Source organism: Myotis lucifugus, unplaced genomic scaffold (assembly GCF_000147115.1).
Source record: "Myotis lucifugus unplaced genomic scaffold, Myoluc2.0 scaffold_188, whole genome shotgun sequence".
In the NCBI taxonomy this organism is placed as follows: Eukaryota; Metazoa; Chordata; class Mammalia; order Chiroptera; family Vespertilionidae; genus Myotis; species Myotis lucifugus.
The window spans coordinates 110046-182134 of record NW_005871236.1 but is presented as its reverse complement, the minus strand read 5'-3'; the positions used below and the strand labels follow the sequence as shown (position 1 = coordinate 182134).

General features: G+C 42.9%; 1 protein-coding gene across 2 annotated transcripts; it reads left to right on the top strand.

Annotated features, from left to right (window-relative positions):
- The first annotated feature begins 29574 nt into the window (after positions 1-29574).
- Positions 29575-68163, top strand: DRD3 (dopamine receptor D3). 2 transcript variants are annotated; one of them, XM_023760655.1, is made up of 8 exons: positions 29575-29966; positions 37191-37494; positions 47255-47367; positions 55209-55351; positions 62571-62767; positions 66199-66334; positions 66434-66481; positions 67632-68163. In XM_023760655.1, exons 1-8 carry the CDS (start codon positions 29836-29838, stop codon positions 67826-67828), a joined length of 1269 nt encoding a protein of 422 aa, XP_023616423.1. In that variant the 5' UTR covers positions 29575-29835; the 3' UTR covers positions 67829-68163. The 2 variants fall into 2 exon arrangements, with proteins under 2 accessions (XP_023616423.1, XP_023616422.1); XM_023760654.1 differs by having other exon boundaries at positions 66199-66481.
- Positions 68164-72089: the final 3926 nt, after the last annotated feature.

Genomic DNA, 72089 nt, shown 5'->3' with positions numbered 1-72089 from the left:
TTTAACTAGTATTTTACAGTAAGTTAATAATTGTTGAGCATAACTTGACTTCCTAAAGATGAGTAAGCAGAGGAAAATTATTGGATCTTTATAAAGGTTCTGGGATTCAAAAGAAAAAAATTTGGTTCCTATTCTGGTATGGCAAAGTGAGATCCAACTAGACTGATTCTCCTACATGTAAACAGCTATAAACTTTGCACAAAATACAAAAGGTCATCTGAAGGCACTGAAGAATGAACAAAACCAGGTAGATTCTAGAGGAGAATTGGAACTTGTAAAAGTGAATGAGCACATGGTGAGTTTTCATGTTTTATTATGGTGCTTATCTTGAAGGAAGGCTGCAGTCTGTAACTACTCAGAGCAGCTAAAATTCCACTAAAAATTGGAACCAACCTGGTTGGAAGAAGCATAAGATAGAGTTGGAGGAAACACAGCCACTGGAAATTGAGAGGTGAATTCCAGAGGAGAAGGAACCCCATTGGATGAGCCCTAAATTCTGTGTATAAATTCTGTGTAAACCTCTGGTTAAGTCCTGAATCACACATCTGTGGGGAAAACTCCAACTAAAAGACAAAGTCTACATTTTGAATGCAATCAAGTCAATTATCTAATAAAACAACAAAAGCAAAACAAATCATTGGAAGAATATGGCAGAATCCATACCTACCATTCACAATGTCAGGATAAGATGAAAAACTACTCACCATACAGAGAACCAGGAAAATATGACACTTCAGGAGAAAAAGAAATTAATGGAGAATAACTCCAAGAAATCCAAATGTTGGATTAGCAACTATTGTAACTATAATTGATGAGTTAAAGAAAATTATGCTTTTAGTGAATTAAATGATAGGAAATCTCAGCAGAAGAGTATAAACTATATTTTTAAATGTTAATTCAAGAACTACAAAATTACACATTTTTAAAAATTACTGCATGGATATACAATGTGTTGGAGATGGTAAAGGAAAGATCAGTTATTTTAAAGATAAGTCAATAGAAATTATCCAATTTGCAGAAGAGAAAAATAATTAGAAGAAAAAAATGAAGCTTTCAGAGACCAATGGGAGAATATTAAAAGATCAAACAATATAATTAGTCTCTGAAGGAGAAAAGTGTGAAAAGGGACTATAAAATATTTGAAAAAAATGGCCAAACTTTTCCTAATTTTGGTGAAAAACATAAATTTACAGACTTAATTACAGGCAAAATAAACATGAAAAAGCATCATAGTCAAATAGTTACAGAATAATAAGTAGCAGCATCAGAGCCAAACTTCTGATTATCAAAAATAAAGAGAAAATCACATTAATGTACTGAAAGAAAAAAGTCAATCCCAGATTTTATATACAGAAAAAATGAAGGCATAATAAAGAAAACAAAAGAATTTATTATCAGTAGATATGCAATATCAGAAGTTATAAAAGAAGTTCTTCAAGCTAAAGGAAAATGAAACCAAATTGAAATGAAATCTTCAGCAAGTAATGAAGAGCACCAGTGGGTAGGGAGTGGTCGAAGGTGGAAGAGGGCATAGAGGGGATAAATGGTGATAGAAAAATAAAATAAGGAATGAAGAGCGTCAGAAATGGTTAAATACCGGTTAAATACAGGGTGTCCCCCAAAAATGGATACATACTTTAACAGCTCATAGCTCAATTTTGAAAATGAAATGTATTTTAGTAAACACTGCCTTTATAATTATTTAAAGTGCGTGTATACATTTTTGGTACACCCTATATATAGAACTACTTATTCTGTTAATTTTCATAAAATACACACAATTGTCTAAAGTAAAAACAATAATATTACCTTTTTAGAGTTTATAATGTATGTAGATGAAATACATACAACCACTATAGCATGAAAGACAGAGGTAGAGGTAAATGGACGTTATGGTTGGGAGATGTCTACATTTCATGTGAAGTGGGGCAATATGAGCTATAAGAAGAAACAAAAGTTAAAATGCATATTATAAACCCTATAGCAACCAATATAATGTAATATAAATAGGCATAGCGAAAAACCAATAAACAAATTAAAATGTAATTAAAATACATATATAAATAATCCCAAAGAAAAGATCACTCTATCACAGGCAAAAATGTCTTCTTCAAGGGAGAAGTTTCTCCACAATACTCTTGCTTCTTTCATAATTCTCAAGAAAGAAAATTTTTCTATATGAAGCTAGAACAAATAATTAAAAGAGAAAGCAATATAGAAGAAAGACTTCATGAAGAATTAAAACAAGCAGATCATTGTGATCATTGAAAACACTCATAAAACAAATAAATAGCAGATTGAGTATTGAAAAAAACAACACCAAAACCTAAAGAACAAAATTAAAAACATTGCAATTAGAGGAAACAGGAATGGTGTGGCATTTTGGGGAGAAGTATAAGAGTGCAGGTCTAGGAAATCCCACCTGGGAACAATAAGTGCTATAGAGAGCAAGAGTAGACAGACGGATAAGTTGAACTGTGTTGTGTCTCCATTTCTGCTTCCCATGGAAGACTGCCTATAACAACTTATAATGAAAAATAATTTCTATTCACTGTTTTAATAATAATAATAATAATAATAATAATGCCAAGTATAATTCTCTAGTCAGAAAGATGATGAATAATCTAAAAGATAATAATAAAAATAATCTGGATATAACATCTCCAATTTTATTAATAAAATCTGAGACTTGGGAGAAGAGACAGGAAAGAAGTAAATGAGTAATAATGTTTTTACCCATTCCAGAGATTATCAATATACATTTCTTTCCTATTTAAATTAAAGCTATGAGATGTCATTTTATATAAATACTAGAGGCCCGGTGCACAACATTCGTGCACTTGGGGGGGGAGGTTCCTTAGCCTGGCCTGCTCCCTTTTGCAGTCCAGGAGCCCTTGGGGGATGTCCTACTGACTGCTTAGGCCACGGAGCAGGCCTAAGCCACAGTTGGACATCCTTACCGCTGCTGGGGAGGCGGGCTGCTGCGCTCGAGTGCCAGCCGTCCGCCCAATTTCTGGCTGAGCGGCGCTCCCCCTGTGGGAGCGCACTGACCACCAGGAGGCAGCTCCTGTGTAGAGTGTCTGCCCCCTGATAGTCAGTGCGCATCATAGCGACCGGTTGTTCCCCCCCACCCCATTTGGTCTATTTACATATTACCCTTTTATTATATAGGATGACAGGAAAAAGAAAGTAAAAGGAAACCTTAGCATCACTGAACTTCAGAAATTTATTTATTCAAAACAAGAAATATTCTATCCAAACGTTTTTCTTTGAGGTTAAAAGAAAAAATTAAGAAAATAACATTAAGAGGGTTAAATGGGTGTGTGAGTTTTTCAATGTTTCCTAATGGGAATCAGTTTAAATTTCTAAAGAAGATATTCATAAACTACCCCTTAAGCATCTGAAGATACCACCAAGGCTAAATGAAAAGGAAAAAATGTTTTTTAATGTAAAAAAATAAGTTTGAAACTTTGGAGAAAATTAATACGAACAAGCTGCTCTGAAAGGAAAAATAACCTATAAAAAAGACAAATTAGTTTCAAGAGGGGAAAACTAAATACATCACAGGAATATGATTAAATCTAGTGATTATGACAAGCCCAAAGAAACTACACATGAATACAAAATAGTTGGTCCTCTCCATCTTCCTGAAATATCTAAAATTTCGCTTCATTATTTCATAAAATGTTGCTTTTTCATTTCCATCAATTGCTCAAAACAGAATAATTTACTTCGGTTTTATAATGTGACTTTCTCACATGCACTTAGTTTTCACTGAATTTCTAATTGTATTTCTTTGTTGTTGCTGCTGTTGTGAATTTTCATTCATAGAGATATTTTTTTACCTTCCTCTTATCAGTAACATACTTCATACCTCCAGGTTCTTAATGATCAATTCATAATATTAATTCCTCTCTTTGGAGACATTTTTCATGGATCTTCTGATTTTATATTATAATTTGGACTGTTTAATTTTGGCCTGCTAATCAGTTGCTAAACTAAAAAATTTTTAAATTTCATTTTGAGGTTAGTTTCAATAGTTATTAACTCCTCATAATGGGGGCAGGGAAATCAATCAAAAATAACCCAGAACTGATATAGGCATTAGATTTAGCAGATAAGGACATTAAAACAATTATGACAACTGCATTCTTCATATTCAAAAATTTAAGAAGAGGCATGCAAAAAGAACCAATTGAATTTCTAGACACAAAAGCTACTATATGGGAGATAAAATATTTGTTGGATGGAATTAATGTCAGGTTAGACATCGCAGAAGAAAAGATTAATGAAGCTGGCATAAAACAGAAACTATCCAAAATGAAACAGTAAGAATTTTTAAATATAAGAGGCAGAGAGAGAGAAATAAAAGTTAGCCAAATTAGACAGAAATAAAACTGTCATTTTCAAATGACATGATCATCTATGTATAAAATTCAAAAGAACCTAAAAAACAGCTACTAGAATTAATAAGTGTAAATAAATACTAGAATTAATAAATACAAGATTGTAGGATACCACATAAATATATAAAAAGCAATTGAATTTTAACATACTAGCAACAAACAATTGGAAATTAAAATTATAGAATAATATTATTTACAATAGCATTAAAAATATGCCTTGGAGATATATCTGACAGAGTGAAAGAACTGTACACTAAAAACTACAAAATATTGCTGGAAAAAAACTAAAGAAGACCTAAATAAATGAAGAACTATACTTTTGTTCATGTGTTAAAAGATTCAATATTGACTTATAAGGTCCACCCTAACTTGAGCTATAGAATAAATACAATCCCCACCAAAATCCCTGCAGACTTTTTGGGTAGAAAGTAACAAGCTAATTTTAAAGTTCCCATGGAAATGTAAACATATCCACACAAAGATTTTTAGGTGCATGGTTATAGATGCTTTATTTGTAGTAATCAACAACTGGAAATGGATAAACAATGGAATACTACGCAACATTAAAAAGAAATGAAATTATTCACACACACACACACACACACACACACACACACCAAATAACTATGCCAAGTGAAAGGCAGAAAAGAGTACATTTTGTACAATTCTATTTAAATGAAATTCTTAACAATGCAAACTAACTTATAGTGACGGAAAGCAGAGCAGTGGTTGCCTGGAGATGGATTGGATACAGAAAGAGATAGCTTGGAGAGGTCACAAATGGGCACAGGGGAATTTGGGGGCGATGAATATCCTCACTATCTTGACCATAGTGATGTTTTCAAGGGTGTCAAACTTACGTTAAAATTTATCAAGTTCCATACTTTAAATACAGGCATGCCTCGTTTTATTGTGCTTTGCTATAGTGTGCTTCACAGATGCTGCGTTTTGTACCATGTGAAGGCAAGACCCTCCACCAGCAAAAAGATTAAAACTTGCCTCTTCATGATACATTATTGAGATGGCCTGGAAACGCACCCACAATATCTTCGAGGTATGCCTCTATGTGAAGCTTGTCGATTATGCTCCAGTTTTAATAAAAACTTTAGGGGTGCTTCTGAAGCATAGTTTACGTAAGAGACACTGCATCGGTCCTCCATCGTGGGTACCAATCCCTCCAGGAACAGTCATCCTGCTCAAAATGTGCCCTCCGTCCACACAGACCTTCCAAAGACCTGGTGCTTTGGCAGCACTAAGGGAATACTCCCTTCCTGGTTTTGTAAACTTTTGTTTATAAAGCCTACGGTTGCACAGTTTTGAAGTTTTGTGCATGTTTCCTTTCTTTTCATCAGACTGGTAAATATTTTTTAAACTTATAATCCAATCAACCATTTCCCCAACGGTCTTAGTCCCATAAGTACGAGTGAGTCAGATCTCCCTATCCTCTACTTACATCATGGTTATTCTATATGCAGTGAAGATATTTTTATCATTTTAAACTCTCATTCTAAAATCTTTTATAATATTAAAAATACAAATGCTCTCTATTTAATCATTTTGAATCCTAATTGCATTAACATTGTAATATATTAGCTACCCCTCCCCCACTTTGCATTAACTTCAAACTGGAAAGTAAAATAATCTGGGTTTTTTTACCACAAGGCCAAAAATTTTAAAAGTCATTCCATGTCTTAACTGTCTCTCTTTGCCAGTCTCTGTTACTACTAGAAATAAAGACTGCTGTGGAACTTATTGTGCTTAGTTAACTTGTGAGTAATTGAAATATTTGTATAATGTTTATTGACTGTGATTGCTGACATTGAACCTGGCCTCATTTCGATGCTCACACTTTTGCTAGGGTGCGTCGCCATCCTTGGGCGTGCCTGGTGAGCCAGGACAATATCAGCTTGCATCTCCTAACCAGACCACGGCTGCACATACTTGGTCTTCATTTCATAGAGCTTTCTGAAAGTATTTCCCAGTTACTGCAAATAAGACAAAAATGAACTAAAGTTTAGAATTCAGGGTCTTCCTCTAGACAAGGTTTAGCTGGTATTTAGTAGCAGATTCATAAGCTCCCCCAGATCTCTCCTTCTTCGCCCACCCTTCTCGTCTTTCCCCAGCTCCCCACAAGGCCAAAAGCACTTGACAAGCTTCTGGCTCAGCCTCCAGTGGTTCCTTTTGAAAGAAAATCATTGATGAGTACATGAGAGTTGATTGGAGATACCTGCCTGGGGGAATTGCCTAAGAATTGAGCACAGACAAGCTTTCTCCTGTCTCGGGAAAATTGTCCCTCCTTCACTGTAGATGACTAGAGAAACAGGTTTTGCTCTAAACGTTAATGACAAACGATTTGAAAGCAAGAGGAGACTTTGTTTTACTTGAGTGATTTCAAAAGAAAAAAAAAATCTTTGCAGTATGATCCAAGACTATGTCAGCCTTTCCTGTGGAAGAAGGTATGGTAGGAAGTGACTTTTGTGAGACAAGACAGCATGTCAAAGGAACAGAGAAAAGTGGGGAGGAAGTCCAAGTTCATCACATGGGAAACTGCAGGCAGGATGCACCGTGGTTTTGCAAAATCAGAAACACTAGCATTCCCGACACGTCTTTAAAGATCATGGAGGACAGAAAGTATGACGGATTCAGGACTCAGGTGTGCCTTCTGAAACACAACTAGACAGGAAAGCCTTCATCTGGATGGAAACAGAACAAAGGGACTGAGTTGGTGCCCTGGCTGAGCAGCTGGGTTAAAGCATCTTCCCAATACACCAAGGTTGCAGGTTTGATCCCCAGTCAGGACAGACACAAAAAACAACTTGTGAATACATTAAGTGGATCAACAAATTGATGTTTTTCTCTCTCTCAAATCAATAAATAAAATAAGAAAAAACACTGACTTGAAGAAGGACAAAAGTCACATTGGCTGTGTCATTTTGAGATATCCTTTAGAGCGAGCTATCTCAGTCACTACAGTGAAAGAGAATAGATGCTGATTGACACCTTGACCGTATTTTATGAATCAAAAATCAGAACACATGACCTGTCAGCTACGAATTTACTGTTAGGACAGAATATTTTAAATTAAAATTGACCAGGAGACTCTCCAAATGTATGTTGGCAAAGGAATAGGGCAAGAAGACAACCTAATTTGTGTCTACTCAATGAACTCCACAAATGAGCTAACTGAAATGGGCTTACACAATCAGACTATATGTGCGTATTTATTTATACCCAGAAAAAACTGAATAAATAACATTTAAGATGCTTAAGATTTTCTTTTCTAGGCTTTGATATTGTACCCCTCTGTGTCTTTAATGAAGGAAGCTGAGATTTAGATACACATAAGCCCCAATAAGGGGAGGTGAGAGTGTTTGAGAAAAGTTCCAGTTAAGATACAAGGAAGGTCAGCTCCCTCCTCCTCACCCCACTTCTGCCCATCAAACCACAAAAGGCTCTCATATGCAACAGGGATGCTCTGGGTCAGCAAACCTTGTGCAATAAAAGCCTGGAGTAGACTCTACTGCAGCAGTTCTCAACCTGTGGGTCGCGACCCCTTTGGGGTCAAACGACCCTTTCACAGGGGTCGCCTAAATACATCCTGCATATCAGATATTTACATTACAATTCGTAACAGTAGCAAAATTACAGTTATGAAGTAGCAGTGAAAATAATTTTATGGTTGGGGGTCACCACAACATGAGGAACTGTATTAAAGGGTCGCGGCATTAGGAAGGTTGAGAACCACTGCTCTACTGACTAGGGAAACCCTCTGAGAGGCAGGCAGAGGGGCCTTTCAGGCTAGGAAAGCAGCCCTTCTTCAGTCCAGTCAGACACAGGTCTTTGACCACACACATAAGCGCTATTTGCTATTTTCTTACTTCCTCTTCTCATCATAGCTATTCAAGTGCTAACCACTGTAAGGAATCTAGCCTAATACTTCTCAAACTATCTATAATAATAAAAGCATAATATGGCCGAAACCGGTTTGGCTCAGTGGATAGAGCGTCGGCCTGCGGACTGAAAGGTCCCAGGTTCGATTCCGGTCAAGGGCATGTACCCCGGTTGCGGGCACATCCCCAGTAGGAGATGTGCAAGAGGCAGCTGATCGATGTTTCTCTCTCATCGATGTTTCTAACTCTCTATCTCTCTCCCTTCCTCTCTGTAAAAAAAAAAAATCAATAAAAATATATTTAAAAAAAAAAAGCATAATATGATAATTAGACCGGACATTCGAACGTCCTTCCAGATGAAGCCACAGCAGCAGGGACTGAAGCAGAGGGGGTTAGGGGCAATCAGGCAGTCAGGAGAGTGATTGGGGCGATCAGGCAGACAGGCAAGCAGTTAGGGGCAATCAGGCAGGGGAGGGCAGTTAGGAGCAATCGGGCCAGCAGGGGAGCAGTTAGGCATCGATCAGGCAGGCAACGTGGTTAAGGGCAATGAGGCAGGCAGGCGAGTAGTTAGGAGCCATTGGTCCTGGATTGTGAGAGGGATGTCTGACTGCTGGTTTATTCCCCGAGGGGTCCTGGATTGCAAGAGGGTTCAGGCCAGGCTGAGGGACGCCCCTCCTGCCCCTCCCCTCAGGCATGAATTTCATGCACTGGGCCTCTAGTCTGTTATAAAAGTCCAGGCTTTTTTTCTTTTAATTTACAATCCACACATTGAATTGATAAAATGGGGAGGGAGGGAAGCACATAAGCCTAAAATTTAAATGTTAAGTTCAACAGATATAAAATTATTTAGTCAAATTACTATAAATGTTTCTGAATGCTTACTCTCAATTTCTGTATTTTTCTGCCTCCGACCAGTAACCTTTGCCTGCCAGCACCATTTGGGAAACCACACTTTAAACTCTAGAGGATATTCTTTTGACCATTGGAATAGGTGGACATAAAGTGTCATTAGGGCCCTGGCTGGGTGGCTCCGTTAGTTGGAACATCATCCCGTACAAGAAATGATTTGGGGTTCAATCCCTGGTCTGAGAGCATAGGGGAGGCAACCAATCAAGGTTTCTTTCTCACATTGATGTTTTTCTCTCTCTCTCTTTCTCCCTTCCCTTCTCTCTAAAATCAATGAAAACATGTACTCAGGTGAGGATGAATTTAAAAAATAACCCCCCAAAAAATGACACTAGATAACCCCAGATCTTAGGGTTGGAAGCTCAATTAATATCTGTCATAAAATAGTCACCTAGTGTCAGATGGATACTAGGCTTACGGGGTGATCATTTCATAAGGTATATAAATGTCTAAACACTATGTTGTATACCTGAAACTAATATAATATTGTATGTCAATTGTAATTGAAAAATTTTCAATTATTAAATAAATAAATAAATCAGTCACCTGAGAGTGGTGAGCGCTGTATGAACCACTGAAGGACAGTCTAGTTTCCAATGGAAAACTGAGGTATACACAGGGAACAATGAAGACATGAGGAGATATAAAACTTGCAGGAGCTTGAAGAAATACATAGAAATTTATAACCTGCTTTGAAATAAAAACAAGTATATCAAGACATTGAGAGACTGAAAACACAATCATAAGGTGGCCAGGCCAGATCATATATAAAAATAGAACATAGTCCCACAATATGCCGCAACCTGCCCTAGAATCCAGCCCCTTATCTACAAACAACCCAGGCAGCCAGCTTGGTCCAAGTCAGACTTTTAAAAGCAGAGATTGCTGTCTCTCGTGACAATCAGGAAGCTAAAAAACAGCTTACATAATATCGGCCCCAAATAACCAGGGCTTGATTAATAACTGACAGCTTCCCTAATTTTTGTCCCCACTTCCAACTCAGGGCCAATCAAAGAAAGCCAGACAAGTACCCTTAACCATCACATATTTGCCCCACTTCTAGGGGCACGTCTACAGTTCCCCATGCCAACCTCCATTGGGCCGTGCCTGAAGCCTCTTTTTGCCACCATAGGCTGCCCGCTCTTGAACCTCTGCCTAACTCTAAGGCTCTGCCAAAAACCAAGCGACAGAGGCTGACTCCTCTGCTACAGCAAGCTCCTTCGGTTTTCTTATTGCGTCGTTCTTTACTTATTTCCACAACGTGCTTATTTTTGTTTGGCGAACTCAGTGCTGTGATGGAGGTTCCATAAGCATTTCAGAGAAACCAGCGCATTCTCAATAAATGAGTCCACTTCTGTCACTGTTTTAGCAACTCCATTTTCTTCATGCCCATATCTAATCTACTGGTAAGTCCTATCAACTCAATATCTAAAATGTAACCCAAATGTAGCCATTTCTCCCCAACCTCCAGCACAACCACTAGAATCCAGAGAATCATCAATGTGCTCCTCAGTTGCCACAGTGGCCTCTGTACTGGTCGCTGCTTCGTCTCTCACTCCTGTTGTGGCCCATTCTCCTGCAGCAGCCAGAAGGACCTGCATATCAGACATAGCATTTCTCTCCTTAAGCCTCAAAATGCTTCCATCCCACTTAGAATAAAATACAAACTTCTATGCCACCTGGCATATTGCCTCCGCAGCCTCACCTTTTTGCACCCCTCACGTCATCCACTACATTCCAACGACACTGGCCTTCTCAAATGTGCCAAACATGTTCCCGTCCCGGGGAACATGCACCAGCTGTTCCCTCTGCGGGGAATGCTCTTCCCTGACCTTTGCATGGTTGGCTGCTTTTTGCTGTTCAGATATGAGCTTAGCCGTCACCTCTTCAGAAACGCAAAGAAAGCACCTACCCTACTGTTGACACCCAATCACTGTCACATCACCCAATTCTACCTCCCTGCAGAATGCTCACCACCACCTGAGACTTTCCTTTGTTAGTTGGTTTTATCCTCCACCTCTTTCTATCAGAGCGGAGATCTGTGTGCCATGATTATGCACTGTGTCCTAGGGCCTACAACAGGCCTGGAATAGAATCAATGCTCAATGACTATTTGTTGAATGAACAGGACCAATGGATGAATGAAGGAATGAAGTGTCTGAGGCTTTGGACTCTGGTAGGTGAACTGTTCTCCCTCACCACACCCTAGCTCAGCCCTCACTCCTATGCACTGTAGGCCCCAAATCAATTCCCAGCTTCTCTGGAAAGTCTTCCTGTTCCACCCGAATGCTGTGCCTTTACCTTCTCCCCACACACAGCTCTGTCTGAAGGTTCATTTGCGTTTGATCATATCTGACCTTGAAGCTATTCTCTTGCAGCCTGCTGCCTAGTCCTGTTAAACTCTTCCTTGCTTCCTAGTTTAGCACAGGTGCATTTCTTTGTACCAAACGCACTTCTTTGTACCTTCCATAAAACAGTGCAGTAAACATGGTGGGCACTCAATAACTAGTTGCTGAATAATTTTTAAATGTATATCAGGTAAAATTAGGGTAGCATAAAAGTTGTGCGGGATAGAGCCCACATGAAATGAGGTCAAAACTGAGAACTCAGAGCACTTCCCCATGGAGTCCCTGCTGTTGTAAATGGCCCAGGTTTCCCACGGCCCATTCATTGGTTTGCTCTGGACAAAGCCTAGTTCATCTCTTTTTTTCCTCTCCAGGATACATTCTGTGCTGCAACAGCAATGCTGTGCATGGACTGGGGTAGCATTTACTGAGGACAGGCTTATATGCCCAGTGGGCAGCCAGCCAGAAATTCCAGCTTGGATGACATTTTTTTATTGTTTGGCAAAGAGAGAGTTGCTTCACCACCCCAGAGCTTAAGCACCAGTTCACCTGGTTTGATGAAGGCTCCTTGCTAATTTATTGAAGTTACACTCCTGACAACTCGGTACTCACTCCCCTAGAGTCTGGTTTGTGATACTGGCTCTTTCTAAAGTACGTAAAAAAGCTAAAATAATGTTTTCAGGAGTGAATTTTCAAAAAGGATCAGCAATTCCACAGGTTATTCCCGACTTTTCTCCCCATCTGCTGTGACAGCAGGTGTGATTTCACAAGCCCACTCCCATCAATCATCCTCTCCAACCTGTCTCTGGTGCCTGACAAGGTGTTTATGTGCATAACAGGGAAAGCATCGCTGGATCTTGCGAAGGACTAAGGCTGCCTTTCACAATGCTCTGAAAGAAGACTTCCATGGAAACCTGGGTGCTGTGTTCAGGTGAGTGATTCATTTCATTGTCACAGTCTCATCTCTTCCAGAGAATGCAAACTCAAAGCCCTTCAGGGGCAAAATAGATACTAGGGGAGGGTAAAGGAAACTAGTGAAGAACACCAAAAACTGGAGAAAACTGTGGCCAAAATGGATAGTGCATGCTCCATCGAAAATGTATTTGCGTTCACTTTACATTAAATGTCCTGGCTAAACCCAAGGTTTCTACCACCAGTTTTCAATCTCTGGGCCTCTGTTAAGTATTCTAGCCTGAGGCCCAAGCACTTAGGCTGTTCAAAGGATCTTAGAATTCATAAAATTGTGGACAACTGGAGCTGTAAATGATCTTAAAGTTTTATTCTAACTTTATCTTTTCCAAGTAAGGAAACTGAGGCCCAAGAGATTGATAAACCAGTCAAGGGTGCACAGCAAGCATGTAGCGAGGTTAACAAAACTCGGGTCTCCAACTCCAAGTCTAATGATTTTTCAGCTCCTTGCTATCATTTTTCCTGTTAGTTAATATAAATATCCCCTTTAAAGGTTTATTGCAGTGATATTAATAATAAGAAAAGACCCCTCCAAAATTTCAATAGTGCTGAGACTTAGAAACCTTGGTTTAGCAGGGGTGGGGAACATCCAGTCCCTGGGCCGTATAAGGCCTGACCTGCAAAATCATTTGCTCTGGACCTGCCAGGACATTAGGGGTGAGTTATTTAAATGTTTGACCATCCTATATAATAAAAGCCCAGCGACCGAACAGGGAAACGATGGGTCGACCAGTCACTATGTTGCACACTGACCACCAGGGGTAGACGCTCAACACAGGAGCTGCCCCCTGGTGGTCAGTGCACTCTCACAGTGGGAGCACTGCTAGGCTGACTGGGATGAGGGGTGCTCCCACAGCGGGCAATCCCCACAGGCCACGCCCCCATCAGTGCACGAATCTGTGCATGGGGCCTCTAGTGTACATATATGCATAAGCCATGGACACGGGCAATAGGGTAGTGAAGACCCTGGCGTGGGGGGGAGGGGAGACAGGGGCTGGGAAGAAGGGGGGAAATGGTGGGGAGGGGGAAATAGGAGATATCTGTAGTGCTATCGACAATAAAAAGTACATTTAAAAAAGTGATGAACTTATTTACATACCTTTATATTGCTGTTCGAAATTTAAAAATAATAAAAATAAAAAATACATGTTTGACCAATATCAATTTTTAAATTGATATTTTGTATGGCCCACGAATTATGTTATAAATATCAAAATGGCCCTTGGCAGAAAAAAGGTTCCCCACCCCTAGTTTAGAGGGTACCCAATAGTCCTTTACTAATTTTATTTCTCTTACCAAGATTAAAAATAACAATTAATACCCTGGGAGGAAAAAAAGAAGAGATTCAAACGATAGAGAATGGATTAAAATGTTATATCAATTCAATAAAAGAGAATTTGATTATTAAAGATGAAGACAATAATGTAAAATGTGTCCAAATATTATTCACAATTATTTTACACTGGAGGCCCAGTGCATGAAAATTTGTGCACTGCGGGGGGCGGGGGAGGGTCCCTCAGCCCGACCTGCCCCCTCTCACAGTCTGGGAGCCCTCAGGGGATGTCCTACTGATGACCACAGTCTGGCCTCTCTTTGTGGGAGGCGACCGGGAAGTTCAGGGGAAGGCGCCACCCCATCACCCTGCTGCTGCTGCCACTGCCGGCCACGGCAGCTGCGAGGCCGGAGCCCTGGGCCTCCCAGCCACAAGGGCTCACAGCTGCCTGAGCCCTGGGCCTTGCAGCCACTGTGGCTTTGTCCGGATGAACATCCAGATGGTCATCTGGAAGATGTCCACCCTAATTAGCATATTACCCTTTTATTAGTATAGACTAGTAGCCCAGTGCACGAAATTCAGGGGAAAGGGGCCCCTCAGTCTGGCCTGCACCCTCTCCAATCTGAGACCCCTCAGGGAATGTCCAACTCCCTGTTTGTGCCCACACTTTTAAAGATGACAGCTCCATTGTTGTTTCTTTCTTATGCTTAAAACCATTGGAATTAGTAGGTATTCAAAGTGTGTATACATTTTGGGGGGACACCCTGTATATCTCTAGTCAGTGGTGAAAGAAACCAACAGCAGATTTGGAACCCCCAGACAGGGAACCCTGTCATTCCCCACATGTCTCCCCACTTCACTTTCCACCTTCGTGGGCAGCAGGAGGATCAACGTTTTCTCTCATTAATTCAGAAAAGCACATCCTGTCACCCGCTGCCCAGCAGGAGTGGGCTAGGCCCCAAGCAAGCAAGGCTCAGTCAGGGCAGCCTTCGCTCATGGGTGCTGGCACCCAAAGTGCACATTCCTTCTCTACAGTCGCCCCGACTATCCCACTGTTTCACTGAGAGGACGGAATTACACTCCACCTCTGGGTTCTTGATCTTGAACGCTGACCGAAGGCACTTCAGCGAGGGCCGCCCGCGCCCACCAGGTGTGTCTATCTGCATCTGCTCCTGCCTCAGCACCTGCATTAACCCCCCAGAAGTGATCTCATAGCTGCACTGGCCTCCGTGGTCACTTCACTCCGCCCTCTCACTGTCATCTCACAGGCGCCCACTCTCAGCACCCAGAACACCCAGACACTCTCCAAAGGACGTGAGTGCATCAGAGGGGATGTGTGCACATCCTGTGGGGGTGTTAGGCATGCTGGGTTGATGGAAGTGCGGTGGGAACTTGTGCACGAACTTGTGCACACCTTGGTTTGCAACTGTTGCAGGCGCGGGAGGGTGACAGTGTGCTGAGGGATGTTCGCATGCCACGGGGGTATGTGCACACCGGAGGCCTCTGGCTTTGCAGATCCACAAACCCCCGTGGTGCGGCCAGGAGGACGTCAGTCTGCCCGCCACGGTGGCTGTCCCTGCGATCCTGCACCTTCTGGGCCAGGAGGCGGATCTTGCGCAGTCACTCCTGGGCGCTGATGGCTGCCTCCCCGCCGTGAAGGGTCATGGATCCGAGTCCCAGGACCATGCACAGCCTCAAGCGCTGCCCCCCGCCTGGCAGGGTCACAGATCCGTGTCTTGGTCCCGTGGACAGCCTCAAGCACTGACCCCCACCCGGCAGGGTCACAGATTCGGGTCCCGGACTGCAGACAGCCTCCCGTGCTGCCCCCCTGCCCACCAGGTCACAGATCTGGGTCCCGGGACCACGGACAGCCTCAAGCACTGCCCCCCACCCAGCAGGGTCACAAATCCGGGTCTCCGACTGCGGACAGCCTCCCTGGGTGCCCCCCCCTCCCCCAGGCGCAAGGATCCGGGTCCCGGGACAGTGGACAGCCTCCTGCGCTGTCCCCTGCCCGGCGGGGCAGAGATCCGGGACCCGGACCGCGGACAGCCTTGCCCGCTGCAAATTAGCCGCCATCTTGTTGCTTCAGGGTGGGGGTCCCGCTTGGGTGCCTGGCCAGTCTGGGTGAGGGGCTGAGGGCTGTTTACAGGCTGGCGGGCGACTGAAGCTCCCAACCTCTCTTTTTTTCTTTTATTCTGGGGTTTATTTACCTTCTATGGCTGTCACTGGAGCTGAGAGCCGGCTTTAATACTGAGGCCCGGCTGCAGCTCTGAGACCTCGGCTGCTGAAAGCAGGTATCTGGTTTGTTTGGGTTCTATAATCGAAACACTGTTTCAACTCCAGCTCTGAGGCCCGGCTGGCTGAAAGCAGGTTTCTGGGGTTTTGTTTAGCTTCTATATTTGTAACAATGTTTCTTAAACTGCAAGCTCAGAGGCTGGCAGCAGCAGGCGGGGAACGTTGGCTTCCTCCGTCACTGAAGCAAGCAAGCCTCCTGTTCGCTTCAAGCTGCCTGGCTGCTGGCCGCCATCTTGGTTGGCAGTTAATTTGCATATTGCCCTGATTAGCCAATGGGAAGGGTAGCGGAGGTACAGCTAATTACCATGTTTGTCTATTATTAGATAGGATGATAAACATAGACTGAGACATTAAGATTTCAACTGTGTAAAAGTGCATGTGAACAAAGACTAGAGTGAAGTTTGTAAAATGAAACTAATTCGAAAGGCAGGATTGTTGTTATTCTTTTTTATCATTTGAATACTGTTATAATATTTTTATAGGATTTTAGAAAATTCTCTGTAACATGAGGGTTCATTTTAATGTCAGGGCCTGCTTTTTGCCACTTCCTACCTTTTTCTTTGCTAGCAAAACCCTGTGTTTTGTTCAATTATCCAGACTTTTCCCTGGAGACTCCAGAATGTCCTTCTGTCAACAGCAATGTTCCCATTTCCTTGGTTCAAGTATGGACACATGATGTCAATTTAGCAAATGAAATATAAAGAGAACTTGCTAAGGAGCTACTTGGGAAATTTAATATTTTTAAAAGCAGGTTTCTTTCTCCACCTCCAGATGTTGCGGTGAGAATACAAAGACCTGGAGCTGCAGCAGCTATCTTCTGACTCAGAGGCAAGCCAGCCTATGCTGAGACTGGCAGAGCAGAAAGATAAAAATGATCCCTAATGGATTAGTATGAAGTCACCTACCTCTGGACTTCTTAGGGGATAAAAGCACCTCCTCATCATTTAATTCAGTTGAGAATGGCATTTTCCGCTGTTTGCAAAAGCCAAAACAACAAATGTGATTCTCCCCCTTGTATTTTGGAACCCACACTTGAATTATCTTTATGGAGAGGGCAGTAACCCTTCATATTTTCTTCTTCTTTCCTCTTCCTAAGGCATAGACAGCATGACTGCATTTCAATACTCAAGCGTCTGGTTTCAGGGGTGTGGCCAGGATGGATATAAGCATAATTCATTTGCCTGAGCTACCAGTTTCGGTTCTACTACATACTCAGATATGACCACAACCTGATGACCATCAGCACTTGTATATGGCATCTTTAAAACATAAGAGATTTGGAACCAGTATGACAGAGAATTCATCTCTTAGGAGAAAATAAGATAAAAGAGGAAACAGACATTTCTAGGAAGAAAGATATCATCCCAATAAATCTGAGTTTTTAACTCCCTCAGGAGTTCTAGTGGCACCAAAATGACCTTGTTTGGATGCTTAAATTTGTCCTTTCTCAAACCAGCTACTTTGTAATAGTCTGTCACTTTTCTGTACTCAGTAAGTGACCATATTTTAGTCATGGCAGTGCTGTAGGATATCTGGACAATAATGAGAAGTTTACAATGAGGCTGTAGAGGAAACAAAAGCTACCACTGAATGCAAGATTATTGTCATTAACATGCAAGTTCTACAAGTCCTATCTGTTGGGAGAACTGAACTCTTGGGGATTAGAAAAGTATAACCTGTAGAGCAGGGGTCCTCAAACTACGGCCCGCAGGCCACATGCAAATACAAATATTGTATTTGTTCCCGTTTTGTTTTTTTACTTCAAAATAAGATATGTTCAGTGTGCATAGAAATTTGTTCATAGTTTTTTTTTAAACTAAAGTCCGGCCGTCCAATGGTCTGAGGGACAGGGAACTGGCCCCCTGTTTAAAAAGTTTGAGGACCCCTGCTGTAGAGAATGACCGCAGTTAAACTTTATATATAATGAGTATCTTGAAAAATCAGATATGAAGTTAAAGGGGTTCCTTTGTGCTCTAGGGCAGGGACCAAACCATGACAAAGGCACTTACCCAAGAGAGGCATGTTGTGTGCACACTCAAACCCCAACTTATGGCAACAATAATAACAGTCATTTTTAATCTTAGAGAACATTTCCTCCTGGGAAATCCTAAACGTCTTTAAAACTATTTTCCAAAATAAACGTACACATTTTCATATATATATAGGCATTTGAAACAAAAACACCGCCTATGTTGTCAGCTATGAAAAAATTAAAGTATCCCTACTATTCCTCTACCTTATTCCCCATAATGTCCTTGGCCCACTAGAGTAAAATAGTTGAAATATGCCTCTCTCAGTCTAGAATCTCCAGGCCCCTTTTGGACTCCTCACTTTCCCAGCCATTTCTATTTCTAGCATAACACTTCTTTTCCATCTCCCTCATCTCCAACCCCACACAAACAGCCTCCTGATTCCCAGGGGGCCAATAAAAGCAAATGGAAAACAATAAATTCTTTGTCTAGTGTCTATAGCTGCATCTGCGTGACAGATTTGTTCCTTACACCAGTGCTTCTCACACTCTAATAAAAACCCTGGACATCTTGTTAAGATGCAGATTCTGAATTCAGTAAGTCTTGGGTAGGGCCCTAGAGTCTCCATTTCTAACAACGCCAAAAGTGAAGCTGGCGCTGCTTTGTCCTGGTCTATGGCCCATACGTTGAGTAACAAGATTTTATAAAATTTGTAAGATAAACAGCACCTGAGATTCAAACAAAACACACTAAATAATTAAAGGGCAATTGCTTTAAAATATGATCAAATTTGATAGAATTTGATATGTGCTCTTCTGGATACTAACTATGACAAGTTCTAGAAAAACTGGGCTTCTGTGTATCTATTATTACCACTACACAACAAAATTCTTGGTTTAAAACAATACATTTGTTTTTCTCATGCATCTAAAATTTGGGCAGAGCTTTCAAGAGATAGCTTGTCTCTGCTGTCCACAGCATCAATTGGAGACAGCTCAATTGGAGATTGGAGAAGCCACCTTCAAAATGACTCACTGGTTGGTTTGTTTTTTAATTATTGAATTTATTAAGGTAAGTTTGGTTAATAAAATTATATAGGTTTCAAGTGTACAATTCTATTATACATCATCTGTATATTGTATTATGTGTTCACCACCCTAAGTCGTTTCTTTTGGTCAACATTTACCTTCCTCTACCTTCCCCACCCCCCTTTTCCTCTTGTAATCATCATTCTGTTGTCTGTGTCCATGAGTTTGTTTGTTTTTTGCTTAATCTCTTCACCTTTTTCACCCAGCTCCCCAATTCCCCTCTGACAGCTATCAGTCTGTTCTCTGCATCTATAAGTCTGCTTCTATTTTGTTTGTTTATTAGATTCCACATATAAATGAAATCATATGGTATTTGTCTTTCTCTAACTGGCTTATTTTACTTAGCATAATAGTCTCCAGGTCCATCCATGCTGTCACAAAAGGTAAGATTTGCTTTTCTTATGACTAAGTAGTATTTCAATGTGTAAATGTACCACAGCTTTTTATCCACTCATCTACTGGTGAGCACTTAGGCTGCTTCCAAATCTTGGCTATTATAAATAACTCTGCAATAAACATAGGGGTGCATATATTCTTTGAATTCGTGTTTCAATTTCTTTGGATATATTCCCAAAAGTGGAATCTCTGGGTCATAAGGCATTTCCATTTTTAATTTTTTGAGGAAATGCCATACTGTTTTCCAAAGTGGCTGCACCAGTCTGCATTCCCATCAGCAGTGCACAAGGGTTTCCTTTTCTTCACATCCGTACCAACACTTGCTATAAGTTGATGTATTGATGATAGCCATTCTGACAGGTGTGAGATGATTATTACCTTGTAGTTTTAATTTACATTTCTCTAATGATTAATGATGTTGAGTATCTTTTCATATGTCTATGGTCCGTCTGTATGTCCTCTTTAGAGAAGTGTCTATTTGGGTCCTTTGCCCATTTTTAAATTGGATTGTTTGTTTGTTTGTTTGTTTGGTGTAGAGTTGTATTAGTTCTGTATAAATTTTGAATATTAACTCCTTATCAGATGTATTATTGGTTAATATGTTCTCTCATACAGTGGGTTGCCTTTTCATTTTGTTCATGGTTTCCTTTGCTGTGAAAAAAATATTTTAGTTTGATATAGTCCCGTTTGTTTATTTTTTCTTTTGGTTCCCTTGCCAGAGGAGATGTATCAGAAAAAAATATTGCTACGAGAAATGTTTGAAATTTTACTGCCTATGTTTTCTTTTATGGTTTTGAGTCCTACATTTAAGTCTCAAATAAGTTCCTTTTGAATTCATTCTTGTGCATGGTGTAAGAAGGTGGTCTAGTTTCAATTTTTTTCATGTATCTGCCCAATTTTCCCAGCACAATTTACTGAATTGATTGATTACTCCATTGTATGATCTTGCTTCCTTTGTCAAATACTAATTGACCCTAAGTATATTGGCTCTCTATTCTATTTCATTGATCTATAAGTCTGTTTTTATGCCAGTACCATGACGTTCTGATTACTATGGCCTTGTAGTATAGTTTGATATCAGTTAGCGTGATTCCTCCAACTTTGTTCTTCTTTCTCAAGAGAGCTGTTGCTATTTGGGGTCTTTGGTGGTTCCATATAGATTTTTGAAATATTTGTTCTAATGCTGTGAAATATGCCATTGGTATCTCTTTATTTATTTACTTATCTTTATTGTTGAAAGTATTACAGATGTCCCCTATCGTAATAGGAATTGTGTTTAATCTATAGATTTCTTTTGGGTAGTATAGACATTTTAATGATGTTAATTCTTTCTTATTTGTATCTCCTTCAATTTCTTTCTTCTTATAATTTTCTGAGTACAGGTCTTTTACATCCTTGGTTAAAAATATTCCTCGGTATTTTTTTTTATGAAGTTGTAAATTGTATTGTTTCCTTAGTCTCCCATTCTTTTTCTAAAAATAATTTTTATTGTTGAAAGTAATACATATGTCCCCTTTTTCCCCCCACTGACTCCTTTCAGCTGTCTTTCCCCCCCCCCCACCCCCGCTCCTCCCAGGACCTTATCATCCCATTGTCTGTGTCCATAGGCCATGCATATATGCATACAAGGTCCTTGGTTAATTACCTCCTACCCACCCACCCTCCCCCGCCTTCCCTCCGAGATTCCACACTCTGTTCCATGCTTCCATGTCTGTGGATCCATTTCATTCATCAATTTATTTTGTTACTTAGATTCCACATATGAGTGAGATCATGTGATGCTTGTCTTTCTCTGACTGACTTATTTCACTTAGCATGATACTCTCCAGGTTCCTCCATTCTGATAGTTCATTATAGGTGTATAAAAATGCAACTAATTCCTACATATTTATTTTGTATCCTTCTTTTTTACTGAAGTCATTTATTAATTATAGCAGTTTTTGGTGGAATCTTTAGGGTTCTCTATATATAGTATCATGTCATCTGTAAATAGTCACAGTTTTACTTCTTCCTTTCTAATTCGGATGCCTTTTACTTCTTATTCTTGTCTGATTGCTGTGGCTAGGCCTTCCAGTTCCTTTCTTGTTCCTGATCTTAAGGAAAACACTTTTAGTTTTTGCCCATTGAGCATGATGTTGGCTGTGGGTTTGTCATATATGGCCTTTATTATGTTGAGGTATTTTCCCTCTATTACCACTTTACTGAGCGTTTTTATCGTAAATTAATGCTGGATTTTATCAAATGCTTTTTTTTGCATGTATTGATATGATCATGTCATTTTTTCTTTATTGTTGAAAGTATTGCAGATGTCTCCTTTTCCCCTCTGTGCCCCCCTCTACCTGATTGCCAGCTGCTTGTTAGGCTGAAAGAGCCTCTGGTAGTGAATTACATGAATAGGTTCTCAGCAAGTCACAAGGTAGGGGCAAGTGGTGTTCACAGATTCAAACTCAAAGCCAGTGCTGGGCCTGAGACCACAGAACTTATACAACTCTACACCAAAAGTCTCAATTCACATCAAGGCCAGCCACCACCTGCCTGGGACCTGTGGACTTTTGTATTGCGGCAGGGTCTCGGGGACTCATCAGGGTGAGGCCAGCAGAGTTCATCAGAGTAAAACAGATTAAGATTTGGCCATGTGGAGGGAGGGCTCTGCACAGAAACGGTGGTGCTGGTCAGGCATGTGAGGGAAAAATAGCCCTCACCCCAGGGACACAAAACTCAGTCTCATCCTCCTGTCAGTCTCTGCCACTGCCTGAGTCTGCCTAGAACTTCTCCGGAGCCTTCCAATAAAGTCTGAACTAAGGGCCCAGGCTTTCCAAAGCCAGGTGACTCCTCCATAGGGAGTGAGCTTTGCAGGGCAGGGTCATAGGCAGTTGGAAGGTTGGGGCTGGTGCATTCCCCCAGGCTGATGCCAATGGAGTGGAATGTTCAACCCAGGAAAGATGGCATCTGTGGGCGGTGCAAGAGGTGGGCTCAGTACAGGGACCTTGTTAGCTGTCCCTCCAGCCCTCTCCTTTTATGACTCCAGTCTGCTCTGAGACACTGTCTTTCTGCCAGAGCACTGGTGAGTGCACACAAATGAGATTTTGTGCAGTAGCCCTTTAAAAGGGCACCTGGTTTTCTACCAAACCCCACCCACACATCCACATCTCTCCTTGGCAGATGGAATCACCGATTTTCATAGCCAGATGTTACATGAGTGCCTCTTCCTGGCTCTGGTGCCTGGGAATCTGCTGGGGCCTCTGCTTCATCACTTTGTCTCCATGGCTGGTCGCCACCAGACCAGAAGCCTGCAGTCTGATGGTGACAGTGCTCCCTCCCCAGTGTTTACAGTGTGTGTGTCCCCATCGGGGAGGTGGGGCATCTCTGACATGTACTGTCATATGCGTTGCCTCTCCTTGGAAGTGCATGGGTTGTCCCTTTAGAAAACACCGAATTTCAAGAGTGTATGTAGCACAGGATGTTACACCTTCCTCTGGCCTTGGGTTGTGAGGAATGCTTTCCAACTTGTGGCGTGTCTTTCCAGATTTTTGCATTTTTCTTGTTTTGGTTTTGGGCAAAGGAAGAGCCAGCCATTGCCTGACTGACTTCTGGCCCTGGGGTCACACTTAGCATGGTGGTCTTTACCCTGAGATTATGCACATACTTACTAAAAGGGCTTCTTTTTCTATATCTGCTCTCTAATCCACTTGGGATTTCCCTTTCAAATAACCAAAATGTGATTTCAGATAAAAACAAAAAAATATATATGAACAGGCCCTAGCCAGTTTGGCTCAGTGGATAGAGCGTCAGCCTGCGGACTGAAGGGTCCCAGGTTCGATTCCGGTCAAGGGCACATGCCCAGGTTGCGGGCTTGATCCCATTGTGGGGTGTGCAGGAGGCAGCCGATCAGTGATTCTCTCCCATCATTGATGTTTCTATGTCTCTCTCCCTCTCCCTTCCTCTCTGAAATCAACAAAAAACATTTTTTTAAAAAGCAAAGCTTAAAAAATATATATGTGAACAGACACAAAAGGCACCTACTGTAAGATTCCATTTATAGGAACCATTCAGAGTAGGTAAAGGAACAGAGACAGAAAGCCAGGGAAGGAGGAGTGGAGAGTGAGTGCTTTTGGTGTAGGGTTTACTTTTGGCATGATGCAACATTCTGCAACTAGATAGTGGTGATGGTTGCACAGCATCATGAATGTAATTCATGCTCAGGAATGGCACAACTTATAATATACATAATAACTTTTATTTCTAATTTAAAATAAATCATACCATAAAGAACATAAAAAGAAAACATTAAAATTAACAAATAAAAAAAGGTTAAAGGAGAGGGGTGTGGAGACAAATTCTAGTGGGAGTGGGAGAACAGGTTGAACAAATGACTCTAGAGCTGCCCTGAGGCATTTTTTAGAGCCAACTCCTTGTCTCTGGCAGGAGCCAGGGCAGGTTCCGGGCAGGGTTCTTCAGGCAGAGATGGTGAGGCCTCAGTTAAGTCAGGAGATGTAGCCTAGGCCGGCCCCGGCTCCAGAGCTGCAGCTGGAGTGGCTGCAAGAGGTATGCACAGCCACTGTGGGTGGACATTTCTCCATGTCAGGAGTGGCCTCCAGGTCTGCCCCTGCATCTGGCTAGCATCTGGCTCCTCAAGATGTATGACAGGTGTTGGAGAAGTAACAGCTCTGCCTCCCTGGCTGGTCCTGGAGTTGCAAGAGAAGAAAAGATCCCCCACCCTTTTTTTTGCCTTTCTTTCCATGTGTCCTCCCCCCAAAGGCAAGACACAGCCAGAACCTTCCAGAGAGCCACAGCCCAGGAGCCACCACCGGATGTCCTCCTTGCTGGTAGGTAGGTGGTCTGAGGCCAGTCTTAGCTCTGTGTCCTTAGAAAGACACAGCCTCTGGGGGTCTTTCCTATGTATCTGGAACCAACCCCTCCCTATAAGCTCACATGTACCTCCATCCCTCATTCCACTTCCACCTCCCCCACCCTCTTACCATTGGGCTTTGCCTCCAGGGGTTCCAGGTCCTCTGGATCAGTGGATTGAACACAGCCACAAGCTCAAGGTTGGAGTCGGAAATCATGATCTGCCTGTGGAGCTTGGGCAGCTTAGGGGGAGGAGGCCTTCTCCAGCCATTCCTTGGCTTTGGTTCCCCAGAGTCCCGCCCCTACAGGTGTCCACACTCACTTTGAGCCTGCTCTGGCCCTCAGTGGTGGGGCACACCTGCCCCTCACTGTTGGACAGCTGCTCCCTGATGTCCTCAGTTGAGCTCTGCAATGACAGTGACCAACAGCCAGTCTGGAGGCCTCAAGCCATGCCCAGCCCTAGTTGCTGCTGCTTCTACCCATTGTACCTTCTGCTCTCTGAATTAAGCCCAGTCCTGTGTCTACATAGACCTCCACACAGGGGAAATGAGGTTCACTTCCAGGCATCAGGATAAACCTTGGGCAGACAGTGCTGCCAAGTATTTCTCAACAGAAATACTTCAGGCCAGAAGGGATTGGCACGAAATATTCAAAGTGATAAAAAGCAAGAACTTGCAATCAAGACTACTCAACAAGGCTATCCTTTAAAATGGAAGGAGAAATAAAGAGCTTACCAGATAAGAAAAAGGCTAAAGGAGTTCATTACTACCCAACCAGTCTTGAAGAAGGGGGAGGAGGAGGAGGAGGACGACGATGACTAGGAGGAGGACGACGACTAGGAGGAGGGAAGGAAGGAAGGAAGGAAGGAAGGAAGGAAGGAAGGGAGGGAGGGAGGGGAGAATGGGGAGAAGGAGAAGGGGAGGAAGAGGAGAAGGGGGAGGAAGAGAAGGAGGATGGGAAGGAGAAATAAATCAGAGGAACATAGTTATAAACAATAAAATGACAACAAATGCATACCTATCAATAAACATTTTAAAGGTAAATGGCTTAAATGTTCCAATTAAAAGACATAGAGTATCTGGATGGTTAAGAAAATCAGACCCATATATATTCTGTCTGCAAAAGACCCACCTCAGAACAAGACACACATAGCCTGAAAGTATAGGGATGGGAAAAGGTGTTTCATGAAAAGAAATGAAAAATTTTTAAAAAGCTGGGATAGCAATACTTATACCAGACAAAAAGATTTTAAAACAAAAGCTATAATAAGAGACAGACAGGGACATTACATAATAATAAACAAGAGGATATAACCCTTATAAACATTCATGCACCCACATAGGAGCACCTAAATATATAAAGCAAATCTTACTGGACATAGAGGGAGAGAATGATAGTAATACAGTCACAGTAGGGGATTTTAACACCCCACTGATATCAATGGGTAGATCTTTCAGACAGAAAGTCAACAAGGACACAGTGGTCTTAAAAGACACCCTAGACCAGATGGATTTCATTGACATTTTCTCTCTCTTATAGTCACCAAGTTGATGCTGGCTTTCAGCTGGAAGTTCAGCCAGAGCTTGTACAGCCATCTTGATTTTTCTCCATGTGGGCCCACCCAGGGCCTGCTTAAGCTTTTTCATGGCATGATGAGTGAGTTCCAAGTGTAAGTGTCTCAAGATAAAGAAATGGAAGTAAATGCAGGGCATTTTAATGTTCTGGCCTCAGAAATTACATAACGTCACTTCTGTCGTACTCTATTAGCTGAGGCAAAGTCCTACCAGGTTCAAGAAGAGAGATGTGAGCCTGTACCTCTTGATGGTGAAGTGGCAAGGTTCTGGAAGAGCATGAGGATGGGAAATATAATTGTGGTCATCTTTGGAAAATACAATCTGCCATACTCATGAAGCCAAAACCGTTTTTTAAACAAGTGATAAATTAATTAAGATAAAACTTTTCTAATTCTACCTCAGCCCTAGTCTATATTTCAGGAAATATAGACTAGATTGGAAGAAATTGAGAAAAGGTAGACGAATATAAGATTATCTGATGGTGAGTAGATAATAGGTGAAAAAAGAAGAAGGAAATGTTAAAAAGAAAGATGCAAGCACACAGAAAAGTAGATGTAAATATGAAGACAGATATCATTTATTTACTTCCTTCCCTACTCTTACTCTGCTACTTGTGAAAGAGTGGAGTGGGTACCAATGTGATTGGTTGGGAAGCTTCCTCTGTTATTTGTTGCCATTCTCTGGTAGAAGAGAAGCAAGAGTGGAGCCCAGTACTGGATAATAATAAATGAATTTAGCTATTCTTTTCTTTCAATACATGTTTTTACAGCAGCAGAGTGAGTTTACACACAAAGCCTAGGGCTCTCTCAGACAGCTCTCATTTATGGCAAAATCATTGTGTCATTTGAGAGGAATGGGGGCTGGTGTTGGGAGGAAGCAACAATATTGCCTGGTCCACTTACTGCTTTTTTCAACTTACATTTACACTCTACAACTGAAGTTCTGATTCCAGTGAAAAATACACCGAGGGGCTCTTCTTTAGAGTAGATACAGGTATCCATGCAATTTAAGATCATCAATCTCAATCTACCAGTTTACAGTGAGAAATGCTAGTTTTGGTAAGATGCGGAACCAAATGTCCTTCTGTTATACAGGACCCGGCAAATTGGCTCCCCATACTTCCTCCTTTGGTCTCCACACTGTCCTGCTGAGTGGGAGCTCTGGGGAGCTTTAGAGTGGTGTGAGAACATCATGTTACAGTGCGTGTTTGATGCTAAAGGCAAGATTCCTGTGATTAAATCAAAGAATTGCTACCCTGGAGCAGCATTACAAAGACCGGAAAGGAATATTTTCACCAGAAGCTCACACCAATTCCCTTTCAAACAAAACCACTGAGCATGCCTATGAATCAGACACCCAATACCTCTTAACTGTGCCTTTAAACCTTCCACTTCAGGTTCAAAAAATAATGCCTTCCCTGAAGAAGCACTGTTGTCTATGACATGAGAATGTTCCAGCCATGCCATTGATATGGGTTCCTGAAAGGAAGATAAGGAAAAGAATCTGTATTTTTCTTGATTTCTGCCCAAGCATGTCTGTTCTGCATCTTGGAGTTCTTCCCAGAAGGAAATCTCAACATCTTCAGTGGCAATCATGAATAAGAGTTCCATTTACTTAAAAGAATGAAACTTCTTCAGTGTTGTACAAATAAAATATGCCAGATTAAAAGTAAAAAACGTTGATCTTCACCTAAACTTCATCTGAAAGAAAGGACCACTTCATTCACCACTCACCTTCCAGTCTTAGGACATGTTCAATATAGCTAACAATGCATTTATGTCTTATAAATAATGAGCAACCTTCAATATGGCACCTAAACTCTCTAAGCCTCTATTAGTTTGCTATGGCTGACAAAACAAAGTACCACAGATTGGGTGGGTTAAACAACATAAATTAATTTTCTCACCGTTTTGGAGTCTAGAAGTTCAAGATCAACATGTCAGCAGATTTGATTTCTCCTGAGACCTCTCTCCTTGGCTTCTAGATGGTTCCCTTCTTGCTATGTCCCCACAAGTGTCTCCCTGGTACCTTTTTCCTCCCTTAAGGACACCAGTCAGATTAGATGAGGGCAGACCATAATGTCTTCATTTTAACTTAATCACTTCTTTAAAGATCTTATCTCCAGATATAGTCACATTCTGAGGCTGAGGCTTCAATATATAATTAGTGTGGGGGAGGGATATAATTCAATCCATAACAGCCCCTGTAAAATTGAGCATCCTGAAGATTTATGTAAGATGCAATCAAGAACATTAATTAGAAAATGCTTTATAAATTATGTCATCATACAAATATTGTATCATTGATATCATCACTTTTGTCACTATAATTATCTCTATGATATGTTGTCAGTCTCTTGGGAAGTATAAATTTTCCACCTTTTAAAGAATTATTGCATAGCAGTTAAGAGAACATGCTCTATTGTTGGCCGTGTGGCTTGGTTGGTTGGAGCATTGTCCCATGCACCAAAAGGTTGTGGGTTCAATTCACAGTCAGGGCATGTACAGGAGACAACCAATTGATGTTTCTCTCTCTATATCTCTAAAATCAATGAAAACATATCCTCTGGTGTGAATTTTTTAAAAAGAGAGAAAACATGCCCCAGAATTAAGATGTCTAGATTCAAATCTTGGCTAGCTGTGACCTTCAAAGTTTATTTTAACCCCCCTAAGCTTAATTTTCCTATCTATAAACTAGTGATGTAAAAACAGTACCTACCTGAGGGTTACTGAAACTATTAAAAGAGGGAATGCATTAAAATGACTAGCTAATAGCACATGCTCAATAAGTGATGGTTGTTAGTAACAGCATTTAGAACTCGTTGCTGCTGCCTCTTTCTCAGCCAGCAGAGGTCCCCATCACAGTCACACTGAGACTGGCTTCCCCATGACAGTCTATACTGCAGCTGCCAAGCACATCCCCTGTCGTCAGAGAAAGCAGTGAAAGAATTAACACTCTGTCTGAAGGAAGAAGAAATCAAAACAAGAGAACAGGGAATAATTAAGGTTCCATGGTAAATGTTATGTGAACAGGTGACTGACCATGAGTTAAGACTGCCTAAGTTCTAGTGCTGCTTCAGAAACAGACTTTCATCAGCATCATCCTTAGTTGCATCTCCCTTTAGCCAATTCCAAAGTTGAGTTAATAAACATTATTCACATATACCCCAGAAGAGCAGTAAGAATGAATTGGCAAATATTTTTGTTAAGTTCTATGAAAAAAAAAGTGCTGGTAAATGAACATTTAACATTTCTCACAGTATTAAGCTTATTTCAGCTCTAGCACATTATATTCCACGCCTCAGTTTTTCTTCCACTGTACTATATTTTCTTTAGCCTTCTTTTCCCACACAGGATTACACCTCCAAGTTCAATTATTCTGTCAGTTGTGTTTTAAATGGTACTGATTTCTGTTAACCACTTGTGGTATGAATTTGTTGATCTGTTCCTTCTGCTGAACCAATCATCTTCACACCCACCAAAAGCTGGAACTGCAATTAAACTAAAGAAGATGAAGAAATTAAAGCATAGAAGGAAAGACAGTGGGAAAGTGGGATTAAGAATATCCCTGAGGGGAAAACACACATGTGCTGAAAAGCATAGCACAGAGTGGATAGAGGCATAGAAGGAAGAGTAGAGCAAGGTAGAAAAGGACCCTTCATCTGCCTACTACCCCTCTTTCAGCACCAAGGACAGAGGCTCTGAGGGCTGCCCCAAGCAACAGTCAGTTTAGGGTCCCTCCCAAATCTTCCACAGAAAAAGGAAGCACTCAAAAGCAGCTATGACACATGCAGTAAGGTCTATTAGGGAAGCTGGAAAAGCAGCACGCAAGTGATGTCACCTTAGAGGCAAAAATGGGTGATTTTCTTTCTGTTCATGTCCACAGTCTCTGTGTCTTGGGAAAGGCAAAGTTTGCTTTGCTTGGGCATGTCTGCTGTCAGTAAATGGCTACAGGAGCTGAGGTGCCTAAACTTCACAGTCGTCAGAAATCAAGAGAAATCTTCAGGGTAAGTAGTTTTTCTTTTTGTTCCTACTTTAATACGCAGTGTTTTTCTGGAAGGTTATTTAATCAGTTTGGGGTTCTGTGGTTCTCTAAGAATATGCATTGAAACTCTGTACTCTCTCTTAAAAATCTAAAATCCTGAGGAAACTGATTGTATTTTTTTCTCATTTGGGGGGCAGTAGAAATCTGTTCTCTTTCCCCCCCGCCAAAAAAAAATTAGATCCTCATGGGTTCTAGTAGCTAAACCAAGGCAGAATTAAAAGATAGAAAATTTTAAAAAAAACTGTTACTATTCCTGGGGTTTGTATAAAAGTTGATTGTATTCCTCTTAATAGTGTTACTTAATTATAAGGGTCTGTTATTTTCAACTCCCCCAATTCAGCACCCTGGTAATCCAGGACTGAGGGTTTGGAGAGGCACTGTTTTCAATGGTCTATTTAAAGCACGGCTCTTTCCAAGTCAGAATTCAATTATTCCCAACAGAGATATGCAGTACTTGAGATGATGATTGTGTATGTTTTCTGTAATGACGGCATATAATTTTGAGGGTATTGTTGTTGTTTAATTGTGGGACTTTCATTACTTACTGTAGCTTATTGGGTCAATGGAAGTTGTTGCAATTAGGCATTTGTTCCAGTTCATGCACTTAGTTTAATCAAACACTATTAAAATGTATGCACAAATAATAGTGCTGCAATAGCAAAGTGGAACTTGGATTTTAAACGTATTCTGCATACCAGTTTGTACTTTATAGGTGAAGTTCTTTGTTTACTAATAGTAAAAGATCAGTAGGATGTCCATCCCTGGATAAAAGTAAAGAATTGCTGCTTGACATAGCATTGGTTGGATCTCTTGTAGCCAAGGAGAAGCAGATACAATATGAGAGTCTTACTCAGACACTTGTTTATTTATAGCTGAACATTTTCAAGGGTCTGCATGGTTAACAGTGAGCGAGGATGTTGAGCAGAGAAAATACTGACAGTATCCAAATGAATATCTGATATTAAAGCATCTATACAGAACGCTGCTATGGTGAAATATGAATTAGAGCAAATACTTAACAGATCTTACTCAATATTAAATTCAATTTCTAATGCATTGAAGTTTGTCATCAATTAATATTTGCTCATTGATTGACTGATACATTGATTTCCCCATTTTATCTCTCATTAGAATGATAGGATGCTCAGTCCTTAATGGTTGTGATGAAAAGTGAGGATGCTCTTTGCTTTCCTGAGCAGGTTTAATTAGGGGGAAAGCATATTACCTTAGCTCTGAGATCTCAGTAACCAGCTATGGTTTTTCTCTGTACATTTGCCAATAATGTAAATGTGCTCACATATGTAAATATGCTATGTATTTCAATACACTTGTGAATATTCATTAGGAAAATAAACTAGGCTGTAATTTTCAAGAATAAAATGCCATACAAATGCTAAAGACTACATTTAGTAATAATGACAATGTAACTCCCACTGTTGCTATGTGCAGTGTGCACCTGCATTGACTTCACTGAGCTGGGTCAGGTGATGTGCACAAGAGACTCTTAAAGGGGGAGGTTTTAAAATTAGTCCCCATTTCATTGTCTCTCTCACCCCAACAGTGGGTAGTGAAGAACATAAACTCTGGAAGCAGACAGCTTTTAGGTTGAATCAGCTCCATCATTTACTGATGTACAACTGCAGGAAGATACTTAACCTTTCTGTTACTTTCTCCATCTGTAAAATTGGGGATAGTAAAGCACCTACTTCCTTTATGAGGTTGTTGTGAGGTTTAAATATGATAATGCTTATAAATATTAGCTATAATTATTAACTTTTAAGGCAATATGGCAAGTCCACATTGAAGCCCAGAACCAAAAATATCTCTGGAGACTAGAGGTCAGAATGTAACTGAGACCCTGGCTGGTAGCTCAGTTTGTTGGAGCATCACCCAGATGCACCAAGGTTGAGGGTTCGATCCCTGGTCATGGCACATACAAGAATCAACCAATGAATGCATAAGTGGGTAGAACAACAAATTGATTGTTTCTCTCTCTCTCTCTCTCTCTCTCTCTCTTTATTTTTTATTTTTTTTATTGCTTAAAGTATTACAAAGAGTATTACATATGTCTGTCTCCTTTCCCCCCCTTGACAATTCCCCGGCCTCCCCTACCCCCCAGTGTCTTATGTCCATTCTCTCTCTCTCTCTCTCTCTATCTATCTATCTATCTCTCTCTCTTATAAAACTAATAAATAAATTAAAATTTTTAAGAATGTAACTGAGTAAAAGATTAGAGACAGCAAAGAAATCCATGATACAAGTGATTTGGCCATGGAACCTGCCATCTAGGTGCTTTGTTCCAGGTTTAGGAAAACCATTTCTACCTGGAAATGACTGCCACATCAATTTCACTTCCAGCATAGACATTAAATAAGTCATGAGTTTTAGATTTAAAGAAACCAGAGATCAAAGCTGGGCTCAACGTAGCCCTCCACACATTGTGTAATCTTGAAAAAGTTACTGAACCTCTAGCTCTCAGTGTTTTAATCTATAAAAGGAAGATATCAATATCTATCTTCAGGGAGGCTATACACATTAAAATGAGATAATATGTGGAAAGTACTAATGTTTGGCACACAGTAGCAGCCATAAGTGGCAGTGACTATTGTCTTCAGGAGGAGGTTGAGAACTAAAGGTGTTTGGTTTGGGTTTTTTAACTCAATAGCCTTAAGGAAAGAAAAAATATTATAATCCTGAACATCTTAATAAGTATCTTCCTAACAAATTCAACAGGAGCCTGGTATGGAACCAGGTGCCAAGAGGCACCCCACAAGTGTCTCAGGCAGACTGTAGCTCAGAACTGAGGTATTGAATATCAGCAAAGCAGGACATATAGCAGAGCTGATGCGGGCGTGACCACTGTCTGTCCCTCTGCTTTTTAAAGATTATGCTCTCACTCTAAAAGATGCTAAAATAAACTATAAAGGCCAAGGTTAGTCAATACTTTGTAAGAAATTCAAAGGCTTATTAAAATTTGTAAGTGGTGTTATATATATAATGAATCCAAAAGAGTAAAACCAGCAGTAATCTTCTAGTCCTTGCCTTCTCCACTTTCTCACCTCCCATCCACTCTTCACTGCTCACACTCTTTGCTGAGGTCATCAGTAATCTCCTAATTTCCAAGTCCATTAGATACTATGCAATTGTACTTTATTTGATGACCCCTTTACTTAGTCCCACTTTTCCTTTAACAATAACAGCTGCAATATTTCAAATGCTATGTGCCAGACATTATGCCAGAACCATGATTCTCAATGGGGAGAGCAATTTTACCCCAGAAGGAACAATTGAGAATGTCCGGAGACATTTTTGGGTGTCACAATTTAGGGGAAGGGGAGTGCTCCTGTCATCCAGTGGGTAGATGTCAGGAAAGCCGCCAATCATTCTAGGACAGATGCTCAGGCCAATCCCTCTCAACAAACTCAATAGTTACAAGCCTTTGCATCTATCATTTTATTTGATTATCATAATAACCCTGTGGAGTGGATATGATTATTCTCATTTCGCTGATGAGGAAACCAGGCTATCATTAGGAATTACTTAGAGATTGATTATTAAGTGAATGAATTCTCTAGGCTCTTTGCTTCTCCTACCTGAGACCAGTTTACTATCTGTTAGCATATCTATCAGAGGGAGAAAGAAAGGAGAAAGCCCAGCCAAGCTCTGTGTTATATAAGCTATGCTGGTTTAAAAAAAAAAAATCTAAGGAGAGAGGAAGTTGAAACAATTAGCTGAGAAATGGGGAGTCATCTAGCATCTCACTCATTTTCTGCTTTCATCTCCCACACCCGCAACTCATCAGGAGCTGGTGGACAACCTGCTGCTATAAAGAATCAAAGACCGGAGACAGTACAATGCAAAATAAATAAATAAATCCGAAATCTTTGCAGTTGTGGTTCCAACATCAGGCTCAGAATTGATTTTCAGAGTTGAAGGTTTCCCTTCGCATAATTAGTCATTGACATTCAGCTGTACTATTTTTAATTAGCTGTCAAACCTCGGCGGAGTAAAATGTCCAGCAAGGTGGTAACAAATAGCCCCAGGTTTCCTCGTCCCTCTTACCTGACAAGTGAGAAGAGGCAAAGACATTAGCCAACCGCAGACCCCAGGAAAGAGTGATTTCTGGCCACTGCTTTCCAAGGTGGCCCCACTGCAGACGGAAAGACTTTCTGGGCCCTAGCCTGCCTCAAAGGTGAAAATATCCTTAACAATCAGAAAGCATTGTATTTTTCCAAAAGCTCTTGGCGGCAGCAGTGCTATCTCCAGGATAACAGCTGCCCTTCTCCAAATAATGAGGAAATTATAATTATTATCAAAAATTATTATTATGCTTTAAAATATATCAAGTGCAAACAGTGTGCCAAAATAAAGAACAATTACATTGAACAAGTCTCTGAATTTGATCCAAGTCAGCCTCCCCTTATAATCATTTATTCATTTTAACACTTACACATTCCAGACTGAAATATGAGGTAGGAAATGACAGCCATGATTAGGCCAATCTCCTAATAAAAGCAGAGCTGCGGATATCAGGAGTGGTATCCGCCAGCCTCTACCTCTCCAGGGTCTGGAACAGAAGTTCCCATGGAGGCCCATATGCTCCATGTCTAATATTTTAGCCATAACCAACAAACCATTGAATAAAATGTTTCATCCTTCTGCCTTGACAAATATGGCTTTCTAATCTGAAAGAACGAGTTTGAATTTAGCATTCCTGGGCCCTTAAGAGTTCCATACAAAATGTGAGAGGGCAAGAAAAGCTGTCCCCCTCACCCATCCTGTCCCAGGGACTCTGTCCTCTTCTCTCCCCACTTCAGGCTACAACCAAACTATTCATCTGAGCTCCCAAAGAGCTACCACATGGACCCAGGGCCCCCACATATACATGGCACCATCTATGCTCAGGGCGACAGATCCAGAAAATACCGGTGCAGGCCTAGAAACAGGCTCCACGCAGTTTGGGCTGAGAATTCTGTGATCTTAGTACGCAGAGCATGTTCTAACAGGGGAGTGTGGAACCGGCCAGTGTGGCTCCGTGGTTGAGCATCAAACTATGAACCAGGAGGTCATGATTTGACTCCTGGTCCAGGTTTCAGGCTTCCCAGTGTGGGGCATGCAAGAGGCAGTTGACCAATGATTCTCTCTCATCATTGATGTTTCTATCTCTCTCTCCCTTTCCTTCCTCTATGAAATCAAGAAAAATATATTTAAAAAATAAAAGGGGAGTGTGGGCTCTTGGTGGACCTGCTCCTTGGTGATTATGGGAAGGTGTGGTCTCACCCGGTGGGGAGGATGTGACCAGATGGGGTCCAGAGTAGGGGCCTCTAAAGCACAAAGCCTGGGGCCAGAACCCCTCTTGCCCAGGTCTCAGGGCCGTGCTATAGGCTGCAGCCTTCCCCCAGCACGTGGTTGTAATGCTCTGCTACTCTCGGCACACAGGCTTTCCCATAGCTTTCTTCAGGACATGGTGACTGTTGATCCCCACAGACACACAACCTTGGCTCTACTTGCCCAGGGGGCCCCAACAGGCTGGTGTCAAGAGAGCAGCTGATGGGCTCTGATGCCTTTCCCACTCTAAGTCCAAAGTCCCCACAGTTTGAGGACTGGCTTTTCCCAGTGGGATAGTAACATGACAGTTGTTACAGCTTTCAGATGCCAAGGACAGCATTGGGAGAATTAAAAGGCCTGTGTGCTAGTTCTACCACTAATAAACTGTCACTTAAGACATGTCATTCATCTCTATGGGTCTCAATTTCCCTGTTTGAAGAATGAGAGCATTGGACTAGGTCAGAGGGTGAATGGGGGTGGTGCATGAGTCACTGGCCCATGGATGTGGGATTCGTGGTGGATTAGGGCTGGGGGGGGGGGGGACTTCATAGGGCTTAAACACTCCTCTAATTGGTAACCAATCTTTAAAATTAGGTTTCAAATGAAATTCCACACATGGAGCCTCTAGACTCCACTACTCTTGAGGTTTTCTCTCCCAGCCCTCCTAAGTCCTGTGTGAGATACCAGAGAGAGACTGGGAGATTGAAGGAAGTTGAGGGAGACAGAGGGAGGCAGAGGAAATGGCAAATGGGAGCAATAGAGGATGGGAGGGAGGAAACAAGGACAGGGGGTGGGAAGCTAAGAGAAACAGACCAGTAAAAGAAAAAGAGCTAACACCTATACCGCTTTCTACATGTCAGATTTGGTTTTCAATGTCTTACATATAAAATAGCTCCTTTAATCCTCACAAAAACCCTATGGGATGGGTTCCATCATGTCCCCCACTTTAGAGGAGGAACATGAAGCTCAGAGAGGTAGAGTAACAGAGTGAGGAAGTGGTAGGGCTGGGATTCTAATTCTGCACCAGCTCCCCAACTTTCTCAGCCCTGCACAACCTCTCAACCTCATGCCCTTCCAAATGCCCCTGCCTCACTTGCTTCAGCCACACTGGCCTCCCTGCTGTCCCTCCCATATGCCAGCATCTTGTCTTTTTACCTGCTGCTCCTTCTGCTTGGACAACTCTTCCCCCAGAACCCTGCACAGTCGGCTTCCTTGGGTACCCAGGTCTTGACTCAATGGTCGCCTCCTCTGTGAGGACTTGATTACACTGATTAGAAATTGCCCTCAGATACCCTACTCACACACACTCCTCTCTCTTCTTACCCCCTTCCCTGATTTACTGTTCTCCAAAATACACACTACATCTTTTATTTATCCTGTTTATTAGACTTTTCCTCCTGAATGGAAGCTTCAAGATGGCAGGAATTTTTTTTTAATCCTAACCTGAGGATATGTTTTTATTGATTTGTTTGTTTTTATTGATTTTTAGAGAGAGAGGAAGAGAGGGAGCGAAAGATAGAGAGACATGTGAGGGAGAAACATCAATCAGTTGCCTCCTATACATGCCCCCACTGGGGGATCAAACCTACAATCTAGATATGTGCCCTGACTGGGTATCAAACCCACAACATTTTGGTGTATGAGACAACACTTCCAACAAGCTGAGCCACCCAGCCAGGGCAAGAGGGCAGGTATTTTATCCTTTTGCTCATTTCTGTATTTCCAGTGCTTAGAACAGTGCTTGTCATATAGAAAGTGCTCAATAAACATTTGTTGAAACAATAATCAGATTATGTATGCAAGCAGCCCAGCTCCAAAAAGTCTGATTTTGCCAACATTGTTTTCTGTCTCCTCCCAGGATACCATTGGGGTCACTGCTCTCCCTCTGGGCTATGGCGCCACTGAGTCAGCTGAGTGGTTACATCAACTCCACCTGCGGGACAGACAACTTCACGGGGGACAACCAGGCTCGCCCACATGCCTACTATGCCCTGTCCTACTGTTCGCTCATCCTTGCCATTGTCTTTGGCAATGGTCTGGTGTGTGTGGCTGTGCTGAGGGAACGGGCCCTGCAGACCACCACCAACTACCTGGTAGTGAGCCTGGCTGTGGCAGACTTGCTGGTGGCCACCTTGGTGATGCCCTGGGTGGTGTACCTGGAGGTGAGTGAGCTCAGGTTCCAGCTGCCCATGTGACTGTATTTGTCCTTGTCTTCCTTGAGCTCCGGGCCTTCTGGGCTCAAAATGCTCCTTTCTGGGACCTGTGGTCTGGGGAAGGAAGGAGAGCTCCTGACCTCCCTTTCATGGGGGAGCTGAAGATTTTGAGAATAGTCCTTATCCAGCATCACTTGCATACATCAGAACCAGGGAGCTGGGAGTGAGTCTGTTCCCAGGGCTCCAGTATCCAGGTAACCAGACTTGAGTGATGGGACTCATCTTTAAAATGCATGAAGTTGACTCTCCGTACCAGGCATGTCTCAAAGACATGAGGGGTTGGGGAAGACAGTCAAAAGACACCTTCATCAGTACATAGGAGTGAGAGTGTACAGGAGGGATTCAGGAGAAGGTGGGGGGAGGACAAAAGGAATTATAGAAAAAAATGAATGAATGAGGAGAAAAAGTCTGCAAATAGATCAGACTTCTTTAGATAGTTCAGCTGCCCTCAGACTTAGTTCTTTCTTCCTGGGTATCAGCTCTCCACAGACTGCTGCTGAAGGAACAGACCAAACCTTCAAAGTTGTGTATATACATATATATTTAAATACTAGAGGCCCAGTGCACAAAATTCGGGCGGTGGGGGAGGGGACCCTCAGTCCGATCTGCACCCTTTCCAATCCGGGAGCCCTCAGGGGATGTCCTACTGGCCTCCAGTCTGCCCTCCCTCTGAAAGAGGCAACTGGACTGACCAGGGGAAGGTGCCACCCCCATCACCCCACTGCTGCTGCCACTGCCATCCGCCGCAGCCACCAAGGTGTTTTCATCAACACAGACTCCAGTCCCTTCACCACGAAAAAATGACAATTTTCTTTAGGCATTTTCAAGATGTCTCTTTTATAGCATATGACATTGCTTTCTTTCTTTCTTTTTTTTTATCCTCACCTGAGGATATTTTTCCATTGATTTTTAGAGAGCGTGGAAGAGAGAGGGAAAAACGAAGAGAAACATCAATGTGAGAGGGACACTTTGATTGGTTGCCTCCTGCATGAGCCCTGACCTGAGCCCCGGCCAGGGAGGAGCCTGCAACCGAGGTACATGCCCTTGACCAGAATCAAACCCGGACCCTGCGGTTGACAGGCCGAGGCTCTATCCACTGAGCCAAACCGGCTAGGGCAGGATATGACATTTCTTAGCCCCTCCAGCAGCAGACCTTCATTTTTTTCCTCCAAGAGTGTGGTGGAAAAACCCTAGATCACCTTCTTGGATTCTTATTACACAAGTTACCAAGAACACTAAGAGTGGCGTACCAGGAGCTTAGCCAATGAGTGGTAAGAAAAGGTGTTTCCTCTGCAGCTCATGCGCAGAGGTGGGACTGCCGGTGTGCCCTGGCTGGCAGGCCCTGTTCTCTACAGGAGGACCTGCTCTTCGCCACAGCGGCTGGCAGGCAGACCTTGTTCTCTGTGGGCAGGCCCTGCTCCCTGCTCTCTGCGGGCCTGCACCATCCATGGCTTGCTTCACTGCGCATCAGTCCCTTCCCGCCCACCTGTGTGCACAGCCTCCTCCTGAGTGGTCGTGACTGTTATGGTGTCCCGGCTAATTTGCATATACCTCTTTATGTTTTTATTGATTTTAGAGAGAGAGGAAGGGAGAAGGGGAGAGAGAGACATCAATGTGAAAGAGAAACATCCATTGGCTTCCTCCTGCGTGCCCCCTACTGGACATTGAGCCTGCAATCCAGACATGTGCCCTGACTGGGAATCAAACTAGTGCATGGGAGGACGCCTAACCAACTGAGCTACACCAGCCAGGCCTAAATTTATATGAGAGAAGTATTTCTTAAATTTGAAAGTATTTTCATTCAAAAGTGTAAAGTAGAGTCAGGAGGTGATCAAGAGAAAACATCCATTTGCTAACAAAGAAATCAGGGTGCCTACAACTGTTCAAGAAATAGATATTCTTACCGAGAAAACATGCAATTTACTAAAGAGTTTTCTTAAAGACAACTTAATATACTATTCATATTTCTCCTCTGCACTGTGTATCATTCTAAAGAGGTATCCAATGAAGGATCAAAATGATGCTATGATTAAGAGAAATTAAAATTCATCAAATTAATATCTCAGTTAATATTAATAGTGAAGATGACAGTTAATTAAGTATGACATATCACGGGAGAGCAAAAACCTCCAACATAGACTGCCTAGGCTGGTTTTTGTATTAAAGAATGACTGGGAACTAAAATTAGACTTATGATCTCAACAGGAAGGTATTAAAAAAAAGAAAGTAACAAAGAAAAGGAAAAGAAGAAAAACAACTAGGATGATTACGAATAGATTTAACAGCTCAAGCAGCAATTTTTAACCATTTTCATCTCATGGTATGCATAGACTAATTAATAAAATTCTGCAGCACACCAAAAAAAATATGTTGGTTTTTTTTGCTGGTCTGACCAAAAAAATAGGTATAATTTTTATTGATTTACCAAAAAATAATAATAGTAATAGTAAATACCTACACTTTTTGCTCCAAAGTGACTTTTTTAAAAATCAGGTGCCTACATAAAGATTGCTGGTACCAAGAATTATCAATCAGACGCAACTTTATTAGGCGACATGACCACTAAGATGCAACTCTATTTTATGACATATATTTATGGTTCGAGACAGGGCATTCACACCAGATGGCTATTGCTCTGTTGGTTGTTGTCATTTTTTTATTTGACAATCTAGGGGAAAAGAGGTCAGTGACCCTGACTCAATATTCAGGTATTGCATGTTTTAAAAATTCTTGCGGTACACTGGTTGAAAATCGCTGGGCTAAGAGACTACTCGGAGGGAAAAATATGCATTTATTCTTCCCAGTTAGGATAATCCTGATGGCAAAGGGTCTTGTAATTATCTTGACTTTTCTGTCAACCCAATTAGTCTGAGACAGTCTTAAAGTCAGAGGCTATGTGTTCTTTTTTCCTGTAGTCCAAACACACTGGTACATCATATGTGCTAAATAAATATTTGAGACATGAATGATTAAATGAATCTTTTCTGCAATGTCTGCATTACATGGTCAGTTCCTGTTATATCGGTTGCTGCTGTGCCTATTATAACCATGAACTATTTTTTTAACATTCAATAATAATGAGGCTGAAAAGGAGTTAAAAGCATGTGATATTTCGGTTCAAAAGTGGGGCACACTTTAGGTGCTATAACTTAGTGTGGGTTAGTAATAATTCAGCACACCACCATCCACCCACCAAAATGTTTCTGTCCATCCCTGTACCTTACAAGGATTCTTAAGTCTTTCGGAAAGATGAACGTCAGAAACAAATGCAGGAAGAGGACTTGCAGTCTAATAAGCATTTTAATTGCCTCTGACCAGGGTTTTTGTGTCTGTGACAAGGTCATTCAGGTGTACGCTTTGGCTGTCCATTTGTGATTGCTTCTAGGACTCTGGATGAACCATATTAGAAAGTCTCTGTAGATATTGGTGTAGGAGAGGCATAGTGTGACTTTTCCACACAGATACTAAGGCGGCCCCTCTAGCCACACCTGCCAAAAAAGATAATGCCCCCATCTGCTGAGTGTGAAGGACAACTGAGTCTGCAGAGGGCAGGCGTGAGATTTTGCCAAAGGCTCAGTGAACCCCCTGCAGGTTGGATTTATGTGTTTTCTCCTAAGAAAAGAATTCTGGTGGAGCCCTTGGTCTCCCCTCATGAAAACCAATATGCCCTCTGGTGTAAGCGTTCAGTCATCAAGAGCATAAACCAATAAGTCTACAATAATAGAAAGAAGATCTGAGGCAGCAGAGACATCTCCCCACTGAGAAATGGGCTTTAGCGCCTGCATGTGGTCCTTCTCACTTGCTCCTAGGCTCTCGTCAATGCACCTGAATGTCTCTGCGTCACTCCCTCCAACAGTCCACTCAGGATCGGTGGGGACTGCAGAGGGAAAAAATAGCCATTCGCCCTAGCTGGTTTGGCTCAGTGGATAGAGCGTCGGCCTGTGGACTGAAGGGTCCCAGGTTCGATTCCGATCAAGGGCACATGGCCAGGTTGCGGGTTCAATCCCTAGTAGGGGCATGCAGGAGGCAGCCAATCAATGATTCTCTCTCATCATTGATGTTTCTATGTCTCTCTCCCTGTCCCTTCCTCTCTGAAATCAATAAAAATGTATTTTTTTAAAAAATAGCCATTTCCGTAGAGTGGCTCGAAACTTCTCACTAAGGGACTTCACTTAAGTCTAATTGGCCAGAAATGGATCATAAAGCCACTTTTGGCTGAAATGGACAATAGAAAAAAAAGTGAAAATGTGGATTTCATTGAAAAAGATGTGAAGCCCTGGCCAGTGGCTCAATGGTTAGAGCACCGACCCTTGCACCAAAGAGTCTTGGATTGGATTCTCTCTTGTGATATTTAATGCACTTATGTAAGAACAGTGGACAACCTGGGTTGCAGGTTTGATCCCCAGCCCTCTCACATAGATGTTTCTCTCTCTCTCTTTCTCTCTGGGTTGCAGGTTTGATCCCCAGCCCTCTCACATAGATGTTTCTCTCTCTCTTTCTCTCTCTCTCTCCCTCTCCCTCTCCCTCTCCCTCTCCCTCTCTCCCTTGCACTCTTTCTTAAAATCAATGGGAAAAATATCCTTGGGTGAGGATTAACAAAACAAAAAAGATGGGGAGGCAAGGAATTGCTGTGAGGTAGGCAATGAAATGTCACATATCACATAACATCCATGCTTCTGATGGAATTCATGGGATGAATGTCATTCTAACACAGACTCATGCTATGAGAAAGACTCAAATTGGAGTCAGAAGATGTGGGAATTAAGTGTTTAAAACGGAGGTGACAATTATTCTTATCTCACAGGGTATGTGTTAGGCTCAACTGTCATTCAATGAGGAAGTGTTTTGGTAACTAAAAAGTGTAATCTCTAAATATCTCAGTTAAGACATGTTTAGTTGTAAGTAAAAGGAAATTTACCTCCAATGGACTTAAACAGTAAACAGAATGCATTGGCTCTCATGCCAGGCACTTTAAAAGTCTGGTGATAAGTGGGCTGCAGGCACAGCTGGAACAGGGGTCCATCTCCACTTCTCTATGATTCTCTCAGCTCTGTCTTTTTCCATGCATTGCCTTTATCCATAGGCAGAGGGTAAGCTATAAGCCTCACATGTGCACAACACAAGCAAGAGGGAAAGTCTATGTCCCCAAATTTCTAGTAGATGCGTCAAGATGTGCTTTGATGGAGCTGGCTTGTGGCACATGATTTCCTCTAAAAGAATCACTGAATAGAAAAGTGGGTTTCGCAAAGAAGAGTTCCTTCCGTGGAGCACATCAACTGCGCAGGAACCTCAGGGATTCCCAGTAGAATCTAAAGCCTGTTGGAAAGAGGGAAGGGGATAGTCAGCAAGTAAGCACCATGTGGCTCTCATTGTTATTCTCATCACTGAGGCATACAGGAGAGTGGGCTTGGGCAGTGTATAAAGGTGAACACTGACCCTCTTCAGTTTTCTCTGTCCCCAGGCCTAGCAGAGAAGTTTATGAGAAAAGCCATACAGGTGACCTCAGCATATATTCTAGAGGGCTCTGGCCTAGCTGTCCCTTTAATTCAGTATGCAGTATTTTCTCAGAAACTCTTTTCTGTGCCACACCCCATAGTTCTATCTTAGGTTCCCTCTCAAGCTTTTAATTTCCAGCTTTAGAAGCTACCAGCTGTTTGGAGCTTTCCTCTCCAAGCACAACCGTCCCATTTTGTGCCACTCAGTTAAGCACCTTTTGTGATGTTTAATGCACTTATATCAGGACAGAAAGGCAACCTAAGCAGCCAGGGCAACATCTGGAATACTAAAGTCAGAGTGCTTGGGTCACAGTGTGGACGGCAGAAAAGACTCAGGCATTCAGTAGTGTAGACAAGCAAAAAAGAGCAGGGTGGGTTCAGGCAGGGAGACTCACCACAGAGAGAGTGATGACAGGAAAGAGCAGCTCTGTTTGGGGAGAGGGGAGCCTTGGGGCCTTGTAATGATGTTGATTATTAGAAATAACGGAGAGTCTGCATTTCAAATGGGCTCCTCAGTGATTTTGATGCACTCCAAATACAGACTGTTGGGTTTACCCACATCTACCAAACTGGAATTTCCAGAGGTGGCCTTGGGAGTGTATAGTAATTATAACCAGGCCCCCAGCCCCAGCCCCACTCCCAAGGGATTTGTGCAGCCAGCCACCATCTGCTGCAACTGACATTTAGAAACTACTAATCTGAAAAACAAAAACACCCATTTCACAGATGAAGATATTAGAATTCAGAGAAGTAAACCTCCCATCTTGCCCCACAGCAATCCCCTCTTACAAAAAAAAAAAAATCCAAATGTGGCAAACAAAAATAAAATGAAAGAGGCTAATCTAAGAAGTAATTCTAACTTTGCCCTTTGCTGTTCCCTCAAAGCAACTAAAAATCCATCCCTTAGAGCAAGAATTCTTAATCTGGGGGGTCCATCAACTTGGTTGTAAATAAAATTACTTCCTTATTTTCACTAAACTGAAATTTAGCACATCCATCAATTGTGAATGTAGGCATCGACCCACAGCTGAAGAAATCCTTAATATCACCTGTAGAAATCACAGATATTTACACTTTAGGATCGCATTGCAGTTGTTACACCTTGAAGTACCATTTAATTCATCAGTACTTTGAAATTATAGGAAGTTTGGCCCTGCCACTAGCTCTTGTCATTTAATGCATTATTGAAGAAGCACATAAACTTAAAATACTTTGGTAACTATATTTCAATGTAATTGGTATCCTTGGTGACCCACTGTATTTTATTATATGCACGTAAAAACATTCTTCTCAGGAGGGAACGATGAGGCCAAAGATTCCCGTAGAACAAAGAATGCTTAAGGAGCCCCGCTTGGGGACAACCATTTCTGAAGATAGTGCCAACACACACACACACACACACACACACACACACACACACACACACACACACTTCATACACACCCTCCAGACCAGCGCTTCCCAAACTTGCCAGGCAATAGGAATCACTCCAGGGACTTAGTATTCTGCGTGGGGCCTGAGAATCATTTTGTTTAGCAAGAGCCTCAGGTGCTTTGGGAAATGCTGCCTTATAATCAGTAAATTGGGGAATGCTGCTGCAGGCTGTGTCTGTTGAAAAAAAAAAAGAAGAAGAAAATCAACAGCCAACTTCTGTACCTGAAGACACTTTGTTGCTTACTCCCACTTTCTGTATTGCCAACGGGAGCTAGTTATACTCATTAGCAAGTGAGAGTAACACCACCTGGCTGCTCGATTATTCTGAAGTGAGTTATTTATTAGAATTTAGGGGAAAGGTAGAATCATGTCTCTAAAGAGGCTTAAATCAATCAGACTTTTTTCTGCTATAATTTCAAAAATCACTTTACCTTTCGAGTTCTCCCAACACTTTCTACTTACCTCACTGTCAGCACTTATCACTTCGTATTATAGTTATTTTCTTAGTGTCTATCTCCTGGGCCCTCAATTCACCCACACCCATTCACACGTTTCTCCCCCTAACATGCACACGCTATATTCTGAGGCCCTGGGGACCAAAAAAAATGGTTAATTCATTTCAGTGCACCTACCCAAGCAAAGTATCAGGCACATAATGGGCACTCAATAAACATTGGATGTATAGGATGAATGAGCAAACGTCAGCTCTTCTTCCTCCTATGTTATCAGGATGAAGTTAAATTGTACGTCTCCCAGAAGCGGAGTGTTAAGGTGCTGACCTTTGAGAGGCAAAATAGAGTTCTGGTTAATATTCAGGGTTTGAAATGCCAGCTCCTTTTACTAGCAATGTGTTCTTAGGCAAATTGTCCAACTTCTCTCAGTCACCATTTTGTTATCTATAAATTGTAAATAATGTTTATCTCATTGGGTTATTATGACTATATATATCCTTTGTAAAAAGTTTTTCAGGGTGGGAGGAGGTGGAAGAGGTTATAGGGGGAATAAATGGTGATAGAGGGAAAAACAAAATAAAATAAAGAGAAAATAAAGTGTTTCATTCTCAGAATTCCTATAAATTCATATTTGGCCTTTATTTATATAGATCCAAATGGTTGAACTAAAAGACAGAAAGTAGCCCCACTGGCGCTAGCTTAGTGGTTGAGCATCAGCCCATGAATCAAGAGGTCACTGGTTCAATTCCTGGTCAAGGCACCTGCCAGGTTGTGGGCTTGATCACCAGTCGGGGGCCTGCAGGAGGCAGCTGATTGATGTTTCTCTCTCATCTATGTTTCTATCTCTCTCTCCCCCTCCCTTCCTTTCTCTCTAAAATATAAATAAATAAAACATATTTTAAAAATAAAAGAGAGAAAGTAAATCCGCAGCCAAATGAGCAAAAATGATGACTTCAGAGCTAGTTTGGACTTCTCACTGATGCTTTTAAACAAGATATCTTTGATCAGAGCATGTCAAAATAGGGTCTGCAGATTACCAAATATAGTGATAAAATCAAATGCTACAGCACCATCTTTAAGCACTATCATTTCAACAATGTCTCCTTTTTTCGTGAGAAGCTGCTTCAGAGGCAACTGGACCTATTTTTCACTCCCCCTTCCTCGTAATTAGCCATTGGGCCTGCCCAGCAAGGATGCCCAGCTACAGCCAGGGACACAAAGCTCCACGGGTTTGTCCTTGAGAACTATGATCCCCAAGAATGGCAGCCCTACAGATAGGAAGCTGGCAAAGGAACAAAAGCTGGGCCCCGAGAATGGCATTTGTGGACATTCTGAAAGTGGCAGTCTCCCTGACAGATCGCTCTCGTACAATAAGTTTATATAATTTTTTAATAAAATAGAAATCTGCTAGAATATAAATTAAATTGTCTGTTTTCCTGGCTGTTTACAAGTATTACAGCAAGTTCTGGAGCTTGAAACGTATGGGCAAATGCGTGAGGTCAGAGTCATCCTCACTGATTCTGCGAATGGTAGAGAGGATCGGGGCCCCTTTCGAATGCCCTAGACCCCTGCCTTTCTCCCCACTTCTTGGTGGATGGGACCCGGTGTTGAAGGCAAGCACATTGGCACAGACTTATCTTACATAGGTTTTTAGAGATGTTGCTCCAAGATGCTTTCAAGCTTTAGAACCAGAAGCCAGATAGAATTTCATTTTGGAGTTAAGTTTTATGAAAAGCGTGTTTGCTGCTTATTTCCTGGGTCGGAGGGCTTCAGAGAGGCAGCTTTGGCACAGTGCCCACCTCTTGCAGTACCCCACATTCATTTGCTACCAGCTATGCATCTATGGGCCTATCACTTAAGCATATCACTTAACCACATGAGCTTTCATTGCCTCCTGAGTTTGAACTCAACCAGTGATTCTCAAATTTTGGTATGATTGGGTGGGAGGGAGTATTGATTTTAAAATGAAGACCCATGGGCCCCAGCTCCAAAAAGTCTAACTCAGAAGGTCTAGGGAAGGGTTCAGAAATCTTCATCTCTAAAGAGTTCCCCACTGTAGGCCACAGTTGAGAAACGTTGAACTAATTGATTTGGAGGACCCCTTCCAGCTCTAACCTTCTAACATTCTGTGATGTCGCCCTTTCTTGTGTGTGACCAATCTTGGGCAGCCTGTCACTCCCTTGCTGTCAGCCTGCCCTGGGAAATGACGATGTACCAACAGGGAGGGCATGTCAGCGTCTGTAGGGGGCAGCCTAGGGAAGACATCGAGTTGATTGGGTTGTGTCCCTTCGCTGGGGGAGGAACACTAATATCTTTGTCTGATGCCAGGTGACAGGTGGAGTCTGGAATTTCAGCCGCCTTTGCTGTGATGTTTTCGTCACCCTGGATGTGATGATGTGTACAGCCAGCATCCTGAACCTCTGTGCCATCAGCATCGACAGGTAGGGCTGGGGTTCCCGCCCTGGCTGAGGAGAGGGGTGGGCTGGACCTGGTGGGGAGGCTGCTCTTGCTGTACTGGAGACACGGGCTTGGCATCTGAGGGCCCTGGGGTCACTGCCAAGGAGAACTTCCCACTGGGACATGCTTTCCTCTTTTTCTTTTAAACTCTGGTTGTGGGTGAAACTCTGTGACAGGAGAGGAATGGTTGTTCTGTCAGCTTTCGTAGCCTTGCCTTTCCCCCAGGTCACTAAAGGGGAGTCTGCTTTTGCTTTCCACCATCTTTGGGGTTTTCTGATTCCTAATGGGAGAAGGGAGGTGGGGGACAGGATGAAAGGTGAGCTGATTTGGGTGGGGAAGACAATTTCCTGTTACTATTTTGTTTGGTTTGGGTAAAAGGAGGGCATAAAGGAGTCTTTTGTGTGATTTCTGGACATTTATTACATAAATGTGATATTTACTGAAGTAACAGACAGCCTCTGGTTTGCTGTATCATCACCTCCACCACTAAATTCTTATACTGCTCCCTGCTGTGTCTATTACAGTGCCTTGGACAAAGAATAGTAAACTGAATTCAGTGGCCCCTGCCTGGGCGTAGCCAATGCTTATGTCACAAATACACATCTTCAGACAGGACAGGAGAGAGTGGGAGAAGGTGAGCCTTGGAGGGGGAGGGAAGAGCTGCAGAAAGAGAGCTTCTGGGAGGCCTGGGACAGCCCTCTCCCAGCCTCCTACTTCCTGACCTTACTGTCTACCCCCTTGAGAATGCGCCTGTGCACTCCATCCTCACACACTCACATGCGGTTGGGGGGTGAGGCTGTGCAGGTTGTGCCTTGCGCACGGGTGTGGGGACCGAATTCGGCCAGTGCTTCACTTGCCAAGCCTGGAGTCCGCCAGGAGAGGGTGCCTGTTCTCATTTGCAGGAGAGCACCGTTTGCCCGCAGCAGCCACGCTTAACAAACACTTGTTTTCACCACTGAAGACACAACCAACAACAATAAGTCTTGAACCGGTTTCTGTCCTGAGCAGGAAAACTCCCAGAATGCATAGCACTCACCTACCTAAAACCTGAAGCTGCTTACACCTTAGACCCCAGTGGAGGAGGATGCTCCTTTCTGGGCTTCAGTTTCTATATGACCAAATCCTCGCCAAACCTCCAACTGGAGCCTCCTTTCTAGTCTAGGAATGAAAACCTGTCTTGGAGAAACCGTCTCCATTCTCCTCCACCGCGGTTTGCGGTGCACCGTGTTAATTTCTGTTCGTGTGTCGCCAAAGAACTGGCCAATTCATTAAAAATGCAGTCCTTCAAGCAGACCTTGGTCTCCACACAATGCTAGTCACCAGTCTGACACACTGACCCAATGGATTCAGCATTTTTTGGTCATGAAGCCCTGGTCTGTAATGACAGGGGAGCAGGAGATAGGAAAGAAAGGGAAATGTTGAAAGCGTTTTTGAAAGCAAGGAATACTATTGTCATTAGGTCCTGAGGCATAGCTCTGATGCCTAAGAATTGGATTAAAGCCGCCTTTTCTTCTCAACAAAGCAGAGTGGGTGAGCACAAGGCCCCACCCCCTTGGCTCCTTGCCTCCCCAGGGGCCACATCCTAGGTCGGAACAAACTTGGGGAAGGGGCTGAGAAAGTGTCAGAGGAGAAGGACACGATGTGAGCGGGGAGAATGCCCGTCCCCCTCGAGAAGCCCGGGAATAATGCAACCAAATGCATTCACGGGGAGGCCTTTAAGTGGCTCTCAAATGGCGCCCATCACACAGGCAGCCTCTGCGTCCTTGTGGGAGCACAATAGGTACCAGATGGGTCACAGGCACCTTGGAGCTTTAGTTTGCATCTAAATAAGCACTTTATATCTGCAAAGGGCTTTCCAATCATTTGCAAGAAGCGTTTTTCTTCAACAATTCCATGAGGGGAGCCCACAGAACTAAAGATTTATTGAGCCCCCTGTCTGAAGAAATAAAAGGGGGTGAAAAGCAGCCCTCACAGAGCTCTGGGGCTCATTAAACCCAGGCCCTCCACCAGCCTGGCCTCCCACCTCCCCCACCGCCAGCTTCCTCAAGAGGCACCATCATCGGTTCCCCCACGCACACCTCCACCCTGGGACAAGGCTTTCTTTTAGGCGGAGGTTGAATTCTGGGAGGATCTTGAGACCTTCAGAGTGACAAGCCCACAAACCCCAGTCACAGAATTGGGACTCAGGAAAGGCATACAGTTTAGTTCATTTCTGCAGAACTGCTACATGCTTGCACCGAGTCCTACAGCCTTTTGCTCAGGTCTGGGGCTAGAACCTGAGTGCCCCAATTCCCTGCCAGCACCTTTCCCTGGTGGAGGTGGGGAAGGGGCATCCTGGGAGGGGCCTCTGGCTACACCAGCAGCCCAGCTCTATCGGTGCTATTTCCCTGGAGTAAACAGGCAGAGTGCCTATGTCTTTAATGCCCCGGCTACCTCTGTGCTCATCCTAACTTGCCTGATGATAACAACAACAATAAAAATAGCTACTATTTATTTAGCATGTACTATGTGCCAGGCACGACAAGCTTTTCATTCCTGCTAACCCTCACCACACCCCGGCCAGGTAGGTGTATAATCCCGTTTCCAAACAAAGATGCTGCAGCTAGACTGTGTAGATAAGCTTGCCCAGGTCACACAGCTGGCAGACACAGGACTAGGGATCCCGTCAGCCTCTTGCTCCTCTGCACACTGCCTTGAGCAGAGGTGCTTAGCCACACTGTGGGGCCCTGGCTCAGGGGCCACACTGCCCGCCTGCAAATCCTGGCCCTACCACTTAACAGCAACCCGACCTTGGGCAAGTCAACTAACCTCTCTGGGCCTCAGTTTGCTTATCTGTTTAGCATAATAGCAAAAGGTTGATATGAGGATTGAATGAGTTAATATCTGTAAAGTACTTCATGCAGTTGCCTAGCACCTAGAAAGTGCTATATGCTTGCTTGATACGTAAATAAAATGTTCCCTAAAAATCAAGAATAAGGGGCAGACACCAATAAATCAACTGATATGAACATTCACAGGTCCCTTGGGCTTGCACAATAATGACATTACAGTATGTACCACAGTACTGGCTTTTGAATATTTAATATGTACCAGGCATTGTGCTAAAAAGCAAACAACAACAACAACAACAAAAAAAAAACCTTCACATTCACTATGCATAAGAGCCCTATGGAGCGAATCATTCTCCCCATTGTACAGATGAGGAAGGTAAGTCTTAGAGACTCACAGTTAGGTAGAAGAACTGAAATTTAGACGCTAGTCAACCTGTTTCCGACGCCCACGGACTTAACCACCTTGCATACTGCGTGTTCAGGCCACGCCAGAAAGAGTCCAAAGAATTAGGAGCTCAAACACCAGGGGAGAGGGCCTGGCGAGGGAGCGGCAGGGACAATGCAGCGTCTGGGGAGCAGGCTGGGCCGGGAACCCCGCGGTGAGCGCAGCGGACCAGCGTTCAGAGGCGGCCCTGGCCTCCTGCTGCATCCAAGCCCAGCCCTGCCCGTGCCTGCGGTCGGTCATCTGCGATCGATTTGGGAGGAGATCAGAAGCTGAGCAGCCTGTTAGGTGGGAATTCAGGGGCCCCTGCAGGGCTCTCGGAACCAGGGGGCTGAGCTCTGCCTCCCTCCCACTGGGCCTCGAGAGCCCCCGGGTGAGCAATGAACTTCTCACCCAGCGGAGCTGGCAGAGTTCTTGCTGCATTATGGTGCCCTCCGATGGCGGATTCCGGAACAGCCTCTGTGTCTCAGTCCCTATGGGAAACCCTGGAGGCAAGTTTGGGGGCCTCATTTATTCTAAATGTTTAATCATGTTTAAAAAATAATTAGAAAAGAGCGTAATGTAACCATGGTAAATGTAGTCTCCTCTCTCACTTCTTACCCAAGTTAACCAGAAGTTAACAAGGTATTTTCCCTAGTGGAGACTTTCTCAAACTTGTCTAATCATCAGGAGCACTGCCTTGCTTGTTAAAAATACACATACCTGGGTTACTCCAGAAACAATCAAAATACCCAGGGATGTGTCCTGAGAATAAGCATTTTAACAGAACCCCCCAGGCAAGTGATAGAATCCAGTTCACTGGGGAAACTCAGCTCTGGACATAAGTACCAGCCACCCTTCAAGCCGCCTTTCCTGAGGACACCCTTGACTCCACAAGGCCTCAGAGTTGGGAGACCAGGTTCTGCCACGACCGGCTGTGGGACCGCAGGTTCAGCATGTAGCCTCTCTGTGTCTCTGACGCGACGTTAAAATGGAGCTAGTGTTCCCTACACTTGCCGGCTTATTAAAAATTAACAGGAGCCTGCACGGAGTTGCTAAACATTAAAGCATGTTTAGGAACGTATGCCATTCTCCGTGGTGTGCTTGGAGCCGGCTGGTGATGGCTAGCAGAGGCGAATGGGCAAAATTTTAAGAATTTTTTGAGCCTGTTATTGAACCTTTGGTGTATCTTTAAACAAGTAAGGTGGGAGATTTGTACCATGGAAATTGACAAATGGTACAAACTAGGGCTTTCTTTACCCAGAGAGCCAGTTGTTGGCCATTTAACGGCACACCACTGAATGTATGGGATAATCAAGCTTTTACGACGTCAAAGGACATTGTGTAAATGGAAGGCCTGGGCCTAACCGCTGGTCTGGACAAGAGGAAGTGGATCATATTTTTCCTTCCCAGCCCTGACAGCTGCTTCCCTATGACAGCTGCAGGACTCAAGGCTCCGTCTTCTCCAAGGTGCCTCAGCAATCAGTGCGAAGGGCCAGACTGGGGTAGACATATTTGACTTGAAGGCTCGGCTCACTGCCCCAGCAGGGTCTGAAGTCCTGAGAGGGGTAAAAGGCCTGGAGGAATGCCTGGTGCTACTTGCCCTGCTCCTTCATCACCAAGTTAGGAACTCAAGGGAAGATTCGCAATGTATGTGCATCAGGAGAAGAGACCTGGGTTGTCGTGGGCCTCCGTTAGGGTTAGTGGTGGGATCTTAATTTAACCTTATTAAACAAGGGCCTCTATTTCTCCCTCTCGAGAAAGAAGCCACTTCTGTCACAGACCATGGTGGCACCGTGGTGCCAAGATCAAGTCCTGCAGAGTCTGACTCCATCTCAGTCCTCAGAGCTGACTCTCAAGCTGCTTTTGGGGGAATACAAATGTTGACACATGAACTCTAAGGCCAGATGCACAAAAAGCAGGTGATTCAGGAACATATAGGAGGAGCATCAGGGAGCACTATTCCAGCCCCTCCAGCCAGGGGTCTGTCCTTCCCTTCCTCAGCCAAAAGCCTGGGGTGCACAGAGGCTTAGCACCTCTGAGCACTTCTTGTCTGCATCTGGTCTCCAGGTTCCCCGGAAGCTGAGAAAACAAAGGAAAAATGAGCATAAGTAGACCCAGCTATATCCATTAGATCCCTTGGGCCTGGCTAAGATTAGAATTGTTCTCTTATAGGGAAGGAGGCCTTCAGGATCCATGAGGAAATCAATCAATAGCTTTTTGCTACTTGCTTCAGGCAAGGACCTATGGGGAATAGCAAGGCTATAAGATGATTTGAGCCATCAAGTAACTTAAATCATATGGGAACTACCTTCACCACGAGGCAAGTTCAATAATAAGGCAAGACAACTGCATGCAGAAGAGCTACATGATTGATTGGCATAGGAGTGCAATGTGTTCAGAGTTAGAGGTCTCTGTAAGACGAAGAGGCCTGGGAATTTTGGAGAGCTGATCAAGAAGGAGCTCCCCAGGGAAAAAGGGATAATGATTGGACTAAGACACCAGTCTCTTCTGTTGCTCTGAAACAAATTGTCACAAATGCACTGGCTTAAATTATGCCCATTTTTTAATCTCACAGTTTCTGTATGTCAGAAGTCTGTGCATAGTGCAGGTAAGTGTCCTGCTCAGGATTTCACAAGGCTGACACCACGGTGAGGGCTGGATTGTGTTCTCATCTGGAGCTTGGGGTCCCCTTCCAAACTCATTCAGGTTGTCAGCAGAACTCAGCTTCCTTGTAGTTGTAGCTCAGAGGTCCCCACTTTCTTGTGGTTGTCACCCAAGAGCTGTTCTCAGCTCCTGGAGGCCTTTTGCTATTCCCTGACAAATGATCTTTCCCAAACTTGACAGTTTGCTCCTTTACAGCCAGCTGGGTAATTTCTCAAGCTTTTTTAATCTCTCTGTATTCAGGAAGGGCCCCATTCTTTTTAAGGACTTATCAGGTCAGGCCCACTGCGGATAATCTCCCTTTTGGTTACTTCAGTCTCTTGATCAGTAATCAAATCACAGGGGCAACATTATACTGTATTCACATGTTTGGTCTACATTCAATGGGAGAAGGTCCTACAGGGATATCATAATGGGTAAACTTACAGGACTTTTTTCCTTCTGTTTAAAATGTCCTTCCCTTATCTTACCACATGGCCGAGTCCCTCTTACCCCTCTCATTTCCCTGTCTGGTCTATGTCGGTTTACCCCTTCTTTACAGCCACCATTATCCTCAAACATGTCACCCAGCTTATTTCTTTCATGATACTCTTCATTGTACACTCACAATTTTTTGGTCCATCACTCCACTCAATTCCGAGTTCCATAAGGACAGGGACAATGTCCCATTTGCACATCTCTATATTTCCGGGATAGGGCCTGGCATATGGTGGGGACTCAATAAACACTGAATTGAAAAGTTAAATGAATGAGTGAGAAAATTATATGGAGGGGCCAAGGGAGAGGCAAAAGGCCTGAGAATTGGGTATAGATGTCTTGAAGAAAAGCAAGAAGTAGAACCAGATTAAGAAATGTGAAGAGGTAGGCAAATCTATTTTAGATCACTTGAGTTTGAGATGACTATGGAACAAGTGCCAGGTAATAAGTCCAACAAGCAGCTGGAAATGTGTGTGAGGAGTTGCCATAGAAAAGACAACAATGTCCAACAAGAATAAAGAATGGTGCTTTGACCATGTAAAAGCATGTGCTGTAGACTAAAGATTTGTTTCCCCCCCCTCCACCCCCAAAAAGTTCATATGTTGAAATCCTAATCCTGAAAGTGATGGTATTAGGAGGTGGGGACTTTGAGTGGTGATTAGGTCATGAGGGTAGAGACCTCATGACTGATATTAGTGTCCTTGTAAAAGAGACCCCATCGAGCTCCCTCACCCCTTCCACCATGTGAGGACACAGTGAGAAGACAGCCATCCATGAATCAGGAAGCGGGTCCTCACCAGACATTGAATCTTCCAGTGCCGTGATCTTGAACCACCCAGCCTTCTGAACTGCAAAAAAAAAAGCATTTGTTGTTTAAGCTTCCCAGTATATGGTGTTTCTTATATAGCAGCCCAAACAGCATGAAAACTGGATTTTACTCCATTGGATAGTGTTCATCTCTATTTTCAATATCTCTGTTATTTGGAATAGTTGCCACTGAGAGAGTTAGGATTTATACTAGAATACAAGCAGGGATAAACATCTACTTTGTGCACAGTTCTGTCATTGTCTGAGAACTGTGGGATAAAGTAAAGCACACACCAGCATCCAGGGTGTTCAGGGTTCAGGGTGGTGAGTCCAGGGCTCAGATCTGCTGAGCCATCAGTCAGGACTAAATGAAGAAGCTCTCCAGCACCCCACTGCTGCTATGCTAACTTTTCATTCTTTCTCCCTTTCTCTGATCGCCCCACTTCAATGAGTTCTTCATCTATCTTATCTCAACATTTCTACTATTTCACCTTTCTCTCTTTCTCCATCAAAATTATTTTTCTCTTGCACATTTACCAGCCTGATTATTTTTCTAGAACTTCCTTCAGCTTTTCTCCCCTGTCCCTTCTCACCAAGTCTATCTTATCCTTCCTCCCTTTCACAGGTACACTGCAGTGGTCATGCCAGTTCACTACCAACACGGCACGGGACAGAGCTCCTGTCGGCGTGTGGCCCTCATGATTACAGCCGTCTGGGTCCTGGCCTTTGCTGTGTCCTGCCCGCTCCTCTTCGGCTTTAACACCACAGGTAACAATTACGGCCCCACTTCCAAAACCCATGTGACTCACAGCACATGTGAGTGGCTACAAGCGGTGCTCAGCCCTGAAATTACTAACCTTTGGTCAGTGCACTTTGTAATCAAATGAAGATGCTGTAGACTGCAAAGCTTTGACCTCCTTTGTTGGTTATAATAAAAATATAAAGCAAACTTCATCGATTATTGGCACAGGGATAAAATTCTGCCCCTACTAATGAAAAACCTGGCTTATTTCTATTTTGAAAGAAATGTCATTGTATTCGTTTGAAGAAATGCACCAGTTAAAAAACTAAGCCATATTAATAATTTAGGTGAGGTTTGCTAATGAAAATATTACAATTCATAATTGACTTACAGTGCAAAGTAACACGTAAAAGCCCTCAAGTAGGATATACATTTCTAATTTTTGCTCAGTAAGAATCATTTCTAGAATTTTGGAACTAGTACAGATCCCTAAGTTATTGGTGGTTATATTTCTTATATTTTAATATACAAAAAATTCTAGCCATGATGGTACAACTTCTTTTGGAAGGATGAATGGATGGATGGATGGATGGACAGATGGATGAACAATGTGTATATCTGAGATATTTGAGATTTTAGACATGACACCAGTCCAAATTTACACCTCATGTAGATCAGTGCCCTCTTGTATGTTCCATGTCCATCTTTTTGCCTCAGAAATTTCATGTGTTGAACAAAAACTATTTTCATATAGGAAACCTATAGGTATTGGTGATAAATACTGAGTCTTTACTAAGAGAGAACTGATTGACTCTTTTTCTAACGTTAATTTGGATTTCTTATTTTGTCCATTTGAATTGGTTCATTCAATTCCTACTGCGTTCCAGGTTCGTGCTTTCTAGTATATGTGTACAAGTCACATAGCTAGCTGTGTGTTTAGGTGTTGTGCAAACATTCTATGTAACACATTACATATAAATACAGGAAAATTCTAACCTATAAATAGTCTTCAAAGAGCCATTTGCTGGACAATGATTTAGAAGTCAAAACACATTTAGAAAGACAGACAGAGACTCGAATCAAAACAATCTAGATTCAAACTCCAATTCTACTACTTAACAGCTGTGTCTCCTTGAACAAGTCACCTAACTTTTCTAAGTGTCCTTATTGGTCAGTTTGGAATAATAGTGTAGTGGAGCATAAACTTGAGCAAATTCAAATGTGTAGACTCAGTCTCTATATTCAGTTAGGAATATTTCAATGTTTGCTGTTATATATGACTTCCTACAAATAAGCCCGGCAACTTCATCTCTAAAATTACACGGTGCGTTTGAACTCTTTAGAATGTATCATTCATTTTACTTATTACTGTTCAGAGCTGTAATCAAATCATGTATCTTTATATGTGATTCAGGGGATTTTTCTAAGCAAATTTCAACTCTATAATTTTTACTTTACTCATTCATTGACTTTAGAATCTAACCCTACATATGGTATAATTCCACTTTACCTCCTTCGTAGACTTTTTTACAATTAAATGAGGATTAAATTGGGATAACATAGATAGACGTGCCAGTACATACCAACTGTTCAAGGTCAGGCTTGTTTCTCTGCCACATTAAAGGTTAAATAGCCAAATTATTCAACAAATACTTGCCTGGTTAACTCAGGGTGTTCCTAAAATATGATGTTATTATCATCTTTGCATTACTCTTTACCATGAGTTATTTTGTTATTTTCACTGAATGACACTTTATACACACAAGTATATATGTACACACACACACACCCCAAAGTAACATTCCCCAACATGATGATAGAGACTGACTGGCACTAAAGTACCAGTTTTGATGAGTGTTAAGTATGCTTTCTGGGTAAGTCTGATAACTAAGCCACCTTATATATCTTTGTTTCAATACAAAAAAATGCATTCTAAGTTGGTATTTTTAGCAAGGGGCACTCACTACCACTGTTAGACCAAGGCATTGCTTAACCATCCCCTCCCCGCCTCCCTGGTAAGCAGCAAATCCCCACCAACGTTTGCAGGACTAGGTAGGTCCTCGTACTTATTCTTGGAGACTGGTGGAGGGGTCTTATTCATTCTCATACACACAGGCACACACACCCTGGTAAGAGTTAAAACAGTCTCAATATCTGGCATTAGAGGTCTCAGTTAATGTCAACATCTAAAGTGAAGAAGAATGATGAGCTCATTGCAGTGTTGTTGCCACCAATGAGATCATTATTTTTCCAGAAACAAAACTCAGAAAAAAATCCTTCCAAAAGGATTTTCAAATATAGAATTGAGATGTAGAGAATGTCCATGACTTAGCGTGTACACTCTCACTTCTCTCGTAATCTCTCACTCTCTCTTACCTTTAAGATTACTAATAAGGCTATGGTGAGCCCTCCACTTATTCATATCTTATGTCAAAGTGTTGGGTCCAGCAGAAGACCCCATTAGACATTAGCTAATGGTGTTGTTGTTGTTATGTATTAGGAATGGTTTCTGTGCCTCAAAATTTAACTCTGTACCTGTTCCAAGGAAAAATCTGAACAGTTGTAATTCTGGTAGTTATAGAGGAGACCAGTTGTCTCATCCGAAAACTCGGTTCAGGGATTAGTGAGCAGAACTCAAGGCGGGAGTCCCAGCATCCTTCTCTGCCTCAGTCTGTCCTTCACAGAACGTCATCATTATCTTGATAGATGTGGGTTCCTCCAGCACCTCTTCCATCTATAAGGAAGTTCCCAAGGCCACTCAAAAGCCCAATATAAACGACTTCTCTCAGCTATGTTTTTCTACTCTCTCTGTGAAAAGCAGAGGAGAAAGGGGCAGGATACTGCAATAACACCTGATATTGGAAGTAAATAAACTTTCACTAACAAATGAAACACAAAGGGACATTCTGACAGAGTTCTCTTTTTATGAAATGGGCTGCCATGTGGGATTGTGAATTGTCAGAGAACAGAAGGGAGCGAAAAGTTGAACTTCAGTTTCTTTCAACTTGGAGTTGCTCCTATTGACGGAGGAAAGGTCAATATGTATTTCTGGATGTACATTTAAGGCAGGGTCTTGAGTCATAGAGTGTTTCAAGGCTGTGGGGCCTGGCTGCCCAGCGTTGCCCCTGATCCCAGCAGAGGCCCCGAAGTCTAGCCCGATATCACACCATCAACAGCCCCCAACAGCCGTGGAGCATGGAGTGTTGGTGTTAGAGAAAAGCCTAAAGATCCCTGAATGAGCAGCCCACTCCTTTCATTTCACAGACAAGAAAAATAACTAGTATTTAAATTTTTGCTAAATCAGATAACTATTGTGTTATAAAAAATTCTAGAGTGAATAAGCAATAGCTGGTAATGAGGGTGTAAGAAATCTTCAAGGGAGAAAAAACTTAAAGCTGAGAAAATCCTATCAGGTAGCTTAACTTTTCTTCGAAACAAAGACATGGGGGAGTGCAATTATTCGGTTTTAGCAATATAACGCCTCACCTGATCTTCAGAGCACTGGAGCTGGGAGGAGTTTGGTTGAGAAGCACAAAGTTAAAAGAATAGTAGGCTCATTCTAAAATCAGACTCATCAGGATCTCCTGCCTTTGCAAACAAGTAGCAGGGGTCCTCAAACTACGGCCCGCGGGCCACATGCAAATACAAATATTGTATTTGTTCCCGTTTTATTTTTTTACTTCAAAATAAGATATGTGCAGTGTGCATGGGGATTTGTTCATAGTTTTTTTTAAACTATAGTCTGGCCCTCCAACGGTCTGAGGGACAGTGAACTGGCCCCCTGTTTAAAAAGTTTGAGGACCCCTGAAGTAGAGGATAGACCTTTCGATGAGCTTCAAGTCCATTATCTCTCAGGTAAACCTGCTTCTGGCCTTGCTGCTCACATCACTGTGGGACCAAGTTGCCAGGCTAGCCCACAAAAGCCTTTTAGACTCATTAGCAAAGCTACTGAGCGTTTTATCACCCCACACAGTGCCTCGAACACAGTAGGTGCTCCATAAAATTATGTTGAGTGACATAATTCCTCCTTCTTATCATTTCCTCCTTAAATGTTGAGATGAGTTGGGATAAACATCTCAGTCTCAGAGAATGAGGAGTAACCCCCAGCCTCCCCTTTATCCTCCAGTCAGTGACTCTATGTGTTTCTGTAAAATGCTCATCTACTTTGCGCACTTATTCATGATTCATGTATTCATTCAATAACTATTGGGGTGACCGCACAGTACTGTGTTGTTGTTTTTTAATTCTTTATTGTTGAAAGTTTTACATATGTCTCCTTTTTCCCCCATTGACCTCTCCCCACCCACTCCCACCACCCCCCCCCAGCACATGCCCCCACCCCCATATTGTCTTGAGCATAGTGCTGTTTTAATTAAATAATTAAAACAAGGTACCTCCTGGGGCATCTCCTGGGGAAGCCACAGCTCCTGTGAAGGCCTTACTGCCCTCGCCTCCTCGGGACTCAGCAGAAAGAAGCTTCCAAAATTGCTGGTGTGGGGGCTTTACTCTACCCTGCAAATAGGACCTACACCCAGGTCAGACCTGATGGGGACTGGAGTAGGTTCCCACTCGCTGGCCACTTGCCTCTTATGTAACTCTGCCTGCTGACAGTCCTCCCAGGATTCGGGGAGAGGCTGCCAAACATGGTGTGAGGGCAGGCAGCAGGGGAGGAAGGATGGGATGACAATGTAGGATCGGTGATTATACATCAGGACCTTCATTGATTAGTGACCCTGAAATCACTACATGCTCTCTTCACTCTGTTTCTTATATATATGCTTTCGCTATTTTTACTGCAAAAATAAATATCTGCACATGATAAAACGTAAGCTGTAATGGGAGACATATGCATACTTATATGTATCTCTCCCTTCTACCCCAATTGCTAATTCCTTCATCTCCCTCCCTAGGAGCAAACACAAGTACATACACTCGGGCATGTGCACACGCACATACATGTTTGTGTGTGTATGTGTGTGTATCCATTTTTACACAAATAGAAGCACAATATACCTACTTTTGCTCCTGGCTTTTTAAAAGTAGTCGTTAATATATAGAATTTAGAAGTCAGCCTCCCAGAACCCAGAGGAGGGTAGACAAGGGTAGAAGGTATACCTGGAGGGACAAATGGGGACTATCTAGCACACCAAGGAGGCAACAAGGTGAATAGCAGGGACATAGCCCTGCTACCCCTCTAGCCCACTTCTTACTAGCAAAACGTGCTGAGGTGCCTCTCATCATAAGTCATGGTCAGACGCTGATGACAGGAGAGCTCATGGCTGTTTAAAGTTCAGAAGACCACCTGCTGCCACCCTATTCCTACCTCTGACCCCAGCCCCCTCAGGCCAGAAGATGCCAATCTGTGGCCACTGCTCAAAGCCTCATGAGCCATTTCCTGAAGGACACTGACACCGGCTTTGGTAGGATGGTACTAATATGACCTAAATTTTATCCCCTCCCCAGGAGAACCGGAGAATTGGCGAGTAGCTCATGAAGATTCTGGTGGTGGTGCTGTCGTTAAAATCCTCACTAAGCTCTGAGCACTCTTTTTGGTTGTTTGTTTTAATTCTTAGCTGTTACTTCCTCCTCCCTCCACCCCCAAACATTGTTCCCTGTAAGTCTCGCTCCAAATTTCTATTCCGAGTGATCCCATCCCTTTTCAGTTCAAAAAGCTCAGAGGAGGTAAAACTTAAATAATAATAGTAAAGAATAAATAATAGTTGCCATTTATTCTCATTTCCTCTATATGACACAATATCTTTTAGAGATACTGAAACTGAGGCTTGGCTAGTTAAGTAATTTCTCTAAGATCACACAGTTAATAAATGGCATACTGGGTCTCACACCTTGGCTGCCTGCCCTCTGCTACCTCAGAGACCAAGAAGCAGAATGAGGGGCCATGTGGCCGCAGCCTTCTTCCTGCCAACTCACACCTGAGTCTATATCTTCTGAGACCAGGTTTGGGTTGGAGAATGCCCAGCTCTTTATGAAGACTGGCCAGGTGTACCAACAGCTGTTGCTGACAGTGCTGGACAAAGCACAAATATGCCATTCCCCACTGGTTAGAGGGAGGTGGAGTGTCCAAATCACAGAAAGAAGATTGGTTTGGGGGTCAGAGTGGCTAGAGGAATGTATCCAGGCTCCATCCCTTTCAGGCTGTGTGATGTTGGGTCACTTACTAAACCTCTCTGAGCCCTAGTCTGCTCATCTGAGAATGAAGTCAGTAATAGCACCTGTGTCACATAATGTTTCCATAACGATTAGGTAAGATAATGTGGATAAAGCCGTTGGCATATCACCTGCAAGGTATTAGTTTGCTTTCCATTTCTCTTTCAAGAGGGGCAAGCTCCAGGCCCTCTTCTGGGCATTGGAAATCACAACATCTGCTAGTGATGAAGGCAGAGCTACAAGGCCCTCCCAGGAGGAGTGGCAGGAGCATTCCTGAACATAGAACAGAGACAAGGACCTCCTCAATTCACATTGCCCACAATGACAATATCCTTACTGGTCCTCTTCCCATCTCACTGCTGACCGTGGCTGGAATTCCTTGAAAAAGCAAATGCCTGTCTCATATTCAGCCACCACCTGCCCCATATCCCGGATTCAAAATGAAGACCTGGCATTCTCAGCAAAGAAGGCTTCCTCCATTCAGTGCGTTCAGTAATCCTTTCAGGCCTCCACTCCGCAGGCCCCTTCCTGGGGCTGCATCCCTCCCGCAAGCCTCTGGCTCGTTGCTCGGTGACACTCGCCCCAGCCTCCCAGGCTGCATTCCTCCATGGCACTTAGCACAGCATATGGAAGGGATCAAGACTGTGAGCTCCTTCAAGGGCAGACACGGTGTCATGCCTCTTCACAGTCCCAGTGTCTGGCATGTAATCATTGATTTTTTTAAGTGAACTGTGAGCAACACAAAGCTACATGAGACCTCCTACCCTCAGTGAGCTGACAACGTGGCAATCAGGACCTGTGTGCTAACTACACAAAACAGGCAAAAGTAAAGAGTTGTGAGGCACAAAGGAAGACAGAGTTGCTTCTGAATAAGAAACTCAAGTAAGCCTCCCGGATGAGGCAGCATGTGAACTGGGGCACCGTGAGGGTGTAGGTGGGACCGGGAATCCCTGCTCCTCCAAGCTCCGTGTGGATCAAAGGGTGCAGATACCACATGTGGTTTGGGGCCATAGTTTGTGCTCCCCATTGAGGTCTCATATTTGGCAAACTGCTTTGCTTTCTCCTTTTCTGTCACAGGAGACCCCAGTGTCTGCTCCATCTCCAACCCTGATTTTGTCATCTACTCTTCAGTGGTGTCCTTCTACCTGCCCTTCGGAGTGACGGTCCTCGTCTATGCGAGAATCTATGTGGTACTGAGACAGAGGAGACGGAAGCGGATTCTCACTCGACAGAACAGTCAGTGCATCAGTGTCAGGCCCAGCTTCCCCCAACACGTAAGCATGTGGGAGGGGCAGAGGGAAGACAGCACCCGACTCCGTGGCCTCCCAGCCTTGTGTCCAGCAGTGAATGTTTTTGCCTGAACTGACACTTTGGAGACACACATCTGACCCCCACCTTCTAATCTGCTGGTATTGGCTCTGCTTTAGAGATAGTAAATTCAATCCAAAAAGTTCATTGATAGTCTTTCCTAGAGCACATCTTACTTGGGAGGATGATAGGATAGTTTCTAAACATGTTCTGCTTCCCTTCAAAGTCTTTCATTGTCCCCAGATGGCCAGAAGTTCAGATGTCACACAGGGTTCAAAGTTTTAGTGTGACAGTTGCATCATGCACTGCTAGAAGGTTCCCGAAACGGACTTTCTGGCCAGATCACTCATTCCAAAGATTATTGGGGTCCATCAAAATCTCCTTTCTGTACTACGTCAGTCCCTGTATCCAGGCATTGACAAGCTGGTACACTGTGATGCTGATGATGCATTTTTGGGATGTTGTTAGGCTCTGACAAAGAAGATTGTTGCCTCAACACTGATCTTCCAATTTCTGGGGTTTTAAGTTCTGCTTATCCCAGTGCCCAGTGTCATAGTAGTTTACCCACAATGTACTTAAAGCATGAGTGGAGACATACCAAACACTTGAAATCTTACAGGGAAGGGACGGCAGGAACATTATACAGCCTCTGCCTTCATGGAGCTTGGACTCTAAACAAGCAGATAAGCACACCTCCACCCAAAGTTAATGAGCAGCCCAAAAGTGAGTGAGATGTTTGCCAAATGTTAAGTGAAGACAATTGAGCCCTCAGATATTGAATGCCTTTGAAGTTATGAGAAGAAAGAGATCAATATGCTCAGGAAAGAGGTTGAGACAGAGTAAGAACTGAATTTGATCTTTAAGGCATTTGGATGTCTAGATCAATCTGAGTGAGGGTCAAAATCTCAAAGTTGAAGTCCCAAGGCTTGAGTAGAACAAGAATGTTAATGCTCATGAAATAGGAGGTCGGCGCTGGAGGATGAGAATACGAACATACTGTGTTTAAACCATTGTCATCTTTGTGGTTCAACTGTGTAGAGCTTAACCTACAACTATTTCTCCTTTAACCTACCCTAGTCTTCCTGTCTTCGGCTGCACCCCATTCGGCAATTTTCACTAAGGGCCAGATTTCCATCAGATGCCACAGGGAAAATGGTAAGTAAACCACACCTTTAATTACAGGGAAAGAATAAGAGATATTTTCCTCAAAGATCCTGACTTGACTTGATTCCACTTCCATTCCAAAATAGAATCTAGCCCAATCCCACACTTGTATCTACAATATAGAACAGATCTGAGATCCTGCCTGATTTGAGCTTCAGAATAAGAATCAGCAAATGACACTCAAAAAGCATATGGCTATTGGGTGAGATCCCAGTGACTGGAGCCAAAGACTCTTGGAAAGAAAATAGGATTCCACCGAGTCTCCTATCTACCTACTCCAGGACTTCTGTGAGGATCAAATGAGATGAGGCACTGGAAAACGCTTCACAGACATTTGGTTAAAGTGTAAAATGTTTCCACCTGGCAAGTCATGTTCCTGGGCTGAAGAAACTCCAAAGAGACTAATCACTAGAGAGAGGAAGCCAGGCATTGCTACCTGATGTCATTACCCGATGCCCACAGCCACCGTTTCCTGGCTGGGCTGGGCTGGGCTGTGGGCCACATTTTGCGCCATGGAATCTCGGCAGCATCGGCTGCAATTTGGTAGGGTGTCGCTCCAGCATGATTGCAGGGCCTGTGTCCACTTTAGGGAAGCCGAGCGTTGCTTTGTGGGTGACAGGTCCGTGGTGCCGTTTATTGTTAAATGGCCTGTTGCTAGGGAGAGGAAGCCGGGCATTACTATGTGACATCATTACCTGGTGCCCACAGCCACTGTTTCCAGGCTGGGCTCATGGCCAATCTTATTTCATCTATACCCCCACTTACATTCACATAAACTCATTGGATTGTTATGAAGCAAATCCCAAATGTCATAGCATTTCAAAATACTTTGTAAGACTCTCTAAAAATATTTTGTGCCATGGGGTCTTGGCAGTGTTGGCTGCGATTTGGTGGGCTGTCACTCTAGGGTGGTGGTGGGGCCTGTGTCCCACTTGGGGGAAGCCGAGTGTTGCTTTGTCGGCGTCAGGTCTGTGGTGCCGTTTCTCTGTACATGGCCAGTGCGCATCACGACAGCTCCTACGTTGAGCGTCTGTCCCCTGGTGGCCAGTGCACATCATGGGGACAGGTTGGATGGTCGGACACTTAGCATATTAGCCTTTTATATATATAGGTATCCAATATGCAAATTTTTCTCAATTGTCTCATAAATTTTTTATAGTTGGTTTATTTGAATCAAAATTCAAGTAAGATCCATATTTTGCAACTGGTAAATGTTATTGTTGTCATCATTGCAATTTATTTGTTGAAGAAACTGAGTAGTTTGTTCAGATTTTGTTGCTTACATCCCAGTGGTGTCAGTTAACATGTTCCTCTGTATATCCTAGCCATTCTAACGTAAAAAGGCCAGGCTATAATCCTATGCTCTCCCCCTCCAGGGATGACTGTGATTCTCACATGTTGTACATGTGGCAGGTGCTTTTAAGTGTAAAGTCAGAAGCAGATTTCACTTACCTTAACTTTGCATGGTTCAATCACTCTCAGATGCGCCCTCTGCAGGTTTTGTGTGTGTGTGTGTGTGTGTGTGTGTGTGTGTGTGTTCCAATAAATTTTTATTCACCAAAACAAGTAGCAGGCCAAATTTGACCTGCAGGCTATATAGTCTGTCAATGCCTGGCCTTTATAAATCAAAGGGAAAAAAATTATTGCACTATCATTGATCAAATCATGAAAATGTGTGGGGAAAAGATATATTAGCAATATTTGCATCATAAATTGATTATCTGATAACACATTTTTTCTTTTTTTCTTTTTTCTTTATTGATTAAAGTATTACATATGTGTCCTTATCCCCCCATTGTCTCCCTACCCCCCCACTCATGCCCTCACACCCATAATGCTCTCCAGTTCCATCCATGCCATTGCAACAGTGTGGATGGAACTGGAGAGCATTATGCTAAATGAAACAAGTCAGTCAGAGAAAGATAAATATCACATGATCTCACTCATTTGAGGAATATAATGAACCACATAAACTGATGAACAAAAGCAGATCCAGAGACAGAGAAGCATCTATCAGACCATCAAACCTCAGAGGAAAGGCAGGGGAGGGGGGCGGGTAAGGAGGAGAGATCAACCAAAGGACTTGTATGCATGCATTTAAGCCTAACCTCTGCAGGTTTTACACAACGATGGATTCCCCTTCCTTCGTTGCCTCCTCTTTTTCTTTCAGGGACATTCAGAAGATAAGCAATATCCCCAGAAATGTCAAGACCCTCTCTTGTCACACCTGCAGCCCCTCTCCCCTGGCCGGGCACACATGGGGCTGAGGCGTTACTATAGCATCTGCCAAGATACAGCCTTCGGGCCACCAGGCTTCCAAGAAGGAGAAGGAGAGTTGAAAAAGGAGGCAAGCACTCGGAACTCCCTCAGCCCCACCATGGCACCCAAGCTCAGCTTAGAGGTTCGAAAACTCAGTAACGGCAGGTTGTCAACATCCCTGAAACTGGGGCCCTTGCAACCTCGGGGAGTGCCGCTTCGGGAGAAGAAGGCAACCCAGATGCTGGTCATTGTGCTTGGTGAGTTTGGAAAAGGTTGAGCTGAGCTGAGTTAGGTTGAGTTGGGTTAGGTTGAGTTTAGTGCAGCTGGCAGAGGGTTAAGGTAACCACAGTTGACAGAATTGGAAATCCAATGATGGTTATATTTATAAATGTTTATCATATGACTGAAAGGGGTTTGTATATAAATGTTAACTGGTGGAAATTGCAAAACCTAGACCAAAATTTATGAAATATGAAACTCAGCAGGTCACCTTATCAGGCTGCGCTTATCCATTGTGTTTGTTGTCTATCACATGGACTTACAATAATGGATAAATTAAATAATAAGTAAGATAATGATTAAGTAAAAGAGTGTGGTATTTACCAGATATTTAACAAATGCTTACTCTAAAATATTAAGTAAAAAAATAGGGATGCAAAAAACGATGGTCATGTGGTATGATAAAATCTAGATGATATGAAATACAGAGAGAAAAAAAACCTGAAAATTAATTCACTAAGATGTCAAAAGTGATTGACTTTGCGTGGTGGGTATTTTTCTTCTTTCTACTTTTCTGTATTTACCAAATTTTCCATAATATATAAAATCAGAGCTAGCTTTTATAGTAAAAAAATATATAACTTATTAAATAAATATTAATTTATTTAAATTAAAAAAATTGAGAAATCACAGGTACCATATAGAGTGGAAGTAATTCATCCTCTTATCACTGACAAACCACGCCTCCTTATACCTCAGGGACTTTATGAGAACCCCTAGAAGTAATCTCCTCAACAGTAGGAATTGTGTCAATTGTGTCTTTAGGGTCTTCTTTCCTGTCAGTGCCTAACATCAAGTCTTGATGGATAGACATTAAATAAATATTTGGTTTAAATTAACAAGTAGAAAAAACTAGTAAAGAACTACCTAAAAATAAAACTAGAAAATTGATTTAGGAACAAAGGCCTAAGATGAATCAAAGATATTCTGATGTTTTCTCATCAAAAAAAAAAAAGAAAAAGTGGCTAATCACACCTACTTCACAGGGTTGGTTTAAGAATTAAATGGGTATGTAAAACTTCCTGCATAGTAACTGGCATAAAGGAAACAAGCATGAGTCATTTTCATGTTATAACAAAACAAGTACGAAAACCTGTTACCCAGTTTTTCTCTCCCTTTGCGACCTAGGGACCTTCATTGTCTGCTGGCTGCCCTTCTTTTTGACCCACGTCCTTAATACCCACTGCCCAGCATGCCACGTGTCTCCAGGACTTTACAGAGCCACAACATGGCTGGGCTACGTGAACAGCGCCCTCAACCCTGTGATCTATACCACCTTCAACATTGAGTTCCGTAAAGCCTTCCTCAAGATCCTGTCTTGTTGAAGGAGAGGAGAGAACACCTCCTATGTCCACCTTTAGCTGCCATGCCATTGGGCCACCGGCCAGGGCCTGCTCCTAAAGACTCTGCCATGACCTCTGGCATGTAATAGGAAGAAGATTGCTGGAGCCAGGATGTCTCTGAGTGGCACGTGCAATCAACTGCTTCCTGCAAAACAGAATGGTCTACCTCCCCAGCTAAAATCTGACTTCATCTTGGTAATCCTCAAATGGTTGGAAGGCCCCTGAGTGATAAGCAATAATTCAGAAAGAAGCTGATAAGACGTGACTCTACGCATACACATAATTATCATCAGAGGCATGATCCATTACAGTGAAGGAAAAATGAACAGATCTCATAATTCTCAACTTGCCAGGAGTCCTTGAAATGTCAGCCAGTGAGCCATCTTGCAGAACAGACAGCCTTTCTTCCTTCAAACCTCTAATTCACTGTCAGGCTAACCTTGTACTGATATGAGCCCACTCCTTTTTGGTTATTCCTTTCATTCATTGTATCCTGAAATATAATGGCAAGGCCAATGCTGCTACCTCTTTATGGGATCTGTAGAGACATCACTCACCCTGAAAGATACATTGTCCCACATTGGGACCTAAGCTTCATTTCAAACCTCGCTACCCCTGTATTTTAGCTCTAGCTATGAGATCCTTTGATTCCATCCCCTTACACTCAAAGAGTCTCACCACCAGAGTAATTCAAGATGGGGGTGGTAAGTGAAAAGGGAATGACAATCCCACTGTAGTATTGTTCTTGAACCTTGTGGTTCAGAACATGCCTTAGATATGCTTTTCATAATGCTACAGGGTTTTCCTCCCCAGGCATCTCCATCTCCTGTGTAACAGAGACCCAGTACTTTCAGACTCTAAAACTCATTAAGTATTAAGTGTCTGCAAAGTGCCTGTTACCTCCCAGGTTCTGCATATGTGACAATGAATAACACAGATCCTGTCCTCAAGGAGTTTGCCACCTGCTCCTGTGTTTGCCCATTTACTTGTAGAAGAGGGTAGGGACTCGCCTAGACCACAGAGAACCTCGGAACTGAGGCACCAGGCAGGGAAGCTGTCCAAAACCATCACATTGACAGTCTTTGTAAAGCCCTAGCACAGATCCTAAACATCACCATTCCAACAACTGAGATGAAAGGTATCCTATATAATAAAAGGCTAATACACAAATCAACCGAATGGCAGAACGACCAGTCGCTCTGATGTGCATTGACCACCAGGGGGCAGATGCTCAGCGCAGGAGCTGTCCCCTGGTGGTCAGTGTGCTCCCACAGGGTGAGCACTGCTCAGCCAGAAACTGGGCTCACGACTGGTGAGCGCAACGGCGGTGGCAGGAGCCTCTCCCGCCTCTGTGGCAGTGCTAAGGATGTCCGACTTCCCACAGGGAGCGGGCCTAAGCCATCAGTTGGACATCCTCCAAGGGCTCCCAGACTGCGAGAGGGTGCAGGCTGGACTGAGGGAACGCACACCCCCCCCCCCAGTGCACAAATTTCGTGCACCGGGCCTCTAGTATAGAAATAATGTGTAAATGTCATTCAAAATTGCATTTAGAAGGAACTTGAATATTCTCATCATTTACCTTTTCACCTTCAGAAGCTATCCTTGATTACAGAATTAACATATAATTTGTAGATAATTTATGAAATGTTATCATCCCAAACCTCAAAAAATTTACTGTTAGTATTAGTGCATAGGCATGACATACCTGCTGCAATGCTGTTAAACTTTAAAGTGCACCAGAAATTTACTAGGGCTCCAAGGCTTCCCTTTCCCCTTTCCTCTAGCCCTTAAGTGTACAATTCAGCAGAAGGAAATATTTGGTGAGTCAGTTACCTGTTACTCCTAAATGCTTTTAATGCCAGCATTTTTAAATCTTATTCTCTATAACAATGTGTATATTGTAACTCAGTAAGCAATTCTGACTTGTGCTAGTTCTTGTACCTTGTGCCATTTAACTCTGGTTTATGGTGCAAGCAGAACTGGGGACTGAAACAATTAAATATCTGAAGAAATAAAAGTACGGGATTCCTAAGTTTTTCCACATAAAATCAACAGCAAACAGGTTGGACAATCGGGTAGAAGATCACAGAATTCCATGTCAAAATCAGAGTTCTAGGATAGAAACATAAACAGCATTAATATTAATAGATTTGTGAGGAATTATAGCAAATATTTATATCCTCTCTCTGCATCAAGTCATACAACCCTAGTGATAACCTTAGCAAGATAAACTCCATCTGCAGACTGAGGCAGAGGAAAGTTAAGAAATTTGCCCCAAGTCACACACAGTAAGTGACAGAGCTGGGATTCAAATATATTTCTGTCCAATTCCTGAGCCCATACAATTAACCACTTCCTCCCACCATAGAGATAAAGGGATGGGAAGAAACAGGTGGGAAGAAAAAGATGGAACAAGATCCCTGGGAGAGCCTCACTTTATTCCATCCACCTCCACCTCTAGGCTTTCCTGAGAACACGGCCCAAGGGAATACTCTCCCTCTCTCGCCAAGTTCTGAAACAGTCAATGGGGAAATCCATAATCTTTTTTTTAAAATATGTTTTTATTGATTTCCTAGGGAGAGGGAGAGAAACATCAATGATGAGAGGGAATCACTGATCAGCTGCCTTCTGCATGCCCCTTACTGGGGATCGAGCCTGAAACCCAGGCCTCTGCCCTGACTGGAAATCGAACCCTGACTTCCTGGTTCATAGGTCGATGCTCAACCACTGAGCCATGCCAGCTGGGCCATAATCCAGTTTTATAAAATCATGGGACAGTCCTTAGAGAACATTTGGTTTCACCCTGTCTTTCATTTACAGAAAAGGAAATTGAGACCTAAACTGTTGTCCCATGTTGGTTAATGGAAAACACTCAAATCTGCTGAATCCTAGTTCAGTGGTCTTCCCCAGGAGCCCTATAAAAACTATGAATGCCATACAGGTAGAAGAAGGAAGTCATATTGTCACCTCCACTGTAAACTGAGAGGAATTTTTCCCTAGACAGTGGCAATTAGGAGACAACATTGCCTCCCAGAATTTCCTTCTCATCTAGGAAGAGCCTCCTGGGGAATCCTAAGCACTCACTTCAACCTCTTCATCCTAGGATTCTGCATTCTACCTCCTCTACTGCTACAGTTCCTACATAATCCAGCAAACTTAACCTCAGAGCTCACTGCTTTCAGAGCCAACAAGGCCAAAAATCCCAGGAGAGATGTTGGCCTGATGAAGCAGAGCAGAGTTCTTGGGGCAAACCAAGTCTGGGGCCAAATGTAGCCTCATATCTGCCTATACCATCCTAGGATTCTGCATTCTACCTCCTCTACTGCTACAGTTCCTACATAATCCAGCAAACTTAACCTCAGAGCTCACTGCTTTCAGAGCCAACAAGGCCAAAAATCCCAGGAGAGATGTTGTCCTGATGAAGCAGAGCAGAGTTCTTGGGGCAAACCAAGTCTGGGGCCAAATGTAGCCTCATATCTGCCTATACCACTTGGGTGAAATGCAAATAGTATGTCAATCCAAATAGATTACAACCATTGAGGACCCCTGCCTTAAGTAAATATTTCCTTCTTCCAAGACACCATGCTCCAAAACTCCAGTCCTTATTCATTTATTAAAACAATCACAAATGTGGATTGATTGCCTTCTGTGTCCCAGGTACAAAACTTGGTGCTAGGAAACATGATTGAAGAAGAAATAGTCCTGCCAGGTCGTCATGGCTTAGTGGTTGAGAGTTGACCTATGAACCCGGAAGTCACGGTTTGATTCCCAGTCAGGGTACATGCTTGAGTTGTGGGCTCAATTCCCCATTTGGGGGCATGCAAGAGGCAGTCAATCAATGATTCTCATCATTGATGTTTCTATCTCTCTCTCCCTCTCCCTTCCTCTCTGAAATCAATAAAAATATCCTATATAATAAAAGCCTAATATGCAAATTGTCCCCTCTACTGGGAGTTTGACCCAGAGTTCAACCACTCACTATGATGTGCGCTGACCACCAGGGGGCGGCGTGAAACATGGCGAGCGTCAGCAATGGGGTGCTGGCAGCAGGCGGCAGTGGAGGCGCTGCCGGCCCTAATGGGACTCTGATGGGACCACGGCAGGATGGTGGAGCAGGTGAGCAGGCAGTACTAGGCCAAGGCGGATGCGAGCAAGGCCAATCACCCTGCCGATTGCCCTGCAGGCGGCGACCAGCATCCATTACCGAGAAAGGGCAAATAGCAACATTAAAATATTTCTTTTA

Coding starts and splice junctions, on each gene's coding strand:
- DRD3 (XM_023760654.1), top strand. CDS start 29,836: ATGTCCACAGTCTCTGTGTCTTGGGAAAGGCAAAGTTTGCTTTGCTTG. Junction 29,967..37,190: donor AATCAAGAGAAATCTTCAGG/GTAAGTAGTTTT, acceptor GTCTCCTCCCAG/GATACCATTGGGGTCACTGC. Junction 37,495..47,254: donor CCTGGGTGGTGTACCTGGAG/GTGAGTGAGCTC, acceptor GTCTGATGCCAG/GTGACAGGTGGAGTCTGGAA.